We start from the raw sequence: 72,089 nt of genomic DNA, 5'->3' as shown, positions 1-72,089 counted from the left end.
GGTTGAGAGTCCGCCTGCCGATGCAGGAGACATGGGTTCGTGCCCCGGTCCGGGAAGATCCCACGTGCCACGGAGCAGCTGGGCCCGTGAGCCATGGCCGCTGAGCCTGTGCATCCGGAGCCTGTGCTCCGCAATGGGAGAGGCCACAACAGTGAGAGGCCCGCGTACCGCAAAAAAAAAAAAAAAAAAAAAAAGAACAGAATGGGAGAAGATAGTCACAATAAATACAACAAAGCATTAATATCCAAAATACAAAAAGAAAAAAAAAACAAATACAAACAGAAATCATACAAAGCAATAAGACAGACAACTCAGAAGAACGTGGGAGAGACAGTAGGAGCACCCCACCCAGGCACCAGCGATGAGGGAGAGGGGGCATTGTCTATAGAGAATTTTAAAATGGTAATAAGACCAACTGCAAGCCAGTCTTCTTTTCATCATCATCATGCACAGCAATCCTGAACAGCATCAGTGGTAAAATTGTCCTCCCTGGCAGAGATGATCACTCTTGCTGTGTGCCCCATCCCCCATTTGTACACCACTGGCATGGAATAGGATGGGCAGTTCATAGAAGAAGAAATGAAAATGACCGAAACGCATCAGGCCAATAAAAAGTAAAACAATGAGATGCTAGCACTTTTGCTCATTAGACTGACAAAAATTTCAATATTGATAATATCAAATATTAGCAAGGATGAAGCAAACCAATAGTCATAACGTGTGGGTACAGTATTGGGTGTCTGTCTTTTTCTTGTCCATTTGGGCATTTTGGCAGTGTGCATTACACTTTTTCTAATGTGCAAAAGTAAAAATTATTTAGCAAAGAGCGGACACATGGCTCTTGCCTGCCCGCATCCTTTCTTTGGAGGAAGCACTGTGTCCTGGATACATAGAGTCTAGATGGGGCCATCAAGCACAGACCCTTAGCCGCCCTCACCCATCCTAGCCTCCGGGGCAGCCTGAAGCAGCATCACGCTCCATATGGTATTTAGTTCACAGACAGCAGCAGCTCCAGGATTTCCAAAGAGGAGGGGGTTCAATCTGCTGTAAAGAGGGGCGGGAGGCTACTTGACATGTCATGAAGTTGCATTTGCTTCACGGCAAGCACACTGTTTTTACTCTTCTGTTATCTTGGGGTTTGTGGGCACTGAAGTCCCTTGAATTCAGTGTGCCTAAGTTTACCCAGAAGGGCCCAGTGAAATCTACTTCTTGGTTCTTTCTGCTGGAATTCTGTCTACCGCGTGAAGATAGTCTTCGTGCAGAATAGTGTCAAGAGGAAGGGACTGAGGGGCTTCCCTGGTGGCACAGTGATTGAGAGTCCGCCTGCCGATGCAGGGGACACAGGTTCGTGCCCCGGTCCGGGAAGATCCCACATGCTGCGGAGCAGCTGGGCCCGTGAGCCATGGCCACTGGGCCTGCATGTCCGGAGCCTGTGCTCCGCAACGGGAGAGGCCGCAGCAGTGAGAGGCCCACATACCGCAAAAAAATAAAAAGAGGAAGGGAGTGGAGTTGCAAGATGAGAGAACAGACGTAATCCTGATAACCACATTTGAGCCCCTGAATCCAGTTGGCCTTTACAGATCAAACATTTCCCTTTTTGTTTAAGAGGGTGTGAGTCAGGTTGCTGCCCATCTGCATTCAGAGAGCCCTGGGAAAGAAGGATGAGGAGAAAGCTGAAATAATTGAAGTGCAGCACACCAAAAAGAAGAGTTTACAATGATAATCATTGAACTGACATCAAAATGTTTTAAAAATCTCATTTTTCTCTTTAATTTCTCAACATATCTTTAAAATCCATTTATTGCAAAAATACTGAATTAATACAACGAGAATTCTTTCGTGTAAACTACCACCCAGGTCAACAAATAAAACATAGCCGAGTGTCCTAGAAGTTCCCTCACCTCCACACCTCCAGAGGGAGCAACCTTCCTGATGTACAGCAACAGGGATTTGTTTTACTTCTGTGTGTATATATGTATATGTATGCTGTTGTTGTTGTTTGGGTTTTTTACTTTATAAAAGTATTCTTCTGTGTCTGTCTTCTTTTGTTCAAAACTATACATGTGAGATTCATCCATGTTACACATCCATGATTGTAGGAGTAGTTCATTCATTTTCACTGTCATACAGTAATCTATTATATGACTATTCCACAATTTATTTATCCATTCTAATGCTGGCTGACATTTAAATTGTTTCCAATTATTGGCTGCTACAAATAACTTTGCTGTGACATTTCCTAACTATATACTTAGGAGAGGAATTGTTGGGTTATATGGCATGTGCCTCTTCAGCTATAGGAGATACTACCAAATCGTTTTCCAAAGAGATTGTACCGATTATTTCAACAACCAGTGTATGAGAGCTGCCGTTGCTCCATGTCCTCCTCTTGGTATCATCAGGCAGTTTAATTTTAGCCATTTGGGTGTGTGTAACAGTATCTGATTGTCATTTGAATTTGCCTTTCCTGGATGATTAATGAGGTTGAACATCTTTTCTTATAGTTACTGGCCAAGTGGATGGGTATCCTCTTTTTTGACATGCATGATTTTTTTCCCTTTTTTTCCTGTTGGGTCATCAGTCTTTTTCTTGTTCATTTGTAACTTTCTCATATTTCTGGAAAGAAATGCTTTATTAATAACTGTAATTGCAAATCAATTCTCCTATTCTGTGGCTCTGTGAATTTTTATTCTTTTAATGATATATTTTGATAAACAGAATTTCTCGATTTTAATGTTGCTCAATTATCAATATTTTACCTTTTGACAAATACATGTGTGTCCTCTTTAAGAAATCTTTGTCAACCCCAGAATAATGAAGATATTCTCTCACATTATCTTACAGAAGCTCTGGTGTTTACCAGAATTACCAGTCCACCCAGAATGAATTTTTGAATAAATATTGACATAGGGGGCAGATCAATTTTTTCTACATAGATAGGCCATTCATCAAGCACCACTTATTTAAGCAAAACATTTTTCTCCATTGCTTTAGTGTTATCTTAGTCATAAATTGAAAGTCCATATGTGGGTGGGTCTTTTTCTAGACTTCTGTTCCACTGATTGATTTGTTCATGCTTGCACGAACACCACATTGTTTTAATTACTGTAGCTTTATCATAAGTATTTATAGCTGATAATCTACATCTTCCTACTTTGTTGTTCTTCAAGGTAGTATTGGCTATTCTTAGCCTTTTACTTCCATGTGTAATTTAGAATCAGCTTATCAATTTACACACACACATATATACACATACACACACAGGGATTTTTCATAGGGATTGGATTTAATCTATAAATCAATTGGGGGAGAATTTATATTTTTACAACATTGAGTTTTCCAATCCATGAATGTGGTAAGTATCTCCATTTATTTCAGTTTTCTTTAAATATTTTCCAATAACAATTTATCATTTTGGGGGTGTTTTTGCTCATTTTTCATTAGGTTTAATTCTAGGTGTTTGGTGTTTTCTGATGATATTGAAAACGACATAGCCAAGTTTTACTTTCTAAATGTTTGTTGATTTTATATAGAAATCTAATTTTTTTTAACATATTGACCTTGCAGCTAGCAAGGTTATCAAATTCACTAGCTAATTCTAATAGGCCATTTTTAGATGCTTTTGGATTTTCTGAGCACACAATAATGTTATCTACAAATAATGTCATTTATTTCTCACTTTCCACTCATTATACCTTTTATTCATTTTTCTTAAGTTATTGTACTGGTAAGGACCTCTGATAGAATTTGAATATGTCTGGTGACAGCAGTCTTCTTTCTTTAGTTTCTGATCTCAAGGGAACACATAATATTTCACTATTAAATAGGATGTTTGCTGTTATGACTTCTGTAGACATTTTCTATAAGATTAAGTATGATACCTTCTATTTCATTTGCTATGAATATTTATTGTAAATAGACATGAATTTTATAAAATGTTTTTTCTGTATCTGTTCAGACAATCATGATTTTTCTTGTTTTCTTCTGTTAAAGTGATAGATTACAGTGATTGATTTTCAAATGTTAGGCTAAATATAAATTTTTGAAATAAATTGAACTCCGTCATGAAGTAATATCCTTTTTACATTAGTAGATTTGGTTTGCTAATGTTTTGTTTAGGATGTTTGCATCTATGTTCATGAGAGAGATTGCTTTAACTTTCTCTTCTTATAATGTCCTTGTCATTATGAGTTGGGGAGTGATCCTTATTTGTCTATTCTTAGGGAGAGTTTGTGTATGTTAAGTGTTCTTCTATCTTTAAATATTAGAATTCTTGGGTTAAGTTATCTGGGTCTGGAGTTTTGCGTGAAAAGGATTTAAATTATGGATTTAATTTTCTTTAATAAATTTTCCCATTGTTTCTATCAGTTACTGAATGCCATATTTTCAAGAAATTAATCCATTGCACCTAAATATTCAAATTTATTGGCACAAATTATTCATGATAGCCTCTTAAATTTTTTAAAAATTTTGTAATATCTGTAGTATTTTTCACTTGTGATAGTGGTAATTTATGCCTTCTCCCTATGTCTTTTATAAGTCTTATAAGAGGGTTATCAATTATATTGTTCACAGAACCAACTATTGGCTTTTGTTTTCATCTATTTTATCTTTTTTAATTGCACATTTTGTTTTGTTTCATTAATTTGTGTTAATTTCTTGATGTTTCATTTGCTGTTCTTTTTCTAACTTCTTGAGATAGATGTTTAGATTATTTCCTTCCTTTCTTCTTTTCTAACATATGAATTAAAGACTACTTAAGAATATTTTTAACTGCATTCCACAAGTTTTGATGTATTATATTGATTATTATCATTCAACATGTTTTCTAATTTTCACTAGTTTTTCTTTGACATATGTTTAAAGGTATATTGATTCATTTCTAAACAGAAAATTTTCTATTTATCTTTTCTTAAGCTTTTAATTAATAGTTTAATACTGTTATGGTCATAAACCATATTCTGTAGGATTTAATTCATTTGAAATTCTTTATGGCTCAGCATAGGTCAATTTTGGTAAATGTTCTGTGGGTAGTTGTTGAGTGCAATGTTCTATATATTCGGTATACAACAGTTTGGTCAATTTTTTTTTTTATTAATTAATTTATTTATTTATTTTTGGCTGCATTGGGTCTTCATTGCTGCACACAGGCTTTCTCTAGTTGTGGCGAGCAGGGGCTACTCTTTGTTGCAGTGCACAGGCTTCTCATTGAGGTGGCTTCTCTTGTTGGGGAGCACGGGCTCTAGGCACGCAGGCTTCAGTAGTTGTGGCACATGGGCTCAGTAGCTGTGGCTTGCGGGCTGTAGAGCACAGGCTTAGTAGTTGTGGCACACAGGCTTAGTTGCTCCATGGCATATGGGATCTTCCCAGACCAGGGCTCGAACCTGTGTCCCCTGCATTGGCAGGTGGATTCTTAACCACTGTGCCACCAGGGAAGTCCCAGTTTGGTCAGTTTTGTTAATCATGTTGTTCAAATCTTCTTTATCCTGGTTGACTGATTGATTTTTGGTCACTGGTTCTATCAGTTACTGAGGGAGGTATGTTAAAATCTCCTACTATAATTCAGATTTTCATATTTCTCCATTTTGTTCTACCAAGCATTACCTTATACAACATCAGGTGTATATAAATTTACAATTGTGATATTCTTATGTTGGAATGACCATTTTATTATTATGAAATGTTTTTCTTTTTATCTTTTTATCTTTATTAACACTTGTTGCCTTAAAGTCTACTTTATCTGATATATGTACAGGTAAATGAGCTTCTTTTGGTTAATAGTTACATGTTATGTCATTTTCCATCCTTTTACTTTCAACTTTCCTGGATTCTTATACTTTGCAACATGCACTTGTTTACAACATAGAGCTGGGTTTTGTTTTGATTTGTTTTTTGTTTGTTTATTTTGTTTTATTCATTCTGACATTTTTTCTCTTTTAATTAGAATTTTTATTTATTTACATACAATAAGTGATATATATAAAATCAAACTCACCATCTTGCTATTTGTTTTAAATGTGTTCCTTCTACTTTATGTTTCTTTTTTCCCTTTCTTCTTGTGTCTTCCTTTAGACTATGAATTTTTCTTATTTTTATTATCCCATTTCTCCCTCTTTACCTGGCTATTTTTAATTATACAATATTGCATTATGTATTTAGTGGTTACCATAGAGATTTCAGCATTCATCTCTGACTATTAAAGTCTAATAAATAGTATTAAATTTACCACTTTCTGGCCAAAGCAGGGTCTTAGTTCAGTTTAACTCCATCTAATCCTTTTCTGCCTTCCCCTGAGTCATCTTTCAGCTTATGTTCTCTCTCTTCAACTATATCTAAACCATTGTGAAATGAATCCATTGAAATCTTAATTTTAGATATTAATTTTCAAGTTTAGATATTCCATCTGATTTCTTATAGCTTCCAGTGCAATTTCTATCTCATCATTTCAATTCTTGAACATACTAATCACAATTATTTTAACTTCCATGCCTGATAATTGTAATATTCAAATCTCTTGAGTGTTTCCCCACTCAGTTTTCAGTAATTTTCCCTTGAGGTATACTAGATAATTTTTGTCTGAATGCAGGGCATTTTCTATTAAAAATTTTTGAGATAATTTAAAGCTCTAGATTGCATTATCTTCCTGAAGGGAGTTTATTTTTGCTTCCAACAGGCAGTTAACTTGGAGCAGATTATCTTACCTAATTATAAATTGAAGTGACTTGAAGTTGGGCTTCTGACTTTTTAAAGAGTCTTCTATTTCCTATGGGATAGTAATTTGAGGGTCCCAACCTAAAACCTGAGTGGTGCCAAGACCCTAGATCACTGGCTGTCCCTAAACACCAATTTTTGTTCTTCGTGCCCCATAAAACTATTGGAAACGTAGCTTAGCTTCTCAGTCTCTCAGCCACAGCTTGGATATTTGCAAGTGCCTTGAGGGAGAAAACCAGTCCGAATGTCACTTCATTTCTTTTTTTTTCTTTTTCTTAAGGACCTTGTCCCTTCAAATTTTTGCTGTCTGAGTAGCACTCCAGTGCCTTCACACAGGTATTCTATGCATATTCTCCATCTTTGCTAGTTGTTCTTGGAGGGAAGGTTACCCTGCAACAAGTGATTCCACCCTCACCAGAAGCAGAATTCTCACCCAGCTTGTCTTTTGAGCATCAACTTCATCATCTTGAGATTCTGGAAATTCATCATACTTCCCTTGAGCTCTAAAATTAAATGATTCCCTATGGCTTTCCTTAGAGTTTCTGTTTCTTTAAAGAACCAACTCTAAGGGATCTGTTTTTTTGTTTCAGCTAATATTTTGACCTTTATTATTATCTAATATAATGAAAATATTAAAGATCAACCATAGTTGAAACCAGACAAATAAGTTTTTTCCCATGTGCCAAAGCATCTGAGGCCACAACTGGTCCAGCAGGAAAGTGTGCCATGATAAATTAATAATGCCTACCCTAGAGAGAAGTGGTGGCAGCATATTCGCCAGGCATTTGTCAGACACAAAGGAGATGATCCACAAGTGGATTCATCTCTCTGAGAAGTTGCTTTGTATCCATTCAAATTTTTAAAAGACAGCTACTGCCTCTCTCTTCAAGGTGGACAAGGATTTGCTAACATGGCAGGTATTCATCCTATAAACTGAGACTAGCAAAAACCAAATCCCAGTGGCTCATGGTTTCCCATCAAGTTGTATAAGAGTTTAAGTTTGAATTAGGTAGGAAGAGGGGGCAAGCCAACAACTGCAGAGTTTGACATAGAATACAGTTGTCTTAGTTCATTCAGGCAACTATAGCAAAATACCTTAGATTGAGTGGCTTATAAACAATATAAATTTATTTCTCACAGTTCTGGAGGCTGGGAAGCCCAAGATCAAGGTGCCACCAGATTCAGTGTCCGGTGAGAGCCTGCTTCCTGGTTGATAGATGGCCATCTTCTCACTGTGTCCTCACCTGGTGGGAGGGGTGAGAAAGCTCTCTGGAGCCTCTTTTCCAAGGGCATTAATCCCATTCATGAGGGCTCCACCCTTATGACCTAATCACCTCTCAAGGGCCCCACCTGTTAATACCATCACATTGGGGATTAGGATTTCAACAAGGGAACTTGGGGGGAACACAAACATTCAGTCCATAACATTGCTTGAGACTCAGCTGTCAGAAAATGGAGGGTAATTATGGTGACCATATTTTCTATACCCCAAATAGAGGGAGGCACTGTCTGAGGAGGGCTAATGCTCTTATATTGGCAATAAGACAGAATGTTAGAAAGTAAGACTGACCAGAAGCCAGCACATAGGTATAAAAAATATAATTCTGTCACTGGTTCAAGATGTTCTTGATTTTCACTAATTTGGTTCCAAGAGAGTTGGCCACATTGATGAGATTTTCCAGAACAGAGTTACAGGAGGGAAGAGCCTCCCTGCAGCCTCGTCTCAGCCTCCAAGCTGCTCCCGGACCCTCTTACAGGGAACCAGCAAGCAGACTCCTAACCTGCTTATTTTAGACAGTGGCTTCGCTTCTTGTCTCCAGCCTCACGGATTCCAAAGGCCTTTACTTTGAACCAGCCTGCGAGCAGGGACAGTCAGAAGCGGCTGCCACCGCGCCGATCATGGGTTTGTGCAGCTGCTTGCCCAAGGAGCTGCTCTGAGGTGCCCATCTGGATCAAACCCACGGCCTCCGCGCTGGCTGCCGCCGGCTCTGGCACAAAGAGAGCACGAGCGCCACCTACTGAGCACTGCAGACGTAGCCGGCGTCGCGGCTAGCCAGGTCGGCCCGGCACCCAGCCACGGGCCTGAACCACCTTTACACAGAGGTTAAGGTAACCTCGTCTTCTGCCAGAGTTAGTGATTGTTTACCATGGTTAGGCTGAAAAAGTCTCAAGAAAGTTTATTTTGCTCTGAACAAACGAAACTAAACTACATTTGGGATCCAGGCTGTACTCCACTTAAGTGAGCCATGGGCAAGCCAGCCAGGGCAGTTTGACACAGACCACAGTTACTAAGGACTCACCCTGAACCAGATGCTGGGTGAGGCAGTAGGGACACAAGGATGAATGATCTACACTAGACCAACAACAGAAAGATGATAAAGCTGTATCTCTACTCCACAACTGACAAACCCACTCGAGGAACCCGCCACAATTCACTCCACAGAGTATATCTCAAAGTATGGAATTGGGGGGAATCCGGGTTTCCCATCTTTCCCTGTGTTCTATCCCCACTGTCACTAAGCTTAGATTAAGAAGTCATGATGACTTCTTTATTGTTTTGTTTTGGTTTGTTTTTTGAGTTACCAATTAACAAATAAAATATTTGGAATTTTGTTCTCAAGATAGCTGCTTTGCAGATGCCCTAAGCATCCTCTTGGCCTGCCTTTCAGAAAATCTTGCCAGGAAAACTCTCAAAGTGTTAAATCCTTTCCCTGTATTCACAAACTCCTCTACATGTGCTAATAGCACATTTCTGACAATGATTAGTAAAATACATTTTTAAACGTTTTTAGTGTCTAATGACATCAGGAAATCTTAAAATACAGACAGACAGACAGACATTAGGCTAGTTAGTAAATAAACACCCTATTAAGTCAAGACCCCAACACACAGTGATGCGGTCACACTTTTGCAGCTGGACAGCAGAACCTGAACACCCCTTCCCTACAGAGAGATCCAGGTGTTTTAGCCACGAGGCACAGCCATCATCCAGGCATATTCTAATAAGCTGTACAGGTGAGCCTCCTCCTCTGGCAGGAGACCAGGTAAACGCAAATGATAGGAAATGGGCAAACAAGTGCCCTGTTGGATGCAAGATACATAGACTTAAGGGAGAAATTAATATTCACAAACTAAAACTTCTTAAGCTACTAGTGTGAGAATTGTATCTGAGGCCCTGCTAAAGTATCTGGTATTTTACTATGATTTTACTTTTGAATACAGTCCAGGTGAGCAAAAACTTGAGTATTAGGTATTAAATATTTATGTTAGCTCATATTTTTACCCATAAAGATTCATTCATCAAGTTTTCCATCCATCCCAACCCCCTTCTTTTTGCAAGGTTCTGTGCAAAGTAGTTTTTGTTTTTTTTTTTTTGCGGTACGCAGGCCTCTCACTGCTGTGGCCTCTCCCATTGCAGAGCACAGGCTCCAGATGCGCAGGCTCAGCGGCCATGACTCACAGGCCTAGCCGCTCCGCGGCATGTGGGATCTTCCCGGACCGGGGCACGAACCCGTGTTCCCTGCATCGGCAGGCAGACTCTCAACCACTGCACCACCAGGGAAGCCCTGTGCAAAGTAGTTTTGAAAATATTTCCATCCGATCATTTTGACTGCTGACCTGATAAAATTTCTTATATGCCTTATTCCTTAATTTCTACAATTCAGTTTAGACAGGGCACTTACAGCAACTATCAGCTACTACAAATCCACAGTTAGCCATTAGGTGAGCTGCTGGGAGGACAGGCATACACCACTCTGGACTTCGCTCAGAACCTGCCACAGAACTCTAAGGCTGCTCTGGCCCTCGTTCTCTCCAGAATACCTGCACTGGTCTGAGGATTGGCCTTATGCTTCTCTAGTCTCTTTTTGAGGAGTACCGACTGGTGGGTCCTGGGCAGGACCCAGAGGCTCAGGCTCAGCTCCTTCCCTCCCTTCCTCTCCCTCCTGCTCCATCCCTCAAGGTCAGCAAGAAAGTATGAACTGTCACCTGACCGAGTCAAAAATGCTCAAGACTTGGGGACAGCCTTGGTGAAAACAGACAGAAAATGAAACAAAACAAAATAACCATACATGCTTATACAGGAAGGAAACTTAATACTCCAATTCAGCCTCTTACTCAGAGTTTCAGTCCCCTCCATACTCCCTGCCCAAAAATTGTCATCACATTAAACATCTCCAGCGATGGGAACTGATAACCCCAGAGCAGCTCATTCAGTGTTTAGATGAATCTTCCTTATATCAGCCAGAATATGACATAATAATACTAGTTAACTTGTTAGATATTCAATTTTGTACATATAATATTTTTTATTCTCCTCAATAACGCAGTGAGGAAGATACTAATATGATCCTATTCTACAGATGAGAGAAATGGAACTTAGAGAGGTTACATAACCTCCCCAAATTCATCCAAAAAGGAAGATTCAGTGCAGGATTTGAACACAAGCTGTCTGACTCCAGAACCCCTCTAAATTATTGAGTTTGCATAGCATAACGATTCCTGCTTCCTCTAACGTCCACTAGTTTAGTCTTTGGTTTACCCCTTGGGCCATGAGGCCATCTCCTTCCTCTTCCTTGTGTTAGCCTTGACGCTCAGCGTAGAGGAGGTGCTGTCCCTTCTCCTAGCTAATTACCCAGGTCCTTCCACGTGCCTCGTAGGGCATGATTTTCATTTCTCTCATTTTCCAGGCCTTCTGATCTAAAATGCTCTATTTGGTCTATGTCCCTCTGAAATGTGTTACTCAGACCCAGCATGACCATATCCTTGATGTGGTAGGACCAGTGCATGGTAGAAAGATGTGACCACTGTCTGCACTCTAGACTGGCACCATCCAACACAACTTTCTGCAATGACAGAAATGTTCTACAGCTGCACTGTCTCACTCAGTAACTACCAGCCTCCTTGGGCTAGTAGGTGCTTGAAATGTGGTTACTGAAACCAAAGAACTAAAATTTGTGTTTTATTTTATTTAACTAATTTTATTTTGCACAGCCTGGTGTGTTAAATGGATACCTTATGGAGAGTGTAGTTCTAGATTCCACATTTCTGCATGGCATCCTGATCCATGTTGAGTCAAATGTTCCCCGTAAGTATGTCATCCCCATCATAACACGGAGCTGGCTTTTGGGACCCCTGCACATATTTTACATTTATTTTTGACAAATGTCTCCTCGTGATCATTCCAGTCGTCAACGTAAAGAAAAACACACAACATAAGAGTTGTAAGTTTAAGTTTTATTCTGGGTCTTGCTGAGGAGTATAGCCTAGGAGATAGCCTTTCAGTAGCTCTGAGGGAACTGCTCTGAAGAGGTGAGAGAGAAGGCAGTTTATATATGATTTTTGGCAAGGGAATACATGCAGTCATGCATACATCTTGGTAAAAGGCTACTGCTAATCACAAAGAACCAATATCTCAAGTGAATGATTTTAGTGCTTTTCTATGTGTGGGAAGATGCAAGAATCTGGGTTCATTAAAATTCTTCCTGAGAGGGCTTCCCTGGTGGCGCAGTGGTTGAGAGTCCGCCTGCTGACGCAGGGGACGCAGGTTCGTGACCCGGTCCAGGAAGATCCCACGTGCCGCGGAGCAGCTAGGCCCGTGAGCCATGGCTGCTGAGCCCGCGCGTCCAGAGCCTGTGCTCCACAATGGGAGAGGCCACAACAGTGAGAGGCCCACGTACCGCAAAAAAAAAAAAAAAGAAACAATGACTTTGTCTCTTGACAGTGACATTGACAATGACCAAGCAGCAGCACTGGGCTGTGTGAAGTGTTTGGATTCTAAATATATTTCAATGGCTGAGTTGACAGTACTTTCTAAAATATTGGATATAGAATATGAAAAAGAAGAGTCCAGCATGATCTGAAGGATCTTGGTCTAAGCAATTGGAGTTGCCAGTAACTAAAACGGAGAGGGATATGGGAGGAGCAGTTTTGGAGGGAAAGATCAGAAACTCGGTGTGAAGCCTGAAATGTCTAATAGACATTCTGCTAGATTGTATTGTTCGACATCATTCTCTCCCTTTCAGTTGATGGAGTATACTTCCCTATTTTATTGACTTTGGTCTTGGCCATCAAAAATCCCCACCTACCTTTTCATTCCTGCTCTCTGCTACAAGAGAACAGACCAGACCAGACAGGTGGCGCCTTCAGACTGGTACCTAGAATGAGAAGACAGAGAAGATCCATCTATGGAACAAGGGAAAAATCTGTACCCAACCTATAGCCTGGAGCTGAGATGCAGCTGAACTACAAACCCATGAGCAAGAAATAATGTGTGTCAGTGTAAAAGCCACTGAAATGTGAGGTTCATTTGTTTTTGAACTAATGCAGCCTAGACTTTAGGGAAGAAGTCTAGGCTAGATATGTAATGTAGGTATCCTCACTATATGGTTAGCATTTAAAGTCAGGAGACAGGATGAGACCATGAGTATAGATAGAACAAAGAAGAAGGTCGAAGAGTGACCACTGGGTACTTCACGGTTAAGTGAGTGGGGAGATGAAAAGAGCCAGGTGGGGAGGGATTGAGAGGAAGCTAGCCAGTAAGGTAAGAGGAAAACCTGGAACCTGTGGCATGGTGCCCTGGCAAAGGGAGTGATCGCTGTATTAAACGCTCATAATTTAAGTACAGTGAGGACTGAGAAATGACCACTAGCTTTAACACATGGAGGCCACTGATGAACTTCGCAGTAGTCTTAATGGAGTGATCAAATGAAAACATCCCTCTCTGTGATCCTGGTCACCTATTTATTCATTCATTCAATAACTACTCAGAGCACCTACTCTGTGACAAAGCACTATTCTAGACATTTGGCATATACCAGTGAAACAGACACCCACACCCACCCCAGAAAAATACATGCCCTTAAGGGGCTTAGATTTTATTAGAGAGACACACACACAATAAACAATAAGCATAATAAATAAGACAGAAGGTGATGACTGCTATTAAAAAATAGTGCAGGAAAAGGGAAATCAGGGATGCCAGAGGATTGCTGTTTAAATAGGGTGGTCAGAGTAGGCTTCGTAAAGGTGACATTTGATTAATAGCTGTAAAGAGCTTTCTGAGCTAAAACTGTACTCCAAGATTTTATTTCCCTCAATGTCCTTAGCTTACATCCCTCAGCTGACATTAAATAATCAAGTATATCTACAAGACCTGTGACTTTAGAGGAGACCCCAAATGTTAATTAGTTGAATAAATAAACCAGGAGTAAAAACCAGGATTCAGCTTCCACTTATTTCACTGTTACTCAGAATAATCCAATTAGTACTGTGATCTATCGGAACCACTCAACAAAGAAAACTCATCTTGGATTAAGTCTGATGAAGGTCCATAAGATATTATCAACTCAAAAAAAACGCCATTAATAATAGATTATTAAAAACTGAATTATGGGGACTTCCCTGGTGGCGCAGTGGTTAAGAATTCACCTGCCGATGCAAGGAACACAGGTTGGAGCCCTGGTCCGGGAGGATCCCACATGTCGCAAAGCAACTAAGCCTGTGTGCCACAACTACTGAAGCCTGGGTGCCTAGAGCCCGTGCTCCACAGCAAGAGAAGCCACCGCAATGAGAAGCCCACACACAGCAACGAAGAGTAGCCCCCCACACCCCGCTCTCAACTAGAGAAAGCCTGTGTGCAGCAACAAAGACCCAACGCAGCCAAAAATAAATTAATTAATTAATTGAAAATTTAAAAGAAAACTGAGTTACGTGTACGTTTAGCTACTCATAGAAGAGGCTTAGTTAAGCAGACGTGCTAAATAAGAACACCAGCATTAGGAAGTTACTTTCACATGACACAGACCTGAAATTAACCTCGGTGTTTCACATGAGGCAGGCAAGGGCCAACAGCCAGTTTCCATTCTGTCTGGGGAACATGCCCTGCGATTGCTCATTCAAGACTGTTGATGTCTGAACCACACACACTCCATGGGGCTCCCGGGTACACCTCCCTCCTAGGAGAACCAAAACTGCATAATAAGTAACAGAATCATTTCACACATGGTTTCCAATCTTAAATTCTTTATTGAAACATATGACCCAGTGCTAGGGGCCAATTATCAGGAACCTGTACATTAAGGTTTTTCAAGGTGGAGAGGAAAGAGTTGTGATGAAAAAGTCTAGTCCAGCAAGGTCCAACAGAACTTTCTCCAATGAGGCAAAAGTTTACAATTGGCCCAGCCCAGTATGATAGCCACTAGCCACACATGGCTATGGAGAACTTAAAATAGTGCAACTTGGGAAGGGGATTTTTATTTAAAATTTTTTTTTCTTGTGGTACGCGGGCCTCTCACTGTTGTGGCCTCTCCTGTTGCGGAGCACAGGCTCCGGATGCACAGGCTCAGCGGCCATGGCTCACGGGCCCAGCCCACTCCGCAGCATGTGGGATCTTCCCGGACCGGGGCACGAACCCGTGTCCCCTGCATCGGCAGGCAGACTCTCAACAACTGCGCCACCAGGGAAGCCCTATTTTAAATATTTTAAAATTTAATTAGAATGGCCACTTGTGGCTCTTGGTCACTGGACAGGATGGGATGGCTCTGAAGCCCTCGATTCTAAGTGACGCTTGTATCTGTTTCCCTTTCTATAGGAGGTGGATTGACAAAGAGGATTTTTAAGGTGCCTTCTATTTCTGACATTCTCTAATTCTGAGTTTTTAATCTTAACTACTTAAACAATCATAAACATGATCACCTTTCTTTTAAATATGTGAGAGATGAAGTGACTTTTTACCAATGCCCCAGAATAAATGTCAGTTCTTATGACCTAAGTATTTCTTTCCTTTTAATATTTTGATATTTGATTTTCTAAAAGGAATCCCCAAAGGAGCAGGCATCAAAAACACAAAACCAGGGAACACAGGATAATGTATGCTATGGCATAACATGTGAAAAGAAAAACTCTTTGAATTCTCCCACAACTAGCACTTTCGTGTCTCTGGCATGCAGAGCTGCTAGTGCATTCAACTGTTCATTTAGCTGATGGGTAAGGCTCTGTCCTGGTCATTATGAATACAAGATGTTGCAAACATAGGCCCGGCCCTCGGGGCATAATCAGAGTGGTATCTGCCTGGAATCCTATCACATCCTTTCCAGAGCACAACAGTCTAGCATCATCTCTGTACCCCACATCTGGGCAACTTCATAACAATAAGAGCATCCTTGCTAAATGCTGACACTGCAATCGTATAAAGCTCTGTTTTCATCTGGCTCTGCCCTCCCCGCTCCTGCACCCCCTGACAGCTGCAGAGACAGTATTATTTTTGAAGAGTTGAAAGCTTACTTCCTTGGCCCACATTAGAAATCTGACCCGGAAGTGTATACTTTCAAAATGAGCACATCTCCACAAGCAGACCATTTACTTCAAGACATTTCTGATTTTCTTTCTTTGGGGTTTAATGATAAATTTTGAAATCTTTACATTCATAATTAGTATCTTGTTAATTAAAATTATATGTAAACCAAGAAAACTAGTAGTACCAAAGTACTTGTTCCAATCTCAAAATAGAAGTTCTAAAAGAAAAAACTTCAACTTGACTATCTTAAACATCATTCTTCTTACATAAAATCCTCTCTTATGAATTTTAGCAATTTTGAATACACTTTCTTCCATAGCTTAGATGATTTGCTAGAGATATTTTCTTAAAACTTTCAACTAATGCAAATCCAAATATGCACATCAGCTTTAAGAGAAATCATAAACTTTTTAGCAACAGAAACAATATGCCTGTCACCTCCTTTGCAATGTTTTTACCTCGAAAGCTATAATAAAACATTAGCACTTCTTACACTAAGCATCATATAAATGCTTAAAGTTAAAATCCCAATTTCAAAAGAGTAAGAACCAGAGCCTATATCCCGCCTACACAGACACCAGATTAAAGACGTCTGGAAAATGACTGCGATTCCAACACAATTCTTCAAAAAGCTCTTGCTTCCCTGCACACAAAGTGCTACATATGCATTAATAAACCTGACAAAAATGTAAACGAGAGACATGCCAGGAGTGAAATTTCTCTTTCAGAGTTTTTTCAATCTAATAAAATTCTTCTTAATTGAAAAACACAAACCTTGTAAGTCAAACGCTTTGTTAGAACTTCAGTTCGTTATTTTAAAAAGGATCTACATTTACAATTTCATTTCGGTGTTAGGGTAATCACAGATGAACACAGTAATTTTGAGCAAGAAGTATTTTAGTTGTACATACCTCGAGGAGTCTTATCACCTCTCACGGAATGCCACCACTTCAAAAGTAGAATTCAGCAGAGTTTTTAAAAGATGTTCACAGCTATTGAAGGTGATCAGCCTTCTGAACAAATAATCATGACTCCTTTTGGCTCCTACTCCTGCACATAGTATGTGCTCAATAAATGCTGAATTGACTAGCATTTAGCATGTCAAGAATGACATGTGAAAGATTTATTTTAGTGAGAAAGTCACAGATGTTTAACACCAAAAGTTAAAGGCAGGGATAGATGCTTTTTTTTTTTTTTTTTTTTTTTTTTTGCCACACGGCATCCAAAATCTTAGTTCCCTGACCAGGGATCAAACCTGTGCCCCTGAAGTGGAAGCATGGAGTCTTAACCACTGGACAACAAGAAAAGTCCCAGATGCTATTTTTTTTAACATCTTTATTGGAGTATAATTGCTTTACAATGGTGTGTTAGTTTCTGCTTTATAACAAAGTGAATCGGTTATACATATACATATGTTCCCATATCTCCTCCCTCTCGCGTCTCCCACCCACCCTCCCTATCCCACCCCTCTAGGTGGACACAAAGCACTGAGCTGATCTTCCTGTGCTATGTGGCTGCTTCCCACTAGCTATCTATTTTACCTTTGGTAGTATATATAAGTCCATGCCACTCTCTCACTTCGTCCCAGCTTACCCTTCCCCCTCCCCATGTCCTCAAGTCCATTCTCTACGTCTGTGTCTTTATTCCTGTCCTGTCCCTAGGTTCTTCATAACCTTTTTTTTTTTTTGGATTCCATACATATGTGTTAGCATATGGTATTTGTTTTTCACTTTCTGACTTATGTCACTCTGTATGACAGACTCTAGGTCCATCCACCTCACTACAAATAACGCAATTTCGTTTCTTTTTATGGCTGAGTAATATTCCATTGTATATATGTGCCACATCTTCTTTATCTAGTCATCTGTTGATGAACACTTAGGTTGCTTCCATGTCCTGGCTATTGTAAATAGAGCTGCAATGAACACTGTGGTACACGACTCTTTTTGAATGATGATTTTCTCAGGGTATATGCCCAGTAGTGGGACTGCTGGGTCATATGGTAGTTCTATTTTTAGTTTTTTAAGGAACCTCCATACTGTTCTCCATAGTGGCTGTATCAACTTACATTCCCACTAACAGTGCAAGAGGGTTCCCTTTTCTCCACACCCTCTCAAGCATTTATTATTTGTAGATTTTTTGAAGATGGCCATTCTGACCAGTGTGAGGTGATACCTCATTATAGTTTTGATTTTCATTTCTCTAATGATTAGTGATGTTGAGCATCCTTTCATGTGTTTGTTGGCAATCTGTATATCTTCTTTGGAGAAATGCCTATTTAGGTCTTCTGCCCATTTTTGGATTGGGCTGTTTGTTTTTTTGATATTGAGCTGCATGAGCTGCTTGTAAATTTTGGAGATTAATCCATTGTCAGTTGCATCATTTACAAATATTTTCTCCCATTCTGAGGGCTGTCTTTTGGTCTTGTTTATGGTTTCCTTTGCTGTGCAAAAGGTTTTAAGTTTCATTAGGTCCCATTTGTTTATTTTTGTTTTTATTTCCATTTCTCTAGGAGGTGGGTCCAAAAGGATCTTGCTGTGATTTATGTCATAGAGTGTTCTGCCTATGTTTTCCTCTAAGAGTTTTATATAGTGTCTGGCCTTACATTTAGTCTTTAATCCATTTTGAATTTATTTTTGTGTATGGTGTTAGGGAGTGTTCTAATTTCATATTTTTTTAAAGTAGAAGCAAATGGAGTCATTACTGACTTGCTCACTTTAATAACCTCTTGTGTCTATTTCTCATTAAAGAGTTTATAAATTCATGAAGCTATTAATTCATTAAACCTCACTCTAAGAATGTTAGAAAGCTGGTACTTACATTTTCCTGTTGTAACAGAAAGCACAATTCGAAAGGTTAAGTGATGGGTCTGAGTGTGTAAGAGGCACAATTTAAACCCAGGCTTCCTGCCTCCGAAGCCAGGTCACTGGCCCTGGTCGGCTGAGTGAGTTCAGATGCCTGTCAGGGGTTAACGACCCTGCAGCATGTCAGCAGGTGCATTGCAACTTTGATCCCTCAAGCTGCATCGGGCCAGTAGAGGCAAACACCAGTACCGAAGGGCATCATCCTGGCCAGCATGAGCTGTGACCTGGTGACCTGGTGACCATGAGCTGTTTCCGTCACATTGCAGGTGTTAGCATTTGCAAGCGATGTTCACTGCACCAAGTCTGGAGCGTGGATGCCAGCCTCCATGGGCAAACTTCAGATGATAACTACAATCCCTATAGCACAACTGGTAGGTCGGTTTGTTTTCACCATGAAGGGGAAAAAATGCATCATTTTCCAGCCCAAGAAAGCGTAGGTCTTAGTTTGAAGCTACACCCAAGTGGGAAAAACCAAACGTGGCTTTCATAAAATTTCTAACCCACCTTATTAAATCAGATTTCATCTGTTTATTAGTCCCACAACCTCCTGACTCCCTTCGCGGCTCACTGAGGCCTGGTTTTAGCTTGCTTCACACACCCACTGATTTCAGCTGTGTGAAGGAATACCGACCCTTCAAAAGCAGAATTCAGCAAATGTTTTTAAAAGATGTTCACAGCTATTGAAGATGATCTGCCTTCTGAACAAGTAAGACTGCTCTCAAAAGAAGCTCTTTTATGAGTGTGGCATAAAGTGTGCAATTCCTCCCCTGGTATTAAAGAACTCTCTAGATTTTCAGGAGCCCCTTAGGAGGAAGCCTCCTGGGAAGCATCCTGAGATTATCAACTTGTTGGCGATTGCGCGACCTTCAGCCCTACTTGCCAATGTGTGTGTTATTGAGCCACTTTTCTCATCTGTAAAATAAACGGGTTGAGTCAATCTCTAAGGTCCTTCCTGCCCTAATGTTATAAAGATGTTTTCTGAAATAACATACATGATCAAAGTTAGGCACATTTTTAGCACTTACCACATGCCAGGATAAGGGCTAAAGCACTTTATTGCACTAAGCACTTTATTTACATTACTTCACTTAAACCTTAATAATACCCCTATCCCCAGGCAGAGACTCTTAATATTTACAGCTGAGGAAAGTCAGCATTAGCATGCTTGAGCAGTAGAATCTTCCTCAACCAACTTTTCCTTAGCCAATCCAGCAAATGCACTGACTCCAATTCATTTGGTAAAACTGCACTGTGATGAATGCCTTCAGTACAGTGGATGCTAGCGGCTGGTAGCTTCTATTAGGCAGGGTCTGCATACAGTTTCCCCCTGCAAAGCTGTGTGCTTACCAAAAGTTAGTCATGTTTGTTCCCAACCTTGTTTATGCCAGTTATACTTGGCACTGCAATAATGTAATTTAATAAAAATAGTACATAAACCACTGACATATAATTATATAAAGAAAATACTATTTCAGTAACTTAGTAGGATGCTTTGGAATGTTAGGACAAATCATACACACACAAAAACATTGTTGAGTTAAACATAGGAGATACTACAGTAAAAGATTAGGGGGTGGGCTTCCCTGGTGGCGCAGTGGTTGAGAGTCCGCCTGCCGATGCAGGGGACACAGGTTCGTGCCCTGGTCTGGGAGGATCCCACATGCCGTGGAGCGGCTGGGCCCGTGAGCCATGGTCGCTGAGCCTGCGCGTCCAGAGCCTGTGCTCTGCAACGGGAGAGGCCACAACAGTGAGAGGCCCGCATACTGCAAAAAAAAAAAAAAAAAAAAAAAAAGATTAGGGGACAGAAATCCCCAAAGTCTAGAGAGTTGGTAACTCTATATTGTTTCTCATGTCTTTAAAGTTCTTATTCCATTTTGAAGAGAACGAGATGGGGGGTTTCTTAGATAATGCATCACAAAAGGAGATTTTGCAAGAAAGGCAGCATGGCCCTACAAGTGCAGGAATCACACATGAAAACTAACAAAAGAACCAAATCTGTCCAATGAATGTGTATTCCTGATTTAAATAAAATGTTTATGGTACATAGGTCATTGGGGGTGGGACTTCTTTATGGAGGGGTATAATTAATGTAATAAACTACACATATTTGAAGTATACAGTAAGTTTTGACATATATATAAGAAACCATCATCATAATCAAGATTATGAACACATTTGTCACCCCCAAAATTTCCTCATGCCCCTTTGTAATCATTTTCTCTACACCGCCCCCCCATTTATATTCCTCCGCCCATCCCCAGGCAAAATTGATCTGCCAATACACGTTCATTTGCCTTTCCTAAAGTTCCATATAAATGGAATCATGTGGTATATACTTCCCACCCCCATCCCGGCTTCTTCCTCTTTAGTGTAATTATTTTGTGACTCATCCCTTTTGCTTGTATCAACAGTTTGTTCCCTTTTATTGCTGAGTAGTATTCTACAGTACAGATATCCCATACTTTGTTCATCTATTCTCCTGTTGATAGACATTTGTGTTGTTTCTGTTTGGGGCTATTACAAATAAAGCTGCCAGAAACATTCATAAACAAGTCTTTTTGTGGCCATGCTTTCATTTCTCTTGGGTAAATACAGAGAAGTGGAATAGCTGGGACACAAAATAGGTATATGTTTAACTTTTTTTTTTTTTTTTTACATCTTTATTGGAGTATAACTGCTTTACAATGGTGTGTTAGTTTCTGCTTTATAACAAAGTGAATCAGTTATACATATACATATGTTCCCATCTCTCTTCCCTCTTGCGTCTCCCTCCCTCCCATCCTCCCTATCCCACCCCTCTAGGTGGTCACAAAGCACTGAGCTGATCTCCCTGTGCTATGCGGCTGCTTCCCACTAGCTATCTATTTTACATTTGGTAGTGTATCTATGTCCATGCCACTCTCTCACTTTGTCACAGCTTACCCTTCCCCCTCCCCATATCCTCAAGTCCATCCTCTAGTAGGTCTGTGTCTTTATTCCCGTCTTGCCCCTAGGTTCTTCATGACATTTTTTTTTCTTAAATTCCATATATATGTGTTAGCATACGGTATTTGTCTCTCTCTGACTTACTTCATTCTGTATGACAGACTCTAGGTCCATCCGCCTCATTACGAATAGCTCAATTTCGTTTCTTTTTATGGCTGAGTTATGCTTAACTTTTTAAGAAACTGCCAAACTGTTTTCCATCAGCAGTGTATGAGTGTTTCTTACTTTGCTTACATCTTTACCAGCAATTGGTATTCTTTTCTTTAAGTCATTCCAATGGGTGTGTAGTGGTATTTCATTGTGGTTTTAACTTGCACTTCCCTAATAACTAATGATGTTGAGTACCTAATCATGCGTTTGTCACCTTCATTCTTTTGGCAAAGTGTTCAAATATGTTGCACTTTTTAAAAAATGGGTCATTTGTTTTGTTACTACATTTTGGGAGTTTTTCATTATTTTCTGGATACAAGTCCTTTTCTTCCAGTCTGTGGCTTGTCTTTTTATTTTCCTAACAATGTCTTTTGAGAAGCTCTTAATTTTAATAAAATTCAATTTATCCATTTTTTTAGATTTTACATTTAGATCTATGATCCACTTTTAATTTTTTTTTAATAAGGTATGAGTATGGATTCAGGTTTGGTTGTTTTGTTTTTCACATATGGTTATCAAATTTTCCAGCTCTGTTTGTTACATTATCCTCTCTTCACCGAATTCTTTTTACACCTTTGTCAAAAATTAACCCGTATAGGTAAGTGTGGTTTACTTCTGGACTCTATCCTTCCATTGATCAACTTGTCTATGTCTGTGCCAACTGGAGGAATCTACTCTTTTTAACTTTTTTTTTTTAAGTTTTTTTTTGATATGGACCATTTTTAAAGTTTTTATTGAATTTGTTACAATATTGCTTCTGTTTTATGTTTTGTTTTTTTGGGCCCCAAGGCATGTGGGATCTTAGCTCCCCGACCAGTGATAGAACCTGCACCCCCTGCATTGGAAGGTGAAGCCTTAACCACTGGATTGCCAGGGAAGTCCCTAACTAACTTTTTTGATTTACCGACCAACTCATGTCTAGGTTTGTCAGGTGGCTTTTACTGTATTCCAATGGTTAAGAAACGTGATACAACAGGAGAGGTAGGAGAAAGGACAAGATAGGAAAGAGAGATGGGCAGGTACAAAAAAGATAAAACAGAGATATCACAACAGGTAAAAGGAAAATGATTAGGTAAGAGGAAAATGATTAGGAAAAGCAGACACTTTTAAAAAATGGCTTTTTCCCAACTCTGCCATCACCAAATACCACCCCCACCTAATATAACTCTATCTTGTTTTGAAAAGTTATGTCTGTAAAATAAAAAATTATTAGGTATTAATTCATTTATGTTCTCATATATTATTCATCAAAGGCATATACTACTGCCAGTGTTTCTGAGCAGTATGAGATAACCAAGGTTGCTACAACTCCTGTCAAAAATAAACTGACCTTTTAGATATTCTGTGCAGCTTTGTGGCAGGCAATGTTCTGATCTCCATTAAGCTTTCTGAATTATTCACAATAGCCCCCGGGACTGCCACCATCTCACTCTCAGCCCCAACTACTTTCTTCTTAGATCCATGAGGCTCTGGAGCTTCAGATAAACCCTAGCCTAGGGGCTTCCCCTGGCTTTACTTTCTTCATCAACCACTTGCTGTGTCATCAGAGTTTCAGAAAAATATGTGATTCGTTAATGTGATGCAAATAACAAGAAAGTGTAAGGCACTGATCGTCAACCCATGGTTTTGCAATAACTAGGAATATCACTAATTATTAGCTCAAGAGATAACCCCTACACCATGAAAAATTTTAATTGTTTCAGACATGTAACCAGCACTACAAATAAATAGTGACCAGGTTTAGCAACTCAAAAAAGTCTGAAATACCAGAGCTTCAGACAGAAGAGTACTGAAGAGAAACTCAAAGTGAAACACACCAAGGGCAACTGTTTGAAAAGTTTGAAAAGGAAAACTCCGCCCCAATTGGGTAGACCAAAGCTGTCAGATCCGACAGCCTGACAGGGTTGAATCCAGAAGCATCCCAAAGTCAGATCCCAAAGTGAACAGAATGATGGATTCTTAGTGTAGACTGTTAAAATGTCACCTTACACTCAGACGCAGTTCTCCTCAAGCAATGATTGATCTTAACAAAAGAGAACAGAAGTCAACAAATGAATGCACAAAAAATGAGGTAAAAGACACAACTATTGATTTCAAATATTATTTCTCCCTTTTAGAAGTTAGAAGTGCTCCATTTGTTTTCTTCTTTCTAAAAACAGGGGATGCTTTCAAATGTGCTCACCCTCATGCAAGGGTCTCAGCAAGGCCTCTCAGAATTACTTCCACCTGGGCTGCTGAAGCAAGGGCTACTGTACCTCTTACATCCAGCACCCTGTAAAAACAAACCCAAAGTTCTCAACCAAAAACAAAGTACCCACCCACTGATGTCATTTTGAGGACTAGGAGAAGGAATCCAGACTTAATTCCCAGTCAGCCGTGAACTACACAGACTTATTTATGTAGATTTAAGTGCTCTGGGCCTCAGTTTAACTCTACGATGAGTACAATAGTCAATACGATTTAAACACACAAATGAATGTAACAAAACAGAGAACAAACTAGTGGTTACCATCGGGGAGAGGGAGAGGTGAGGGGCAAGATGGGGGAAGGGATTAAGAGGTACAAACTACTATGTATAAAATATATAAACTACAAGGATATATGGTATAGCACAGGGAATATAGCCAATATTTTACCATAATTTTAAATGGAGTATAATCTAAAAAATATAGAAGCACTGTTGCACACCTGAAATTCTATAAATCAACTATACTTCAATTAAAAAAAAATACACACACACACACACACACTATGTGAAGACGACAAAAAACACAGTCCCTGCTCTAAATTCTGGTATCTCTAATTCTATGACTTTATGGCTATGAGTTTTCTATAATACTTTGAGGCTTGTGAGAAATGCAATTAGATAGTTCCAAACTTGAATTTAAGATATGATCTAAACTTTCAAACAAGTGTATCAGAACCACTTGGCATGGTGTCCATCACCAGGAAACAGTGCTATAAGGGCAGATTCCATTTGGACACTGACAAATGTAATCAGTGTTTTTACTGAACACCATGAGACAAAGTACTTTGCTTATTTTTACAACGTTTTTGCTGTCCCTGAGGCTTAGCAATACCAAACTGAGCTTAAATAAAGTGATTATCACAATGCTAAAGGCTGCCATTAGAAGAAAAGTATTCTTTAAAAATACATTATTTCTAGTACATCTATACAACACTTTACTATCTTCAAAGATATTTCACATTGGGGCTTCCCTGGTGGTGCGGTGGTTGAGAGTCTGCCTGCTGATGCAGGGGACACGGTTTTGTGCCCCGGTCCGGGAAGATCCCACATGCCGCGGAGCGGCTGGGCCCGTGAGCCATGGCCACTGAGTCTGTGCGTCCAGAGCCTGTGCTCCGCAACGGGAGAGGCCACAACAGTGAGAGGCCCGCGTACTGCAAAAAAAAAAAAAAAAAAAAAAGATATTTCACATTCAGTAGATAACATTTATCCTGTGTATAGAGAGCTGAAAGAACATGAAAAGAACAAAAGCTCCAGAAAAGCTTTTTTTCTTCCAAAATTTACCTCTTTACTAGAGAAACAGCCTATATAATTAGCAATCTAATTGCTGCTAAATTGAAGTCTAAACAATATAAGCAAGGTTTAAAGAAATGGAAACCACTAAGAACAAATAAGATTTTCTTCCATTAAACTTAATTCTTAATAATCAGTTTAACTTTGGTTTTTTTCTATTATAGTAAAAACTGTATTTTCTTTTGAATTGCAAAGGAATTTTGCTGATATAAATTACACTATCACAAGTGTAATATCCTAAGTCGTTAAGGCTTTAAATGAAATAAAATTTATGCCTCAGATATCTGTAGTAAATAATGGTAAGACAGGCTGTGAATCCACTGGAGACGCTTTCTTCACCCACGTTTCCTGTGTTCTTATGACTTTGTGGATTTCAGTCCATTGGCTTAGTATAATATCTGAAATGAAAGGGATGAGGAAATTTGAAAGATAAGGTAAACTAGATCACAGTGCAAGTCAGCAAGAAGTTTAACAGCAACTCAGTTCTCATTTTCTTATAATGAAGAAGGATATAATCCAGTCTTTTTATTATGAAAATTGTTACAGGCCTAGAAGCAACAACAACAAATTGTAGAATAGGATTATCTACTTAGTCAATAGAATTCCCTATAACCAGAACAATAATTGTGGATTATCCACAGGGAACCGGCTTTGTTATACAGAATGCTTATTTTGTTGCAAAGGGAATTTACATGTGGTACATCACTTTCAAACAGCATAAAAAGTTCGTAGCTTTTATTAGCTGCAGTACTGACTTTGAAGTGGCTACCTGAATAGTGATCAAACCCTCAGAATGTCTTCTCTACTATCTTTTCTTATCAAACAATCCCAAGTTCAAAAACCTGGAATCCCAACAAAAAATAAAGTGACACACTAAAGAGAGAATACAATGTTAGTTTCTGAAATTTTATTATTTTTAATACATACATTTCACAAACAGAAACCTTCTAACACCACACAATTCCATAACCAAATGTTTCAATTTTATCAACATTCTTTAACTATTTACACTGTCTTCCCTCAACAAAAGTGCAATCCAAGACATTTGACAAGAAATCTTCACTGATAAGAATATGTTTTTGAGCTGGTGTTAATGATGCCCATTCATTATATTTTCTTGCAATTACCTGGAATAACAGTAAAGTCAACAGGACACAGAGATGAGCTGGGTTAGGCAGCATCCTTTTACAGGAAACAAAACACTGAACAAGAGCACTTTCTCCTCACCTCCTCCCCAGCTTCCGACTACAATTACCCAACAGCTGCTACCATGAGACTAAAGAGAAGAGCAACCTGGAGTTACCGACCTGGGCACGGGAGGAGAGACTGCATGTTAAGCATTGATCTTACAGGACAAAACAAAAGATTTCAGCAAGTTAGTTTGGGTGATCTAATAAGTTACGTATCAGTTTATCTGTTAGTTTTAGGATTTAAACACCTAATAATATTTTCCTGATGAGTTAATTTCCCCCCAGACAGATACGAAAATACTTTTTACTCAGAAAATGAATGAGCTTCTTCTACAAAAACTGGGAATTAAAGACTGTTTGGGGAAAGCTCTTTCTTAATTACAATGGGATAATTCACCCCACTCCCTAACTTCACAGCAAATGTCTATCTTTTAAGGTGTAAACCCAGTATATCAACTGCTTCAAGCGCAACCAGAAGAGAGTGAAGAACTGAGCTGGCCTGCAGAGAAGAAGATGAGATGATCAGAAACAGTCTTCCCATTAAACTAAAGCAGGTAATTTTATTTGTTCAAGGTATAGCTCTTAAAACTAAAACAAGTTAAAGTAGATAAAAATCACTTATTAGTCACTCATGAGTAGGTTCATGTTATTGAACACTATTTATCAGAAAAACAGAAAGTGGATCTCTTGGGTGACTAATACCCTTTAATATCCAAACCACAACAAAAATAATCATCTTTTCTGATATATTCCAATTCCTATCAAGGTACTCAGAGCAAAGTACTTTGAGAAAGTGTGGAGAACATATTAAGGTCAGCAGATTCCAAAATAAAATTTATTCTTCACATGGTTGTATACTCAATTACATTTTATTCTCAAATCAGCCAAATTTTCCATTTTAGACAAGAACGCAATGCCTTAAAGGCAAAAGATACTCTCGGATAGGATACCTATGCCTCTCCTTTTATATCAATTCGGCATCCATAGAATCCTAACTTAATCATCAAAATAAATGCCAAAAGCAAATGTTACTCACTTACAGTGAAACTTCCTCATACTTATTTCTCAGAGTAGACAACAATATGAGGAGAAAGCAGTGAATGCATCAGACACTCCATTTGCAGAAGTTTTAGGCTGAGGAGCTTGCTGAATGTGATCTCTATGTAAACTTGAAGCTTCAGAACAACTATACAAGCAGGTTTCTCTTCAGAAATTGAGGTGGGTTAAAGAACAAATATTTTACTATTCATTTTAAATTCAGAAATAAAATCCAATGGTACTCTGAAGACAAGAGAAACTCACCAATTTTTATAACTGGGTACACGAGAGAATCAATAGCAAAACAGCTAGTTCAGTTACAGCTTTGTGTATTAAAGACAAATTTGCAAGGGATGTGTCCTATAGACCTCTTTTCCTTGCATCAAATACTGTGAGACCAATGACAATTTGCTGCTTCTTACAGACATTCAGCATTTCCCCTCACTGTGATATTCTTCAGATCATCAAACATCAAACTGGATGTTGTCAGCCAAATTACAATCATGCAAACCGAAAGATAAAGAATATTAGTCAACCTCTCACAGTCAGCTGTGTCTTTCAAACAAAACATCAAATATTCCATGTAGCAGAACTGAAACTCACTTGCAATGATGCCTAAACACTTCTGAGAGGAAAAACAACTGTTTTTCTAAGAAAAAAACATGGTATAAATGAAATAATAGAAAATATTCACATAACCCCAAATTTAGCTACCCATAAAAGGATCATATTTTCAACATTCTTTTAGCATATATGTGTATTATAGTTGAAATTATCAAATTCATTTTTGAGAAATCATATTCCAACTCCAGTTCTCTAAAGGTATGGGGTGTCAGTCTACTTAAATCAGAAAGCTCTAATAAACAGAAGGCTGGGATTTTGGAAAGCTCAATGCTCTGACCAATCAAGTTCTGTAAATTGTCATCTTCTTCACCAATGGTAAGGTATCATGGAGATCTTCAGAATAATCTATTTTCAAACATATTGTTATGCATTATAATCAGTGATTTTCCAAAATGAAACACTTTAAAAAGAAATACTAAAATGATTCTTTTCCTCAAAGGTTCACAAATAATTTTTTCCTTTCCTTCTTAGGGCAAAATCTTTGATTTGGGAAACGCAGCATTAAAGGGGTAAAATGCAGCCGTAAGCAATGTGGGGGAAAGACAAGTGTGGCAACTGGTCTGAAACTCACCAGTTAGGGTCTGTGGCTGTGAGATTTACCTGTGAGAAGGATCTGACATCAAATGGCACTTCGACAGTGCAACCTATATAAATCAGTACCGCTCAAATCTTGTTATTCTCTTGGATTCTCCTTAAGAGCTTGTTTGACCAACTTCAAAGACACAGTTCAGATGACAGCGTTCTGCCTTTTTGCCCTCTTGAGTCAGTCTGCATCATTTCCAAATTCATTTAGCATATTCTCTTTGTTATAGGTCAGCTTACCTAAAAATATATACTTTCATATGCCTTATAATTTGGATATTATTTTCGGTATGAAAACTGGCTGCTAAACTACAACAGGGATAGAATCAGGGCTCATGTCCACCTTCCAGTGATCTGTCAGTGAGGGGAAACTGCAGGCCAGTGTGCGCTGCGGAACGCCAAATCAAGGTGGACAAACACACCATCAGCTCTCCAGGCACAGATTACATTCACTTGTCACATGTTTCTCCCAAGGCCCAGAGAAGATCTAAAAGTGGGTCTTTAGACAGTTAACATTTTAATAAGAGTTTCTTCCCAACTCCTACCGTGCTCTCAGCTTATGACCACATAATCCCTTTCCTGAATTCACCCCATCCTCCCCACCACCCTAAAAGCTGCCCGAGAGACCCTTAGTGATAGTTAACCGCTCCCCCAAGCTCACAGGAGTACTGGCTGGGCTCTGGTCGTGACCACAGACTAACACTCGGGAGTCAAGAGAAGGCAAGGCGCAGGCCCCCTTTTAGTGGCACACATACACAAAGGAACTCTCCTTTCAATTAGAAAAGAAATGAATGTCACAGAAGGCTTCCCTAGAAAAGATATGTAATAAAGTAATAATATCAATAAAATAGCTATTACTAAAGCAAAGCTTTCATCAATAAGCTTCGAGAACTTTGAAGGAGGAAAATGGCTTCACGAAATGGTAGTCCAGGTTGCCACAGTGTGGACACTGCTGGACGTTGCTGTACTCGGAGAAGTACTGCATCCCAATCCGCACGTCGATCACTGGCTTCCCGCAGTGCTTACAGTTCAGGCGGGCCTGGTGGGGGGAACACAAGATGCCGTGAGCCACAGTACCCCTCTACCTCACAGCGCTGCCAACGTCAAACCAACGAAAACGTGAGACTGCTCTACCTGGGAAACTCACCAAGAGTTTAGTAAAGCATCCCTTTTATTACCCAAAACAGGGTATGCAGAGCATCAGATAAGCATGAGATACACACTCAAATATTCACCCGTCAGCCTGAAAGATTAATGACTCTTCTCTCCCGATGTGCAGCTCCGCTAGTAATTACTCCTACTGGTGGCAAGAAAATTCTCAACTTGTGCCGCCTAAACTTCTCCGGTAAAGTTCCCCGAACAACTGGGAATCTCTGCCTCCTGGATTTTAAAAAGTGACTGAAACCAACTTCCCTCATCCAAACCTGCATGAAATTTCTTTGAAGGTCTTTTTGGTTTATTTTTAAAATCCATATACATTTTTCATTCTACTCGTTACTACATTTTTGTTTTCTTAGGGGTAAAAATAAAATTTCCCTAAAATACTCTAGTAAAACTGAGGATCCAGGAATAAGGGCCACCTTTACCCTGAGGCTTCTGGAACCTGCGAGCACACTGTACCTTTATACATGCCCTAGCCTCCCTCTAACAGTACAAGGCCCAAGCTTTTGGCAATAGGTCCAAGGACTTCAGTGAATAACCAGAAATTAGAACAGACTCTCAATTCAGACTCATTCTAAAAAAGTAATAGAGAAGTATAATCTCATTTTGTCCTCAAAACGCTCCTGTAGGTAGGTAGTAGTACATGAATTTTAGATGATGGAACTGAGGCACATGGTGATAAAGCGGAAAGGCTGAGATCTGAACCACGGTAGCTTACTCCAGAGCCTACCCTCTTAGCCATTACATGGACTACCTTTCTGTAACCTGAGATAAACTCTCTTTTAACTGACTAATCTCTCTGAACAATATTAAAAGTGAGATTCTAAGCAAACCTCTCTCTTTAACCACTCTGTTTAACCTATTATTCCTTTCTAATAATGAATTCCTGCTTATCTTGGCCTCGAAGTCTTATTGGAAGACACTCCTTGATGCCTTAATAGTGTCTAACCCTTGTACCTTCTCAGTGAATATAGTTAATTGATTTTTTTTAAGCCAAAAGTAATCACACCTGTTTTCCATTTCAGTAAGGGGCCAGAAAAGAAGTGTTTGGGCTTAAATTGTTTTAAGGAAGAAATATATAGTGAGGAACAGCAGGCTGGGTGTGGCAGGACGCCATTCTGCTTTTCTCCCTGAAGATGAGGAAATAACCCCAGTACCTTTCAGTGGTGGAGTACAAAGAGCACAAGACTGGGAGCGACAGAGGTTGTGGTCACGGCTGTGACACGTGTGGGGAGACCTGGGAAAAACATTCTAATTGTTTAGGCCTCCACTGTATGTGGAAAATACGAGTCTTTTCCAGTGCTAACACTCCATGAGTTATAGACCCACACATTCTTTCACTTCCTTATTTCTTTAAAAGATAACCCTGTCTGGTGTGTGTGGGAGAGAGGCGTCCCTTCCTTTTGTTCCTCTCATTTCAAGAGCTGGCATCAAGGAACAGTGGGTATTATAAAATGCTACAGTGAATAACTAAAAGACAATGATATCTCACTTCCAAGGCTAAGTTTTAAATGGAAATGTGGTCCATGTATGAGAATAGCGTAAAGGAGTCAATCTTATCTGGAATCAAACGACAGGCTACAGATGACCATCCAGGTCTCTCACGACCATATTTCTCTTCTAAGAGCACTAGTACGGACACAGCATAGCTGAAATACCAACTGTGCCAACCTTTTAATTCAACCTACACAGCTTATCTTCTGAATAAACTAATAATGGTAAGGATATTCTCTTTATAAAAGTCAAACCATAATGCTAAAGGTATAAAACTATGTAATAAAACTAATGAAATGTTTATCAGGTATTTATATTAAAGACTTAGCCACTTAAGAGGGAAGGAAAATATCTCTCCAATCCATGAATATCAAAGAATTATATAACAAGTGTTTTCTAAAGCACTTAGAAATAAGTCAAGATACTTCCAAGGATTTTGTTTTGTCTCCTGTGTTTCTATGGACTTATGTAAGGCATTTTCCAATGTTAATACTTCCCTCTTTTCCTCATGACAGCTAAAGTTCAGATGCTTTCTTAGCATCAGAAGATGCCCCCCCTTAGCAGAGCTTTAAGGACTACAAATCTTTCAAGTCAACCTCAAGCACCTGACAGGGCAGGCAGTTCCTGGATAACTGCACTGTCCCACAGAAAGGAAACAAAAAGAAAACCCTGACTATTAAAGAAAGTGAAACTTTCTTCTTTCCTTTTAAATGACAACTTTTTCTTACTAGAAACTATGTTAATCATATAAAACATTAAAAAATATAAGTAAGCAAAAAGAAAACTAAAGGAACCACTCAGCATCCCACAACCCAGAGACAACCTCTGGTAATAGGCTAGCAGGTTCCTTTTCATGTTCACTTTTTACAAATGGAAGCATATTATTCTGCCATTTAAAGGTGGCTTTTTTGACTTAAAATACTGAAAATATTTCCCACATAATTACAAGATCCCTTTTAATGACTGCCTAGTATTTCAGTAACAGCAGCACCATGCTGCAGTAAATCAACCATCACTGCTGGACTTTGGGGGGTCCCATGGCTGCTCACTCCTGAAGCACATTCTCCACACACTCCCACCTCCTCCAACATAACCACAGTGATGCCTCTAACTCCTCTGCATTCCCTTGGGGACAGAAGCCTGATAGCACCCACTACTCGCTCTGAGGGGTAAATACCAACCTGACAACATGGAGAGGCGGCCAGGATGTCATAGGTGTACATGGTGCCCAGCTGGTGCCAGCTGCCATCCCACCGCGACTTACACTTGATGCAGATGATCTTGTGAACCCCTTCCAGGCAGTCCACACACACTGCGTACAGATGCATGAGCCTCCCTGTACACAGAAGACACGATGCTGAGAGTGGCTGGCCAAGAAATCACCTTTTGTCACCAAAGGGGATTAAAACAATGGCTCATCTATCAGTTATAAGCAAAACTTTATCATTTGAATAAATATATAAAGCAAAATAGATGATATTTATCATATATCCCCAAGTTGCCCTTTTACAATAAGGATGGATTACTAACTATTGTCAGTGGGACACATACTTTAAGTTCAATCTTATTAAACACCGGCTTCAATTCATTTTTCCGAAAAGTGCTGCCAGGTTTCTAATACGGACATCCAAACTCAAAATGACCAAGCTACAGATGCTCAAAAGCAGCCTGTGATCATGCAGGACTTTCTGCTCAGAGATCTACTGTGGATTATGGAGGCTGAACCAGCAATGTTGGTCTGTGTTCATGGGCTCTCATCCATCAACAAGTCCCATCATGAAAAAGTCCAAAGTCTGTCTTGGTATTGGTAGCCCAGAATTACACCATAGTCAAAATTACTATGTTAACTGTTCTTGTCTCCAAAATTGCTCATCCATCACCACATCCAATTTAGGAACCAGAATTATATCTTACTTGTGTTTTTTTTTTTTCAAAGGAGTTCAATGTCTTGTTATTTACTGGGCTCTTGAAAGTCATAAGCCCATTCCTCCGCTATTTATCAATATCTAATGCTCGTAAAGGAAAGATGTCACCCTAGTTTATATGGAAGGGTTCAGGTTCAAATCGGGGAAGAAATGGAATGTCCAGCATCTGTCTGGGCAATGTGTAATGAACAACAACAACACTGCTCTCTATGTGGGGGTCGGGGGTTCCACTGAGCTAGAAAACTACCAGCAGCAGAACACATACCCCTAAGTGTCTTATTCAGAGTGTGCTGCTTGCTGCCATCAGCCAGACCATGCCCTTCATATTTTCAGCGGTTAAGGACCAGCCTGCTCCTTACCCATTAGAAAGGGGTATACAGTACTTACAGGGAAATCTTTCATTTCACTCATTTACGAGACTCTCTCTCCCCCTCCCTGAGGGCAGGAACTATGCCCTCCTTGAAGGCTCAGTGTCTTGCACAATATCTGGAACGTGGGAAGCACTCCATAATTGTATGTTACATGAATGGATGGGATATATTAACAGCCAAAGACGTTATAACCTTGGGGGCCTCTATGCCAAAAAATGGGAAGGGTGACAAGAGCTTCTTGCAATACTGCCCACCTCTGCTGTAGGGCACTGAAAATAAAACCATCTCACACTCAGAGTGGCCTGGGGCATTTCAGGATGTCAGTTCAATATCTAGCAGCCACTGGAAAAGGCTTCATTTCCAATCTCCGTCCTAGACGGAGTTCTCAAACACTGCAGATCTCAAACATTCAAAGACATCAAGGTGGCTGCTAGGAAGGGTGGGGACAGGGACAGATGGAGAAGTCACATGTTGGTAGCAATGACCATGATGATGAAGCTGACAGGGAACTTTCACTGAGTGCTTACCAAGGATCTGACACTGTGCTAGGAGGCTACGTGAATCATTTCATTTAACCCTCACAACAACCCTCTAAAGTAGGCGTTACTATTATTCCTACTTCAGATAGGAGGAACTGAAGCTTAGAGAGCTGGAATAGCTTGCCCGAGTTCAAAAAGATAATAAATAGCAAAGTCCAGACTTGTCTGACTCTTAACCTCCAGGCTACATCACGGGAATTCCTGGCTGGGAATTTGTTTCAGTTGCTGTTATATATTGTCCTAAATACTAAGAATTTAAAATTGCTAAAGTCTAGGGTTGTGAGTTCAAACAGAAAGCAGATTTCTGAGAGAATAATTACCTATGGTTCTAAGTGGTAAAGAACTATTGTACCAAAAGAAATTCCTAACTCGATCAACCTTAATAAATTATTAAAACCGAACAAAAACATCTTCTTCTGGAAAAATCAGGGAAAAGAGGCTGGAGCTGGAGGGTGGGGAGGGCACTGAGGGGGAAAGGGCCGAGAGCAAGGGAATGACAATCCCCACGGTCCACCACTGGAAATTACACATTATTGCAGCAGCATATAATCAACTGCAGCCTGGAATCTTGTGGCCTGGAACATGCCCTCCTCCTGGAACTGAAAATGCTTTAAGGAATACATGATTGAAACTCTGTGATGGAAGAAATTATTGACACTGGCTTGTTATAAAAAAAAGATGGCATGGACTTCGAGATGTGGCAATAAAAACACGGACATATGACAAGGCCCCACTTATGGCATTGACTTGTCTGGTGCTGATAAAACAACCAGATCCTCAGATTTTATCATCAACAGTTAAACCTCTCAAGACTTCTGTAGTGCACACCTAACACATCCATTATCTATTTGGATAATGTGTGTATGTACTTAGGTGTGTACACACACACACACGTACACAAAATTCTTAGGCCTGTCTAATTTTTACCGTTCTCCATCCGCTCTGATGGGTACCCTTAAGATCTAGTCCTGGGGTCTGTCATATACTCCTCCTTTTCTTTCTCTTTTCTTCCCATTCAAGGCCTCTTCCACTCTTTTAGCCACTAATTTTATAAAATCAGCTTCAGTGTTCATCCTAAATGTTTATTTCTAATAGCGCTTGTGAAAGACACCTCCACACAAAAGTCCCAACATCTCTTCAAACCCAATACACACAAGTACCCCATCTTCTTTCCTCTAAGATCAGGTCCCTTCCCCAACTTTCTCTACTGTTCATGACAATACCATTTACCTGGTCTAGAGCCAAAGTGAGCCAACAAGGACACATCTTTATCCCGTACAGTAAAGCTGTCTCCAAAGCTGTGATCTTTACTTTAATATAATCTCTTAGAGCTGTTCCCACCTTTCAATCCCCACCATCACCACCCAGCTGTCTCTCTTCTCCTTGCATCTAGAATACAGATTTAGATTTCAACTGTGTAGCTTCCACCCCTTTCAAACAACTTTTCCCCCAAGCAACCACTGGCTTTAAAAAAAAAAAAATTGTTAAACCCTTCAATTCATCAATATGGCAAAGCTCTTTGTTATGGCTTGAAAGGACACCCACAATCTGTTCTCCACCTACCTTACTCATTTCCTACTCTAGAACCTCTGCTCCAACCAGATGGTGCTCTTCGGTTCTCTCACTGTCTCCTGACCTTTTTATGAACAACTATTCCTTTGCTTGCATTGCTCCTTATCAACAAACCCCCAGTGTAGTTAGACCATGTACTTATCAAAGTCCAATGCCCCTCCTGACATCTGCCTTCACATTACCTCCTTTGACTACCCAAAGTGTCCCCTTCCTCTTTGGAAATGATAGGTTGCTTCACGTACATAATATCCAGGCGATACCAGTTCCAAAGGTGGTACTAGTGCCTTAGGTCTGGTAAAGTTAGTTACACTTTTGCAAATGCATCTTATATCCTAAGATTATAGACTGATGAGTGGCAAGGACTGATAGTACCCAGTTCAAGTATGCAATTCATAAGTTTGATTGGTTGGTGAACAGATTAAATGAAAAGGATTTGTCCATCATGAATAGAAAAAGGACAACTCTCCTCTCATGTACCCTGTACCCTTGTACCCTCATTCATCTTCATAAAGAATACTTCCAGTCATAAAATGGTGAAGTGAAGATGTTTCCATCTACTTCCCTCTAAAATTATCCCCACACAGTATAAAGTACAAGTAACAAAATACAAATTCTATCTTCCATGAAACTATGAGGTACTTGCAACCCTGAATATGAGATCAGAAATTAGATGGAGAAGTAATAAATGGTTTAGCTCTGAAACTGGAAAACAAGCACAGGGGAGGTTGAGATGAGGTGCTGAAAGAGAAAGAGTGGGGTATAACAAATTACTAAATAACCACACATTCTATACAACTTTTTTCATCAAGAAGCAGAGTCTGTTGAATCATCCCCTGAATCTGGGATAGCCTTACAACTTATTTTTTTGCAGAATAGAATGTGATGGAAGTGATGTTACTCGGTCCCAAGCTTAAGCCTCAAGAGAGAGAGGCCACGCAGCTCCATTCTCACCATCTTTAATGCTATCCTGAGAACACCATGTGAAAAAGCCCAGGCTAGTCTACCGGCAGATGAAAGGATATATAAACAGGGATAAGCCATTCTAGCTGAGGCTCCCAAGGACAACCAGACTGCCAAGTGCTAGACATGTGTGAGAGGCCATCCTAACCAACCAACTCATAGAATTGTGAGAAATTATAAATCATCACTGTTTTACACCACTAAGTTTTAGAGTGGCTTGCCCTATAAGAAAGGCTAAAAGACACAGGACAGTAGGCAAAACTCTAGAAAATGAATGAGACCACTCCTCGCAAATTCAGCTCCCTTTCCCTGCTGAGAAAGATGAAACAGAAATAGCATGCATGAAACAAGAACAGGATGCTATTAAAAAGAACTTTTGGAAATTACAAATATAATAGATAACAGAAAATCTTAAACTCAGTAAAAATACTGGAATATAAAATCAGAGAAATCTTCCAGAAAGCAGAATAAAGATAAAGAGATGAACAGGGCCAAAAATATACATAATAAAGGATCTCCCCCCTCCTCAAAAAAAAAAAGGATCAATCTAAGAGGTCCAACATCTGATTAGCTGTTCTACAGAGAAGAAAGAAAGAAAGAAAGAAAGAAAGGAGGGAAGGAGGGAAGGAAGGAAGAAAGAAAGAAAGAAAGGAAGGAAGGAAGAAAGAAAGAAAGAAAGAAAATGAAAATGGGAGGAAATCATCAAAGAAATAAATCAAAAGAAAATTTCCCCAAATTGAAGACTATAAGTTTACAAAATCAAAAAGCCAAGAAAGCATCCTGCCCAACAAATGGAAAAAAAGACATCATGGTGAAACTTCAGATTACTAGAGAAAATCCAAAAACCTTTGGAGGATGGGAAGGGGAAATAAAGGGTCAGGAATAAGAATAATATTAGATTTCTCAGTAGCAACATTGGAAGACAGGAGACAGTGAAGTAATGCCTTCAAAATTCCAAAGGGAAAATAATTATAACTTGGAAGACTATGGGAAAATATTCCAAAGGGAAAACTATTCCAAAGGGAAAATAATTACAACTTGGAAGTGTGAAGATAGAATCAAGATACTACCAGACTTTCAAAATCTCAAAACATCTATTCCCATGCTTCCTTTCTCAGAAAGCTCCTAGGGGATGCTTCTTAACAAACTGAGGAAATTTACCAAGAAAAAAGAAAGTATGGGATCTAGGAAACAGAAGATAAAAAATAGGAAAGAGATGAAAGAATTCCTAGAAGGACAGCTATGTAGTTCAGCAGGCATTAAGTGCAGCAGGACAGACAGGAGCAGGAAGATGAAAGGCTCCATGAAGGAAATTTCTAGAAAAAAATTCATAAAAATGTTTGACAGGTATGTGGACATGTTTTTGAACGGTGGTTTGTAGAGCTGCTGGAGAGTTAGAACCACCAGCCAAAGCTTCAAAACAAAGGCTAAGCAAATGAAAATGTGAAGCAATTATTAACTTTGATAAAAACAAAAGGAGGGCTTCCCTGGTGGCGCAGTGGTTGAGAGTCCGCCTGCTGATGCAGGGGACAAGGGTTTGTGCCCCGGTCTGGGAAGATTCCACGTGCCGCGGAGCAGCTGGGCCCGTGAGCCATGGCCGCTGAGCCTGCGCGTCCGGAGCCTGTGCTCCGCAGTGGGAGAGGCCACAGCAGTGAGGGGCCCGCGTACCGCAAAAACAAAAACAAAAACAAAAGGAGTCCCAGGACATACAGTTCTCGAAATAGGAAATACATCTATACTTCTTGGCTCAGCACTAAATATTATATACTCATAATAACAAAATCATTAAGGATTTAACTAAGAATTGTGATGGATTATCCTGAGAGAAAGTGGAAGATGCAAGAAAGCATGAACCATCATCCACCTTAAAAGTAAATCTAGAGCTAAAATCGGAGAATGAAGATAGCAGTTTTAAAATTATGATGGTAAAAACCCAAAGAATCAGTTAAGATTTGAAAGTGTCTCACTCTGAGAAGTGAGACAGCAGGGGTGGGTGGGAAGAAGATAGGTGGGGATATATCATTTTTACTATAGGCTTTTTTAACCACACTTTTAAAGTTATAAACGGGTTATATGTCATGGATCCCATATTTATATAAATTCAGTAGTTTTACATGAATTGACAGATTTCTCTGACAACTGACCCACCCCCTGTTATCCATTTTCTGGCTGAAATGCCCCAGTCTTTGTATGTCACCCACAGCGCTAATAATAAGAAGCTCCCCACGCCTCACCACCAGGGTAATACCTGAGCTTTCATTTTCCTTTTGCTGCTATCAAGAAAGTCTCACCTTTCATACATTTCAAGATTAATTCAACTAATCTAAAAACACACTGACCCTTCCCTCGCTGTGTTATGTTTACAAGGATCAGAGAGAATACACAGCTTGCTGGGCACAGTAACACAGGTTTCAAAGGCACCTATTTTATAGCAAGTAAAACATTTTTATGCAATTCCTTCTCTAAAGTTCCTCCCAATTACCAAAAACTATACAACTGAATCCTCTCTTCAAATTACAGCAAGACAGAAACATAAAATTACCCACCAGGACCACTGTACTTGGTATAGTGTGACATCAGAGGCAAGGACACCACCTCACTGGGCAGAGCTGAAATATTCAAAAGTTAGCTAGCTCCTGACTAGAACAAAAACACGTCATCAGTTAAAATTAAGCCCCAACAGAGCCATCCCTTCTTGTTGGCTTTTCACTTCTCACAAACAGAAAACAGGCAAGGTGAGCGAACACCTGTACCTTGAAGGTGACAGGGAACATCGTACTCGATCTCATCGTGTCTCGAGGGGCTTAAGAACAGAGTTCCGTCCACCAGCGGGAACTGCTCGAACACCGGGAGCGCCCGGTGGCACAGGGCACAGTTCACCACGTTCCTGTGGCTGGCGCTGAGGGCCGCGAGGATGAACTTCCGCAGATCCTCGCCCTGGCCCATCTGGGCATCGTCCTCCACCCGCACGTGGAAAGTGTTCAGCTTGTGCCGGGGGATGTGGGTGAGAAGCTCGGACAGGTCCAGGCGCCGCAGGAACTGCACGGGCGCGTCGAAGTGGCCCCCCCTGTGAACTGACAACCCGGCCGGACTGTAGTCAAAGTGGGCGTTTCGGAACACGTGGCCCCCTGCCAGAGCCTTTTTGTGAGGCTCCAGGTGGATGGCGTTCTTTAGGAACTCCCCGAGGTACCTGGAGGAGCGGGGGCCGCTGAAGTGGGCGGGGGAGAGGATGGAGTAGCCAGTGGGCGGGGACTGGCCCGGGGAGCCGCAGGGGGAGCGCGCCCCGTAGGCTGCGGCCCCGCCGCCCTTCTCCTGGGAGTTCTGCCGGTCCATGGAATGCCGGCGGGGCAGGTCGTGGCTCAGGCCCTTCTGGGGCTTGGTGGGCGGCCGGCACTTCTTGGCCTCCTCCACCGCCTCACCGGGGGGCCTCCCGGTGTTCCTCTCCGACCCCGACTTCTTCTTTTTCTCATCCTGCATCCGCTTCACCTGGTACCAGTCCGTGTCCTTCTTCAGGTGGCCCTGGCCACAGCGGCAGGAGCAGAAGCGGAAGGCCAGGTCGTAGCCCTTCTTGGTCCACATGTTCTGGCGGCACTGCTTCTCGTTCCAGCTGCGGGCCCGGCCAATGCAGTTGAACTGGACCAGGATGCTGCTCTCCCACTCGTAGAAGCACTGCAGGTGCATCCAGGTGCTGTGAGGGCAGTGCTCGTTGTTGCACACCACCTTCTGGTAGTCGTCCTTCTCCAGGTCAACCGGCCTCCCGAAGCTGCAGATCAGCGGCGTGGCACAAGGGGCTTCTGGGGAGAAACAGAGAGAGAGAGTGAGAGAGAGAAAGTCAGCTAGCGGGCTGTGGGATTCCAACCCACGGCCAAGTGTGAGATCAAAGCTACCATCCCACCTTAGCCCATTCACACCAGAGGTACGATTTTTCTGGTGTGGAGATTTCTACTACTGTAATAACACCAGACAGGGTTCAAAAACATTCACCATTTTCTTCTGGTGTGATGTTGTACCAAGGGAATTTATTTTCTGATTGTCCGTTATCTGCTGAAAAACATACCAGTAAGCTTCAAAAAGTCCAAATCCTTCACAGTGCAATTAGCCGTATGTCAGTACTTGTAACAGCGTAGTATGAGGTCTTCCTGAGACGTGGGTGTAATGAAAGGCAGTTTCAGGGTTCTTTTAAAAATGAATCACTCCTGGGGCTTCCCTGGTGGCACAGCGGTTAAGATTCCGCCACCAATGCAGGGGACACAGGTTCGAGCCCTGGTCCAGGAAGATCCCACATGCTGTGGAGCAACTAAGCCCGTGCGCCACAACTACTGAGCCTGCGCCCTAGAGCCCGCAAGCCGCAACTACTGAGCCCGTGCGCCGCAACTACTGAGCCCGTGCGCCTAGAGCCCGCGCTCCGCAACGAGAAGCCCGAGCACCGCAATGAAGAGTAGCCCCCGCTTGCCACAACTAGAGAAAAGCCCATGCACAGCAACAAAGACCCAGTGCAGCCAAAAATAAAATGAAATTTTTTTTAAAACCCACACCATTCACTTTATAAAAACAAACAAACAAAATGAATCACTCCAGTGAACTAGGAAATATGACGGAGCCACTGAACCAACAAGTTCAGATGGTAGCTCCAAAAGGGCCCTCGAAACACTATCACAGGATTTAGGTTATCCTGAATACCACAGAGAAAAGAAGACAGACTTGACTCATATAATACAATATGCCACCAAACGAAGCGGCAGAGATGATGGGACCCACAAAGCCTATGGCTATGTTACAATCATCCCCTTCAGTGTCGGATTCCAGGAACTTAGCAAAATGGCCCAAACTGACCTGTCTACCCCCGTGATCACCGTGGCTTCCCCATCTACCTCCCGGGTGTCACAATGCTTAATCGTCACTTCTCCAAACCCCAACCGTCCAGTGTAGCAATTCACAGCATGGACTCTGCAACCAGACTACCTCGGTTAGAACCCCAGCAGTACCACTGATGAGCTGTGTGCTCGTGAACAAGTTACTTTACTTCTCCTTGTGTCAGCGTCCTCTGTATAAAATGCAGATAACAACTGAATGTACCTTATATGGCTCTTAAAAGGATAAAATATACTGATACACAGGTGGTGCTTAGAGCAGGGACTGGCACGTAGTAAACCTCTTCCCCTTCCTCCCATTCTTCAAGGCCCATCTCTAGATGCCAGGACTCCCCTCTTCCCTTGCATCCTGATCTCCCCACCCCCAGGAAGGTTCTGGACTGAACCTTACTTGAGTCCCCACTGTGGTTGGTCCCCACCAGGTGATGACTCAGGAAAGGACGCCTATTACTCAGTTTTTTACTCCTGGCACCGCTTGCACACATCCAGTGCTGAATAAAGGTGCATTGAAAAGACACTGGCACATGAAACCCACACATGACAAGCAGAGCAGAAGGAAGAGAGAGGGCTGTAATCCTAGGCAGAAAGACTAGTGTAGGGAAGCACGCTGAAAAGCAGTAGAAGAGTGGTGTGTATACTGGGTAAATTAACTGTAGTCACCTGAAATGTAGACACCTTTAGTATCTTAAAATGTTAATTAGTCAATTAAACAAAGTTCATTTGCTTTTATCTTTACTCCTTCAGAGGAACAGCCTCAAAGGCAGTGACTCTGTAATGTAATGGCAATAACCAAAGTGATATTAACCCAGGACTAAGGAAATCAAATTTAAAGAATGACCTAGCAGTACCCTTGCATTCATGATATCCAAAATTTTAATTTTTAAATGCTGAGACGGACTTGATATTTCTTTTAAAAGTATTTTCACATTTCACACACTAGGTATTTAGAAAGTAAGTAAATGAATAATGTCATGCCTCTTTTTCAAATTCCTAAGTCTTACAATTTACTGAAACATATAGGAAACATTTTTTTAACTGTAAAAAACAGGACTGGTGGCCTTCAAAAATCACACCTATAACAAATTAGCCATATTATAGAAATGTATTTGATTTGTTTCCTGAAAGCTGTTTCTAAATTTACAAAATTCCTAGCTCTTAAGAATAGCAGTCCCACAAAGTTATAAATGGAATACAAACACCTGATGCAACCAAACCTTTAAGGGGGAAGTGTAAAGCAGGGAATCCCACATTCAGGGAGGGCCTGTGTTACACACCTCCCCTGGGACATTAGTCTGAGCTGTGACAGCTTGACTAACAAGCAAAATGAGAAAACGTTCCTTTATACAAAGTCAGCATGGTTTTTAAAAATGTATAGGAGGGCTTCCCTGGTAGTGCAGTGGTTGAGAGTCCGCCTGCCAATGCAAGGGACACAGGTTCGTGCCCCGGTCCGGGAGGATCTCACGTGCCGCGGAGTGGCTGGGCCCGTGAGCCATGGCTGCTGAGCCTGCGCGTCCGGAGCCTGTGCTCCGCAACGGGAGAGGCCACAACAGTGAGAGGCCCGCGTACGGCAAAAAAAAAAAAAAAAAAAAAAAAAAAAGTATAGGAACACTCCAGGACCTGTTTCTATGGCTTCACTGTCAAATATTCTGTACTCAGCTTCTATTTCTCCCTGCCCAAGTGAAAATAATCAGGGCTCACCTCATTCTGGGCACAAATCTCAAGTAGTTTCAAGTCTGGACAGTAAGATAATGAGGCTGACGTCACCTGGGCAAAGCCCGTCACTCTCCTTCTCACCCTGTATCCTTCCTCCCCACTCAGGCCTCGGTCCTCCCCCACCTAGTAAAAGGGAAGGACCTGACTGTAGTCATTTACGCCGGCTGCCCAACAAACCCAAAGCTCTTGACACACTCATTCACGCTAACAGGAAGCCCCCAAACCAGACACCACCATTTTCAGCTTCTTAGCTGTGAAATTGACTGTTTTCACCACTCTTAAAATAGTTTCAGGCGTCACAAGAAGATGGGGAGCTCGGCGGGGTGGAGGGGCGAGGAGGGGCTTCTGAAGTCACGTGAGGCTTTCTAGACAAAGCCTGAGGTAGGGACTCGGTCGTCTTCATCATTGTAAACCCACTACCGTGAAGACTGTATCGTGCCTAACAAACGTCTTGTTGAAGGCAAGCTCGGCCCGGTCGGATTTCGGACTCCGCGGTGACTGGGTGCTGGCGGAGGGAGACGGGAGGAAGGTGGCCCCTGGGGAGCACAGCCCACGGCCCCGCCCCTGAGTCGCAGCAGGCCTTCTGGACTCAGCACAGGATTCTCTCTGGGGCAGAGCCTGGCCGTCACCCTCACTGCCTCAGACTTGCCATAATCTATTCCACCCTCCTTCAGCATCCAGCTACCAAGTGCAAACTTTAGGGTTTCTGAACAACTATTTTACGACAGGGATCTGTTCCATACAGTAATTCTTCTTACATGGGAACACAGCCCCTTGTCTGCAGAGCAAGTTCCCCTCCAGGTATGACGGCTCTGACCAGAGGATCCTCATCGCTGAGCTTTCTGAGAGGCCAGAGCATGGTGACTGAGGATACGGACTCTGGAGCCAGCCAGCCAGCCTGCAGTGACTCTCAGCTCTCAACTTATTAGTTTTAAGACGTTTGACTAGTCACTTAACCTCCCTGTGCTTCTATCTTCTCAGCTGTAAAATGGCAGAAATAAGAGTGAGCACCTACCTGAAAGGGTTGCCATGAAAATCAAAGGAGTTATTAAGGCAGTTTGAACAGTGTCCAGCACATAATGAGCACCATTTAAATATAAGCGATTATTATTATTATCTTTTTTTTGCGGTACGCGAGCCTCTCACCATTGTGGCCTCTCCCGTTGCGGAGCACAGGCTCCGGACGCACAGGCTCAGCGGCCATGGCTCACGGGCCCAGCCGCTCCATGGCATGTGGGATCCTCCTGGACCAGGGCACGAACCCGCGTCCCCTGCATCGGCAGGCGGACTCTCAACCACTGAACCACCAGGGAAGCCCGCGATTATTATTAAAAGCTTTATCACTTTATATTACCTGATGTAAAAACCAAAGGACTTTGAATGTGTTTAGAGCAAAGCTACAACCAGGAAGTGACCATCCTCCTTTCTCCATCTGTAAATAAGTGCAAGAAATGTTCTGCTTCCCTACAACAAACAAAGCAGGGTGGTGTGCGTAAAATAATTTCACTAAACATCTACTGACAAGTTTTAAAGAAGGAAAATTTACTTCTTCTAACCCCTTAAAGATTTTCTACTCAGTGTCAGACAAATAAGTATCTTGCTATGTGTATTTTTCAACCTAAACAATCTTTTCCAAGCCTGGATAACAGGGATTCATAAAAGGCATGGATGTATTTGATTATTGAGATGTGCTCCTAAAGAACTTACATAATTCAAGACTGATTATCCCCTAGTCTGGGGGTAGAGTATGGGGAAATGCATCCTCAGAATGCATAAATCTGCAGCCGTTGTGCTGTATTTTTGCTTTACTGGTGCTTTTAAATATCAGCATTACTTCTAATATTTCTCAGTTGTACCTCATAAATTGACAGAATGCCATATCATAGTGTTTTATCTATGTTTGGAACATTTCTGTTCCAAAGTTACAGATTTTCAGGATGTTTTTCAGTACCAGTATTAGCATACTTGGATATTTTGAAAGCTATAATAAACGTTTAAGTTATGTTAATTTTAAAATAATAACACAAATGTCACCAAAATCCATGAAAAAGTTCTATAAACAACAAGAGTTCACATAATATTGCCAAGGGTTAGTAGGTATTTCTCTTTAAAAGAAAAGGTAATGACATTGGGTAACAAAGCGTTTTTATAATTCAGTTGACCTGCTGGCTTTGAAAATATGAGATGGCTTGATGCATAACTTGGGGGCATGTGTCTGTTGAAATTTTCCATATAATGTGAAGCTTTTATTATGATTTATGTGTCATTAGTTGAAATTTGCATAATTCAATTCGCATATAATGGGATCACACTGTACTAGGAAATAAATTAGCAGGCTGCCTTTTCTCCTGCTTGGAGATTTAGATCTTGAGGGCGCTGTATCACGGAGAACTACACAGCACCCTAGCATTTCATGTACTGCATGCATTCACCCTGAAGGAGAGGTCGGTCCAAGAGCTCTCGGAACCAAACCACAATACCATAGGATGGGAACAGAACTCCAGATTAAGTATATGTGTATGTGCACTAGTGTGTGCATGTGTGCCTCTATGTGTGCATGTATATAACTGCAAAGAGACTGCCCAGTTGTTAAACTATCCCACTGTGAAAGACTCCAGAAAAGACTTCACGTCATCCTCAAGTACTATAATCCAAATTTACAGCCTTTTCCTTGCTTCTCTGAAACACTCTAGAACCTGATTTTGATTATCCTTGTCAATGGCGTCCCCTTTACCTGCACAAATATTCAAACTATGGCCATAATCAACACTCCTACATCATATTTTTTATACGTGATTCCCATTTGACCACCTCAGTTATAAGCACAGCGTGTGCCCAAAGCGTTGACCGACTTCTCTCGTGATGCACCCAGAATGGTGCCTGGAGGCCAAAGGCCTCAGTGGAGCTGGCCCCTCCCCATGCCTCTGGATCCCCAAGGCCCTCAGCTTAAAGGACAAATGGCTTCACCTCCCCCCAGTCCGTCCAACGGGTAAAACATACGGCTGCATGATTAACTGGCAACATGGGTTATCTGCAGACCAGGTACCTGTCAAAGAATATGATCCATAACTCACTGCTGTTCGATATCTTCCAAAAGCTCAACTGAGAGAGACAATTTTTAAGAAAGAGTCCATAGATGATGTCCACACATTCCTCTAGATCAGAGTTCCAGTGGGGTGGTCTGGCCTGCAGTGTCTGATTAAACCAGTACAGGGTTTTTTGTTATGAAGTGTAAATGCCTTTTAGATGTAGCATGCCCTCTCTGGGTCATCCAGGCCTCCACTCCAGCCCCGTTCATATACTTACTCATATGCCAGGACCCTGGATTCATTTGGGTGCGTGAGCCCTGCGCTAGATAAAAGCTATCCCTTAATTAAGCCGGGTGTCCCAGAGTTGGTTACTTGGACCACATTGTTTTATTCCCTGGACAGGCTGTTTTGAATGACGTGAGCAGGCCTAATAAATTTGTTTTATTTATGAAAGGACATTGTCATGGACATTGCTCAGTATTTTATAACATCTTATAAGTCGCTGGTTTTGTTTTGCTTCATTTGTTAATGTGATGGACACTGTAGCGCAGGCCACTGCTTCTGTTTGCCTCTTTCCTGTGTGCTAGAAATCTGAAAGCCACATTTGTGACCTACCTCTTGTAATGCCTCAAGACGTCCATTATTTTTCCCAACAGTATCATCTCTATTACTAATATTCTCACTTATTTATTATTTCTTATAGTATTACATGTATTTTTCTTTTTTTTTTTTTTTTTTTGCGGTACACGGGCCTCTCACTGTTGTGGCCTCTCCCGTTGCGGAGCACAGGCTCCGGACGCGCAGGCTCAGCGGCCATGGCTCACGGGCCCAGCCGCTCCACGGCATGTGGGATCCTCCCGGACCGGGGCACGAACCCACATCCCCTGCATCGGCAGGCGGACCCCCAACCACTGCGCCACCAGGGAAGCCCCTATTACATGTATTTTTGAAAGCCACTTTATTTTTAGAAGAAGGAGGCTATAAATGATCAAAACAAAAATCCATTCCCCACCTCTCCTCATAACTTTCAAATCAGCTTTGCCTAATACGTGTCAAGACTTGGACTTGACGGGGGCCCAGGTGCTCCCCTCCCTTCTCACTTTCCAAAGTTGGCCAGAGGAGGATGCAAAGTGAGAGGGGAGGCCGGTGCTGACCCAGGACCCCAGGAGCCCCACAGACACAGCACCTTCAGGAAAGGCTGCCCCCTGTGCCTTGCCTGAGGCACAAGCGGTGGGTCCTGGAGCCGCTCTGCTCACCCGCTCCGTGCCTCGCCCCCATCCCACAGCCCACGCCTCTCACCCACTTCCCCTGGGCCCAGCTTCCCACTCTGCTATTCATACCCAGGCCTCTACTGTTCCCAGCCCACCTGGCTTCTCTCAGGCACACCTCGGGCTGGCTCTGCCAGCCAACCTGGCCCCTCTGCCTCCTTGCCCCACCTGGACCGTGCAGGTGCCTCCCCCATCACCTGCTCCCAGCCTCACTGGTGAAATTAGACATGGTGAAGTGGGCTCAGACTCCCCCCAACTCCACCCTGCCTTGTCTTCTTCTGGGTGTGTATGGAGGGGGGTCTCTCTCCTGGGCTCTAACCCACAAAGCCTAGACTCTTCCGGGTGTTGTCATCCTCATGTGGGCCCAGTCTTGCCTCTGCTTAGCTCTTCCCAACAGCAGCCTCTTTACCTCCCCTTTTCCCCTTCTCCCCGCTCACCTAGCAAACCCAGGAATTCATTTCTGGAAAATATGAAAAGGAGAATCCCATGTTCACTGCAGAGACTAGCTCTAAGGGGAGAGGCAGAAAAAAGAGCAATGAACTGAGAAACTGCAAGTATTACAGACGTGGCCACACAATCTGAACCTGCTGCAGGGTCACATCACCACTGACAACTACAAGAATCCAACCAACTCCATCTTCCTAGGATGGCTACTGAAAAAACGCCAATGTAAAAACTTAATAGCAAGAATAGCAGATCACTGTAGTCATCTCGCTTTTATTAATGGCATTAGCAATTATAATGACAACTTGTTTTAATAATAAAAGTCATATTCATTGGTAAACTAATCATAGATACATGTACTCATATATAAGAATATAAGAAAAAATAAGTTTATAACAGGTGCCAAGTGAAATAAGGCACATGCGGTCATATATATGTGTACATGAGCGTATCTATGAAAAACTAGATATCACCTTATCAATGTAATTTCATACACATGCACGTGTACACACACACACGCCTACTCTAGATGCAATATTATTTCCACAGTGAACAACAACAAAAGACCCTTGCTTTTGCTAACCAAGTTCTTTAACAGTTAAATTTGAACCTCGAGATCCACTGTAAACCCATCCTTTTGGCAATTACAATTGCCAGTAAACAACTGCTTGCTTTATGGGTTGCCCTTTCTCATGTCACTCTTTGAATACTGGCCAGCTCAGCATTAGCCATGGCAGGAATCTGTCAACACCTTTTGGAATCCTGACCACATTCTCTAAGATATTAATCATCCTTTGCCCCCCTGCTTGGCATCAAAGCAAATTCAGTGAGCATCTTCTCCTTGCAGTGACACGGGGTTTTGAAGCTTGCGGGGCCAGCAGGTTTGCTTCATCTTTTTTACAGACACTGGAATAAAAAAGAATGATGAAAAATATAGAAAAATATACACAAATGAGTATTTGGAACCAGGATATATTGTTCCACTCTGTGCACAGATGTGATGCCATCAGCGTTTCCGCTTTCCTCCTTCTGCTCCTGGAATGAATCAGGGAACATCAATACAGTGCGTGACAACCCTGAATTTCTTCCATCATCACAATTGATCATGAAAATGGTAAAGGTTTATCATCTGCAAATATTATGGATTTGAGGCCAGGTTTTTTTAATCAACATATCCTGATAAGTAGACTTAACACCAGTTTACTAGGTCTGACACACTAAAATCTTCTGAATCTTTACTATAAAGAAGTCAAATACAGGATAATATGAGCACTTGACTACAGGTCTCTAGAGATCTGGACATCTGCAAAACAGTACAATAGTTATATTCTCAAAATGCTGTAAAAACTCTAACTATACAGATAAACTTCATATAGGAAATATTTCTAAGTGATCTGGTCTCTGAATAAGTCAGTTTTCTTAGCAGGTTTATTATACATAATTATCTAAAGAAAGAGCCTTCAAATTTTCCAGGATACTAATAAACGCTCATTTGGGCAAATGTATGGCTTCTTTTAATAGCTATCATTTAATAAAGACCCTGTTTTAGAAGACGTAATAAAAACACCAGGGTTTGTCTTAGGGTTAAACACTTAACTACAGAAGAAGGAAAATACATGGGGTCTCTGAAAATCAGCTAATTACAAGTCAATTCAAATAACGTTTTTGAACACCTGTTATGTGCCCAGTTCAGAGCCTAACATAGAGGCTGCGAGTGTTGAATAAATTTGTAAGCCATACTTTCCTAAATCTTTGAGTATCTTATACTTTTTTGTTGAAAACTGGACACTTTAAATAACATAAAGTGGCAACTCAAAATCAGATTCTCTCTCCTTGCAGGATATGCTTCTGTTGTTGTTACTGCTGTTTGTGTTTAATTCTGTAAAATCTCTATTTTTTCATCACATGTAGCCACTGAGTTTCTGCTCAGTTAGCTTAGTGGTCAGCTAATAAATGGACAGAGACTTCCTTAAATGCCCTAAACCAATAAGTGTCCCATCCTTCGCCAAGGGGCTGTGTGTGTGTGTTGGGCAAGCCTTCAATGCTTCAACAGTTTACAACCTTACTTAGCCTTTACTCTCTGCTTACTCAGAGCCTCAAGGTCAGCCAGAGGTGAGATGAGGGTCTCCTCGGGTCTTTCCTGGACATGCTTAGAGCGCTGCCATGTGCACAGTCTTCTAGAGCACCAGGAATACATCAGAGCTTCTCAAAGCCCCTTATGGACCTCCTACTTCCAAGACATTCTTTTTAAGTTTTTTGACCCATTTCTTGTTTGTTCCAACTGGTATCACTGCTGCAGGCAGTTGCAATGATAAATAATTGCTGCCGAGTGTTTTCAGCAGACATCCTAAGAGGGCTTCCAACACTGACCTCTGAGCCAGGTCAAATGGTGAGAGTTCCCTAGGGCTGGGCTTTTGGGGAAGCTCCAAACCTGTCCTTCTCCCTCTAGTGACTACGAGGTTGCTTGTTTTAAAGCTACCACGCATACTACTATATAAAAAATAAACAACAAGGTCCTACTGAATAGTACAGGGAACTATATTCACTATCTTGTAACAACCTATAATGGAAAAGAATCTGAAAAGTATATACATATATACACATACATACGTATGTGTGTGTGTGTGTATATATATATATACACACACACAGACACACACACACACACACATATATACAGCAGAGTGATTCAGGTATCACTCTGCTGTATACCTGCAACTAACACAACATTGTAAATCAACTATACTTCAAATATATATATAAATTTTAAAAAACAAAGCTACCACAGAGCTAGGGAGAAGGAATGGGAATAAAGCAAGTTAAAAGAAAACAAAATTCACTGTTCTTACTACAATTCAATCATTTCCCCGAATAAACACTCCTAGGATTATTGCAAGCCTTTAGTTAATTTCTAGAATTTTGAAAAGTTGATTTTGATCATTTTTGCCAGTGTTCTCATTGTTTCTATGGAAAGGCAGATTTCTAGATGTTCTTCTTCTGTCATTCCAGAAGTGCTTCTTAATATAGATTTAAGTTTAAATACATATTTTGTTACAGGAAAATGATAAGATGATCAATAAGAGAGTTTCAGGCAGGACGATACTCTTTCTTCAGATCAGACAGATTCTGGGTAAGAATTTAAAAATAAAGAAAAAATGTAAAATTTCTGACCATTACCTTTTAAATGGCTGATAATGGTTAGCAAGTTACTATGATATTTGGATTCTGTTTAAATACATTAAAATGACACCATTTACAATAAACCGGAGACTGTATCCTCTGCATTTACTTAAACCTTTAAAAAAACTGGGTGTGACAGTATTAATATGCAAAAGAAACTTTGTTTTCTCAAATTCTTTGAGGATACACAAGCAAAAAAGTTTTATCACCACCTTCAAGTCAGCCTTCTAAAAATTACACTTTGACGACATCATACACACATTCAGGAACCTTGGAAACTCCCAGACTGAAGCCCCATGTCCTTTGGCTATGATCAAGGAGCTCCAAAACTAGGCCCCCAGGCTAGATCTCCCACCTGGTCACCCATCAGGCCCTCCCCCCAAGCCTCTGCTTCAGCTGCCATCCCTCCCTGTGGGGCAGTGCAGAGCGCAGATCAGAAAGGGAAGGAGTGGACCCGGACCACTGTGCCCACACCATACCTCAAACTCACCAGGGGGTTAAAAATCATTTCTTGACTAACTGGTGAGTATTTGAAGTGAAAACTAAAAAAGTCTTAAAATAAATGTTCTCAAATATTTTGAGATCTTTCTCTATTCAAAATTTTTAAAAGACACTAAGTCCTGTACAAAAGGGAAGCTAATACTTTCAAAACATTTTGTCAACTTGTTTTAATTAGTATAGGAGCTATAGTAAAGCTCACTTAAGCACATCTGTCTTAACCTCTGATTTAGTTTATCCTCCCTTATGTTATTTTAGTGTGTGAGACTGTTCCAAAGAGGGTAGCAAGTTGAGTACGTGGAGATTACATTCAGTTAAACATGTTTTTATGCTTTGAGTAGGATTTAAACACAAGGCTTTTCACTCAGACAAACTCAGACAAATCTATCCAAATAAACATGGAAGCCTCACATTCTCCCTCAACCAAAAAACAAAACAACAATGTGCTCTTCAACTATATTTAACAACTTGGGGTTTTAACATTATCTTAATATATTGGATTTATTCTCCTAGACTCACTCTTTTCTTATGTTCAATTAAAACTCACAAGCCTACCCAGCCTCAAGTTCAAACTAAACAGAAAGCTACAGGCTTTTATTTTACCCATTTTTAAATTTCCATTCTGGCTCTAACACTCTGACATCAGTAAGAAATCTGTATAAATAATGACTTTAAAGTAGAAAATTCATATTTTTTCTTGTCTACCAAAGGCCATGTCAAGACCTAAAAGGACATGGACCCAAAATATGTCTGGTTTAGGCTGAATATCAGGATGAAGATAATGGTTTCATAGTTTTCCCTGAATGTCTCTTAAAAATACCAAAATACCAGAATAGAAATAAGACAATCCCTTGGTTCAGATTCTACAAACACGTCCTGAGCCCACAAGAGGATCCTTTAGTGATCTTCCCAAGTCATTCAGCTGGTAAGGGGCCTTCCCTCTTCCATTCCCACCCACACTGCACACAGATCAATAAAGAACACAGAGCCAGTTTATAAGGAGAGGAGGCAGTGACCAACAGCTTTGTGTAACCAGATCATAGTAAGCAGTTCTATAATTTGGAATAGTGTCTCAGTCAAAATTATAGAACTGCTTACTATGATCTGTTTACACAAAAGTTTATCCAATATGGTCCATGTCCATATTAATCCTCAGAAATATTTAAAAACTAGGTCTACAGAAAGTCAAGTTAAAGAAGCAAGTGTTTAGGGCTTCCCTGGTGATGCAGTGGTTAAGAATCAGCCTGCCAGTGCAGGGTACGTGGGTTCGAGCCCTGGTCCGAGAAGATCCCACATGCCGCGGAGCAGCTAAGCCCATGCGCCACAACTACTGAGCCTGTGCTCTGGAGCCCACGAGCCACAACTACTGAAGCCCGTGCGCCTAGAGCCCACGCTCTGCAACAAGAGAAGCCACTGCAATGAGAAGCCCGTGCACCACAATGAAGAGTAGCCCCCGCTCGCTGCAACTAGAGAAAGCCCACATACAGCAATGAAGACCCAACACAGCCAAAAATAAAATAAATGAAATAAATACATTTATTTAAAAAAGCAAGTGTTTAAACCCAATTACAATATAAAGGTTTCCCAATCTTTGCACTCCTTAAAAACAAAGATAGACAATGAAGTAAATCTACTCTAGCTAACAGAACTGCTAATTTCAAAAAAAAAAAAAAAGCCATGAGCAAAGGCTTACTCGCTTCTTAATGAGAATAAAGCAACTTTTCTTGGAAAGAATGTAAAGAAACGGCACTCCATCAGTATGGAGACTGTCTAATAGGGCGGCAGAAAGAGCACTGATGTTGAGAAACAGAAGCTCAACCTGCTTCTCCCGATCCCTGTTTGGGTCAACATGCCAACACCCAAGAAGATCTTTAGGGTTACTACTGTATTTAAATCAATGAACCCCCAGCACAACGTGGTTAAATTCATTTCCGCACTCTATCTGTACCTAAACTAAACTAAATCCTTACACTCCTTTGTTTTCCATGTGCCTTTTCTGTCCTGCTGAACTCCCTGAAAAATACACTCTTTCAGCTCCCCTGTCTTGCCATCAAAATAAACCTGGGAAAATACTTCATAGCAGTGGTCCCCAACCTTTTTGGCACCAGGGACCAGTTTCCTGGAAGACAATTTTTCCACAGACGGTGGGGGCGGGGGGATGGTTCAGGCGATAATGCGAGTGATGGGGAGCGATGGGGAGCGGCAGGTGAAGCTTCGTTCACTCATCCACCACTCACCTCCTGCTGCACGGCCCGGTTCCTAACAGGCCGGGACCAATACCAGTCCTCCGCGGCCCGGGGGTTGGGGACCCCTGCTTTACAGCAATCCTTCCCACCCTGGCCGTCCCTCTGCTGTGATCTAGGGAGAAAAGACAAAGCTTTTGCCTGTGGGCCACACCACTCAGCCTATTTCTAAAATGATGCATCAGCAACCAACAAGCAACTTATAGAATCTGTTGCAACAAGGAAAGACTTGTCAAAGGGGAGGGCATGTCTAAGTCTTATACAGACCTCAGTTAAAGTGAAAATGAGACTCAAAAATAAATTATGTCTATGTCCAAGCCCAGTAGTTCACCATATATACACACTCAACACAGCTGCTATAATATGACTTGTTTACAGGAGAGCATGCCATAAAAGTTCCTACTGCAGAGGAAGCTCGAAGTTTAGAGCCCAGTGATACATTAAGCCAATGATGTCATTATAACTAGACATTCATTCCTTTTCCAATTACTAACTTTTGTGGAACACAGATATAATTTCATAGTATGACTATTTTCAAAGACTCAAAACTATTCATTTCTAGGCTTCCCTGGTGGCACAGTGGTTAAGAATCCGCCTGCCAATGCAGGGGACACGGGTTCGAGCCCTGGTCCGGGAAGATCCCACATGCCACGGAGCAACTAAGCCCATGCACCACAACTACTGAGCCTGCACTCTAGAACCTGCAAGCTACAACTACTGAGCCCACACGCCTAGAGCCCGTGCTCCACAACAAGAGAAGCCACCTCAATGAGAAGCCCGCGCACCTCAACAAAGAGTAGCCCCAGCTCGCCACAACTAAAGAAAGCCTGCGCGCAGCAACAAAGACCCAACGCAGCCAAAAATAAAATAAAATAAATAAATTTATTTAAAAAACTATTCATTTCTAAACTCATTTATAAAAGAGTTACCAAAAATATCCAGAAGGGCTTCCCTGGTGGCACAGTGGTTGAGAATCAGCCTGCCAATGTCGGGGACACGGGTCCGAGCCCTGGTCTGGGAAGGTCCCACATGCCGCGGAGAAACTGGGCCCGTGAGCCACAACTACTGAGCCTGCGCACCTGGAGCCTGTGCTCCGCAACAAGAGAGGCCGCGATAGTGAGAGGCCCGCGCACTGTGATGAAGAGTGGCCCCAGCTCGCCGCAACTAGAGAAAGCCCTCGCACAGAAATGAAGACCAAACACAGCCAAAAATATCCAGAAATTTGTCTTTTGCCATAAGAGAATTTGTCCAGTTAAATATAGTTCTATTAAAATATATAAATATATACAAATGTATATATGATTATATTCCATATGAATTCTAAACAGTATTTCCAAATCTGTCAAGAGAAAAACATTGCAAATTAATTCTTTAAAAATTCTTCCAAGTCATCTTTAGATCACATACCTCATGGAACATTAAAAAATAAATTATGAGGAAAACTGATATATTCCAAAGTCAAAAATTTCAAATCTGACTATCTCAAAGAGGAGGCTTGTTTTTAATCAACCAAATCCCAAGAAAATCAATGATTTAAAAAAACACATCCATACATTTACATAAACACACTGATACAGATACATACCCAGTATCATGGGCCAGTAGAAGTTATTTTGATAAAATCCATAATACGGTTTGGTACATTCACAATTCTTTAAACTTATTTAAAATGCAAAATGTGAAAGGGAGGTAAGGAAACAACTGAAAGTCGTAAGTAAGCATTCCACATGCTTTTACAACACAAACTCCCACTCCACAGGACCCTAGAGGCAGATAAAGAGCAGAAAGCAGAAAGGCCTGAAGTGAATGGAGATACAAACTAAAGAAAGTGTGATTACAGATACAGGCACACCAGTGTAAACCATGAAGTACAACAGGCCAAAAGTAAGGCTCTGTTAATCAAATGGTTAAAATCACAGTACAGTCCGCAGTTATAATGAAACCTGGGGACAGATGATTCACAGATCACGACAAAACCATACACAAGTCAGCTATCCTCAGGCTGGTGAAAGCATCCTCCCCAGGGCTTCAGCCTCCACAGTCCTTCCCCACAGTGGGGTCAGAAACTCTAGAAGGAGCTCACTCAAGGAGTTGGGCTTGCCCTGAGACCAGCAGGTGAGCACTGCATATTCTCTGGGAAAATCCACATAGCGAGACCTCCCAGACCTGAACTTGTAGAGAAACTAAAGGCTCCCCCAAGGAAGCAGAATAAGGATTTTGGAAGAGTAACATTCACTGCAAACTCTTGTGGGGCAAAGCCCAGGTTGGCCCTGGGTTCTTTCAACGAATCGGGAGTGTGCATTCATCACTAAGGGAAGCAGCCACACCACCACATGACAAACAAAAAACCAAACACCCAACTAGAAAACACTAAAAAACCCCAAATCATGACACAACCATTTGCTTTTTCAAACAGATCTATGGTTTTTTTGCAAAGAGTTAGTCACAAACAATAACATGTTATCCTCGTTTTCCACAGATAAGAATAGTTGGGGTCAGAAAGGTTCATCAGCCTTGCAAAATGGCAGACCTCAAGCTATGATCTGTGTCTCTCAAATCTCACACTCTTTAAACAAGCAATGCGTCTGGGAACCTCTTCCAAGCCACAGACATTTGAGAAGCACAGGGCAGACTGGATCAGCGTGACACATGGGGTGCAAGTAAACTCTTGGTTCAATTCAGTACTACGTTCTCATTTTACTAACACCGAAATGTAATTTCAGCGCACGTGCCAGAAAGACAAAAATGAGAACTTTCCTATGATTCAGGATTTAAGTTCATTATCACAAGGAAGTTATGGGTGATTTAGCCTTAAGAGGCCTCAGTTTGTAACAGAGGCGATAAGTAAATAAGAAGCCTTTATCTACAAGTTTCAAAGTCCTTGGAACTGGCTCCAATAAAAACCACAGGGGATTTTAGGAATGCGCAGGAAATGACAGGTGTTGAGCACAGGAGCTTCAGCTGTCAACCAGGCAGCAGTGGTCAGGGAGGAGGTCAAGGAGGGCGGGAGAAACAGAGCTTTGCAAATTCAATACAAAAAGGAAACAGACCCTCACAAATGTAACAGCATTACTGTGCACTGATACCCAAATGAACTCAGTCACTACCCTGATGCCAGGCCCAAACTGCTTTTCCTACAGGTAATTTCCCAGACAACTTTCTCCACTATCCCCTTTCCCTTGAGGTTCTATCTCTATGTGGATGTTCTGTGATCATACAAAATTGTAACATGTCTAACCAGCAACACCTTAAACAAGGCAAAAAGATTAACAATAAGCCAGGGGAAACATAGGTCAAAAAGTATCCTGAATATAAAAAGACCTCGTTTAGATCAATGAGAATACAACTATCCCATTAGTAAAATGGACAAAAATCACAAACGGAAAAAATACAAATGAACCCTATACATATAAAAAGACATTCATTTGGCTGGCAATCCAATAAATGCAGTTAAAAATTACAGCGAGATGTGATTTTTCATCTATCTGATTGGCAAAGGTGAAAATGGCTATCAAAATCCCTGTGGAAGGGTGTGAAGAAAAAGCACTCCATGCAGGGCCAGCATTAGTGGAAACAGGGAAACCCTTTCTGGAAAGCAGTTTGGCAACATGTATCAAAGCCTTGAAAGTCACATGCCTGCTGACCAGTGATCTCAGTTCTAGGACTGTAGCCTAAAGAAGATAATCGCATCCTCGCTATGAACTGTGATCCATTAAGAACAGGAAGCGTCAGTTCAAATGTTCACTATCGCCACAATCCCAAGACCAGGAAGTCCTCGTGTCATAATGAGAAGGATCAGATTAACAGGAGAGAACGACGTGTCAGCTCAGTGCTTCCTTGGTCAAGTGTTTTCTTGTTTCACGAATTTAATTTCAGTTCAAGTACCAGAATGATAAGCATGAGGCCTTCTAAAAGTAACTTAAATAGCCCTATTGCCTCCTTAATGGTTTTATACTAAATTTAAGCCCTCTACTTAAAAACTTGTTCATTATTCATACACATGTCTGCGTATCAGTCAAGATGGAGCCAGTATCACTTAGGATCCAACTGCCACAGCAGGGTCAGGCACATCTCTCTGACACGAGTGTGCCTTTTCTGCAAAAAGGGAAGGAGGCTGTCCCTGGAGCGGAACGCCCCCATCCTCCAATGCAGACCGCAGACGGCTAGGTGTCCCGCCTGGCTTCCAGTCAGCACTCCATAAAGGGAGTCATAGCATCATCACTGTTGCTGTCGCTGGCAAGAGCTTCTCCTCCTTCTTATAGGTCCAGGGGTTCTGTAGCCCCAACACACCTACCATCCAGGTATCTTACCTAATTTCCTACTGAACTGCAACACATCGTCGGCATTTATAAAACTAAATGCCTAATACAGTGGAACCATATCATTCTAGGGCTAACGTTAACCCCAACATGTAAGCACTGCCCAATAAGAACAGATCTGAGGAGCTGGAAACAGAAGAATTCTTGGAGCTGCCCTGGGTATCAGACGTGCTCGTTTCTGCCTCTACCTCGGAAGGATGCTTCCCGTTTCCCAGTGCCAGGCTCTCTCCATGGCTTCTGGAAGCACTGTGTCTGTTCGTTAACAACAGTCACCAAGCATCCCAGGCTCAGCCTCTCAGATTACAGGCCGCACCTGCTGCCAATCAAAAATAGCCAGACCTTGATTCTCCCCATTCCCCAGTCTCCATTTCTGCCCAGACACTGAGGTCTGTCAGGCGTAACAAGTAATGTGTCACTTTAATAAGAAGTTATGTTGTAATACTACAGTTCTACTAAATATTATATTGACGTAATCATCACACAGGAGTGCTCATTTAGAAACCTAAAACAGTGTGTGATTTAGTTTCAACACTAGCGTCAAAAGACTCTCCTGAGATGCTTTTATAACTTGAAGGGACATGATCTAAGATATCAAACCTATGCTAACCCCTGGGAAAAACATCCATTTTTTAAGTGAGGGAGACAAATATCTCCCTCACTTATAGGAGCAACTTGATACCCTGCTAGCTTTTTTTTTTTTTTTTTTTTTGCTGTACGCGGGCCTCTCACTGCTGTGGCCTCTCCCGTTGCGGAGCACAGGCTCCGGACGCGTAGGCTCAGCGGCCATGGCTCACGGGCCCGGCCGCTCCGCGGCATGTGGTATCTTCCTGGACCAGGGCACGAACCCGCATCCCCTGCATCGGCAGGCGGACTCTCAACCACTGCGCCACCAGGGAAGCCCATACCCTGCTCACTTTTGCCTACAGTCATTCTATCAGTTTTATAAAGGCATATGCCTTAAGGCCATCTATTTCTAATAAATTTCCAATAAAATGAAAAATAGAAGTCAAGATTTATGACACTATCTTTTGCTATCTATCTGTAACTGCTATTACAGGGGTGATACTGAACTGCAACAAATTCTGAAGGGGTCCAGAATATGCCAGTGTGGCCTCAAAATTATTTTGAGCTTAAGGCATTTGAGTTCCTGAAATCTCTTATCTGCCTAAAACCAGAGCCTCTCAAAAGAACTCAATTGTCATAAATCCCTTCCCGAAAAGCAACCTGGGAAGACTGACTTTTACCACCAGAGATAACTCTCCACCCCACACCTAAACAGACATTGTCACAAAACTGTCATCACCCATCTATTCTCTTAGGGCCCATTTACCTTTTCAAAAGTCATTTGTTTCCTACGGGTGTCCTTTCTCCTCCTCTCCTACTCTTACTAAGAAGTCACTCATTTTCCTAGAAGTGCCCTTCTCCCCTCCCCTTCACCTATTAAGATGGTATATAAGCCACAAATTATAACCACCCCTTTGAGTCACGTTTCTTCTGTGAGTAAATCTGTCTTTTCTCTTGCTCGTCTGTCTTTTGTCAGTTTAATTTGCAGGCCCCAAATCCATAAACCTAAGAGGGTAGAGGAGGAGTTTTTCCTCCCTGACAATTTAAATCTGTGAAATACACTGCACTATATGTGCATATGAGAACCATGCTAACGTTCTTATTAATTATTCTAAACAGTTATAAGATTAACAGTTAACACTTCCTTTTTAAGTTTTCCTCTATTTTTCTTTACATTTCCTCTTAATATCTTTCGTTTCTAACTCTTAGATTGTTTTCAAGTATTATCCTCCTAAGTTATTATCCTCCTAATTTAGCAGAAATAATTTGTTTTTCCTTTCTACTTCTGATAAATCAGAACATATAATTATTAAGTATTAGAAATGCTACTTATTTTTTGCCAGTTTATAAAAACCTCTCAAATACAATCAAGCTAAAGCATCCTGTTGATTAAATAAAGCAAGCTACTATTTCACCAACCACTGAGAACTGGAAGCCTTCTGAAACACACATATTTAAAACACATACTCACTTTGTAGAAAACAATGACATCCCCCCTCACCAGAGTTTATCGTTTTAAAACTGATTCGATGAGGTTAAAAATAAAATGACAAAGACAATTAGTCGAACCTGTCACAGAGACAGACATTTTTCTACCAAGATATGAAAAATAAACCCCTCCCTCCAGAGAAAGGCCTTCTGTTCAGATGGCCCCAAGCCCTCCCTCGGCGTTAGGTTCTCTGAAGTTCACCTCAATTAGCTAACCTCCCATGGCTCGCAAAGCATCAGGATGCTGCTGCCCACAACTTAAGACAGACTTTCCAAACAGCAGCCTTGGGTGCTGTGACACTTTCATCTTGTGCAGAAAGGCAGTGTGTACAGTGTGCCCACTACTTTACTGAAAAATCACAATCAACAGTCCGCAACAGGTTGTACCACCAAACCTTGATTAGCTGTATTACAGGGAAGATGGTCAAAAGATACCCATTCTGTTAAAATATACAATAACTTTACAAGCTTGCCAACAACGTATGATTATCCCCCTTTGCAGGCTCAGCTGACCATGCCTTTGCTTATAAACCTCAGGGATGGTTCTGCACTGGTGATGAAACATCCAGATTTGACCGTCTGGCCCCACTCCCTTTCCAGTCTCGTGTCCTACCACCGTACCTCAAACCAGCCACAGATTCCTGGCAGCAACCAGAACTCAAGGCTCTTTCCCACCCCCTCCTGCTGAAACATCCTTCCTCTGCTTTCAGAGCTAACTGCATCTCTTCCTGCAGCACTCAGCTCAAATGTCCCCTCTTCCAGGAAACGAATCCTTTCTTCCACTGGGCACCCATAGCACATTATCACGTCTCCCGATTATGTCTCTGTCCCAGCTCCACCATAAGCCCAGGGGGGTGCAGATTCTGAGGCCTCCAAGGATAATTCGACATTACACTTCCAGTCATAGAAGACAGTAGGCACATAATGTTTAGTAAATGCATGAGTGCATAGATGAACAACATAGTGAATGAGCAAACGAAAGCTAATGAATGAACTTTCAAGTTGTTACCTGGGGAGAGAGGAGGGTCTTTTGTTTACTTCTCAATAATATTAAGCCCTGGCTCATCCCAGAAAGAACACCCTCAGTGCCTCGCCTCCTCTGAGCTACCCTTCACTTCCATATGCTCAGTTCACTTGCCCCTGTCCTCAGACACAATCTCCAGCTTTAATCCAATATATGACCAGTGGGCTTCCCTAGTGGCGCGGTGGTTGAGAGTCCGCCTGCCGATGCAGGGGACACGGGTTCGTGCCCCGGTCCGGGAAGATCCCACATGCCGTGGAGCGGCTGGGCCCGTGAGCCATGGCCGCTGAGCCTGTGTGTCCGGAGCCTGTGCTCCGCAACGGGAGAGGCCACAACAGTGAGAGGCCCGCGTACCACAAAAAAAAAAACCAAACAAACAAACAATATGTGACCAGTCCACAAGCTCCTGCTCTTTATTCCACAGCTGCCCTTGTGTAGTACACGCAATAACCTACTTGCACTTATTTCCATAAAGACTCCCAACTAGACCGTAAGCCCCCGGGCCCAATTCTTCTGTCCTTGTAATGCCAGAGCCTGACACAGTGCCTGACAAATAGCAGGCGCTCAAAACATATGAGATGGATAAATAAATGAATGAAGAAAGGAAGAGGAAACTGTTCTCACACTATGTTTTTAACTTTTTTCTTTTGGCTAAATCATCTGATTTTTCAAGGTAAACTCTGATCAGAGAGAGATGATGAGGGAAGAAGAGAAAACACTGTATAGTCAAATCAATGCCTGAATAAGAACCTGTATAATACCACAGTCTTTTTCTATATTAATACAGAAACCACCTTACTGTCTCTCAGTGTCTGTTTTCAACACAATAGTTTAACAAGCTTTGTAATTGGATAAGGCTGAACAAATCACAAAACTTATAAAAGATATTGTTGATAGTGACCATATCTGTCAGACCCTATGCCAAGATCTTTCATATACACTGTTTTTCTTAATCTGCAAAAACATTCCAAAGGGTTGCATTTAGAAAATGAAGGCTGAGAGAGGTTAAGTCACTTGCCCCAAAGTCACTCTGCCAGTAAGTTGTGGCACCTTGCGTTACACCTAGGTCTATTCAAACAGCATGCTTTTTGACTAAAACTTTAAAAATTCTAGGCCTTACTTTTTTTTTTTATTAGTTTCTGCTTTATAACAAAGTGAATCAGTCATACATATACATCTGTTCCCACATCCCTTCCCTCATGCATCTCCCTCCCTCCCACCTTCCCTATCCCACCCCTCCAGGCGGTCACAAAGCACCGAGCTGATCTCCCTGTGCTATGCGGCTGCTTCCCACTATCTATCTACCTTACGTTTGGTACTGTATATATGTCCATGCCACTCTTTCGCTTTGTCACAGCTTACCCTTCCCACTCCTCATATCCTCAAGTCCATTCTCAAGTAGGTCTGTGTCTTTATTCCCGTCTTGCCCCTAGGTTCTTCATGACCTTTTTTTTTTTCTTAGATTCCATATATATGTGTTAGCATATGGTATTTGTCTTTCTCTTTCTGACTTACTTCACTCTGTATGACAGACTCTAGGTCTATCCACCTCATTACAAATAGCTCAGTTTCGTTTCTTTTTTAGGCCTTACTTCTTAAGATTAGAATAACGGTGCAGACAGAATTTCAAAGGCTTATGCTTTCATCTTCACTATCACCAGTTGCTAAAATGTCATTCACCATCATTAGGTATTTTGTTGAATCCTTGTGAGCCAGCAAATCACTAAAGAGCACAGGGGAAATAAATGAAGCCTTAGAAAAGCGTGGCAGCATCTGCTCCAGGCCCTTGATCCAAATGGGGCCTTCCTACTGCTGCTACATTTGGGGGTTATCAGCAATTCTCCAGCATGCCTTTAAAACAATAAGAACTAGGAACTGAAGAGGCTGTGGGGAAAGGGCACTCTAGCCACAGCCTTTCCACAGGGCAATCTGTAAGCATGTATTTATTAAAAGTCATAAAAACATGCACATTCTTTCACATAGCAAGTCTACAGGTAAGAACTTATCTTAAAGAAGTAAGTGAATAATGCCCAGAGATGTACAAATAAGAACTTAAAGATCAAACAACAGCAGAATGATCAGTTTATCCAAGATGCAGACATAAGATGGCATATTAGGCAATCATTAAAAATAGTGATGCACCTGTATTTACCGCTCTGCTAAAATGTCCACAAAATATTATACATGTTAAAAGCACATTATAAAATATATGATCTGATCTTCTTTTTTTTCCCTGAAAACCCTATATGTACTTTTAAAAGTCTGTAAGAAAAAAATGTTAAAGGCTATAAGAATATGCATCACAATGGTGATCTAAGTGGTAGGATTACATGCTTGACTAGAAAGTCAAAGAGAACTTTGCCTACCTTCTGTATTTAAAAAAAATTTTTTTTCCACTACACCCATTCTATTACTGGCAAAATAATAAAATAACGAAATATTTTTAATTAAATCAACTCCTTAAAAATTCCAAGGAGCTGGTGATCAAAATCAATCAAGACAGACCTTTTTTCCTAAAGTCTTCCTTTTGATACCTTCAAACTCTTTAAATTGTACATAGCTAACAGCCTGGAGTAAGTTCACAGGAGGATTAAGCTGCAAGATATTTCCCACTTTATCTCCTGTTTTCAATTCTCTATGGAATGATATATATTCTTGGACTTCTAAGAAAGCTGACATTGAAGGTTTGGGTTCTAGAATTTAAGGCTCAGGTCCTGTAACAAGTAAAAAGAGAAAGAGTGAGGACTGTGCGTAAGACACCATTAGCAGAGCATGGAATGGTTCTTACTATAATATACAAAGTACACAACATGAAGCTTTGACGGATGAGGGAATATTTTCTACCAATCTCCATTACAGAGGTGGATTTCAAAAGACAAGGTCTAAAACCAGCAGATATTTTTAAAGACATAAAACATTAACTTTTAGAAAAGGTAAGAAAATTCCAAGAGGACAATGGTACTCTACATACCTTAGACCCTCAAACAAATATTCCTTGAGTTTAAAGTAAACAGCAGGCAAACATTCTGCATTTTCCTTCTGATGGATATAGGTAATTTAAAGGTAGTAGAGAGGGACTTCCCTGGTTAAGAATCCGCCTGCCAATGCAGGGGACACGGGTTTGAGCCCTGGTCCAGGATGATCCCACATGCCGCAGAGCACCTAAGCCCGTGCGCCACAACTACTGAGCGGGCGCGCCACAACTACTAAAACCCTCGCGCCTAGAGCCCGTGCTCTGCAACAAGAGAAGCCACGGCAATGAGAAGCCCATGCACCGCAGCGAAGAGTAGCCCCAGCTCGCTGCGACTAGAGAAAGCCCACGGCAACGAAGACCCGATGCACCCATAAGTAAATAGATAAAATAAATAAACTTTAAAAATAAATAAATAAATGTAGTAAACATTTAAGTAAACACCTAAAAAAAGAAACTATTTAAAATATAATACAGGGGCTTCCCTGGTGGCGCAGGGGTTGAGAGTCCGCCTGCCGGTGCAGGGGACACGGGTTCGAGACCTAGTCTGGAGAAATCCCACATGCTGCGGAGCAACTAAGCCCGTGCACCACAGCTACTGAGCCTGTGCGTCTGGAGCCTGTGCTCCGCAACAAGAGAAGGCTGCGACAGTGAGAGGCCCGCGCACCGCGATGAAGAGTGGCCCCCACTCACCACAACTAGAGAAAGCCCTCGCACGGAAACGAAGACCCAACACAGCCAAAAATAAATAAATAAATTCATTTAAAATATAATACAAACCTAGGACTATAAAAGTGTTTTTGGTGGCCTAAGTATGAGAAAAATACAATTCGTGTTTACGGGGAAGAGGTGGCACTCCAAAAATCTATTTGTAAGCAGACGTATGAAATTCAGAACACATTTTCCATCAAAACAATGTTACTGTATTATGATGGTTACCTCCTGGCCTGTTCTGCGAAGATTTAGTCGTTCCTGAGAACTATTTATCCCACGCCTGCATTTTAGGTGAATGGCACTAGTGGTCTGAGTGAAGAATCTAACATGACCAGCAGCTCTCCTTCACTCACCGCTGAAGGCTCTCAGCTCCCTCTGCACGGAGGCTCTCCAGCTAAGAGACGCCAACCCCCAGGTCACTCTCTCTTCTCCAGCTAAGAGATGCCAACCCCCAGGTCACTCACCAGTCCATGGCGGGGGGAGGGGGAGGAGGTCCCGCCCTCATGCCTCAAGGTAAGATAACTCCGCAGGACCATCCTAGCTCCAGAGCTACCTGTAATCACTGCATCACAGTTCAACTCCTCCCTCTGCCCGGCCCTGCTTCCCTCACTCCCCCACCAGTAACGTTCAGTGTTCATGTTCAGTAAACCTCTGGCAGGTAAATCTTTGTCTCAAACACTATTTCCAGATTCTAAGACAAGTGGCTAACCCTTAGCAAGCTCATATCGTATAAGTCAGTCACTGTGTGTGTGTGTGTATATATGTGTATATATATGTATACATATGTGTGTGTGCGTATATATGTGTGTGTATAGATATGTATATATAAATAATACATAATAAATATAGATATCTTATTATATATGTATGGGTAGGTACTATAATCCCATTTTAAATATGCAGAAACTGAGGATCAGAGAAGTCAAATGACTTGCCCCAGATCACAGAGCGAGTGATTTGAGGAGCCAGGTCTACTGAATGCAAGGTCAATCACCAGGTAAACTGACTCCATCTACTTCAAAGAACTGTTGAATGAATGAAGGCAAACTCAGCAGCCCAGGGGTTCTGGTGGCAGTCAGGAATGAGTGGAGTGGTGAACCATGGTCATCCATAAAACAGGAATTTATAAAAGGACTTGGGATCCAGGCCCATTAAAAAGTAGATACTATGACCAAGGTTCATATATTTTTAGGCCTCAAGCAAAAAACCAGTGGCCTAATGGAACCAGAATTCCAGAATGAGGGCTTCCCTGGTGGCGCAGTGGCTGAGAGTCCACCTGCCAATGCAGAGGACACGGGTTCGTGCCCCGGTCCAGGAAGATACCACATGCTGCGGAGCGGCTAGGCCTGTGAGCCATGGCCGCTGAGCCTGCACGTCTGGAGCCTGTGCTCCGCAACGGGAGAGGCCACAACAGTGAGAGGCCCGCGTACCGCAAAAAAAAAAGAATTCCAGAATGAAACTATGTGGGTATAACCCACTGCATGATTACTAGATCCTAAAAATAATGACTGGCAAATCTTGTCCACCTACAATCAAAATGTTGCAATATGTGCAGACAGATGTTTACTATATAGGAAGAGGACAGTGCTTTTACTCCAGTCCCCACAGAAATCTTCATACACCTTCATATCTAAAATAAAGCTTCATTTCTAAAAATACTAATAAATTTCTTTTTAGGGCTATAAAGTCCCTACAATTGACATGCAACTTACCCAAGAAGCACAACTGCAACTAGTTCAACTCCTTCAATTACAACCCCACCCTGGCTTCCCCAAGCTTTCCCTAACTAGCAAATCTTTTTTTATAGAATCAGTAGTTATTTATAACTACTGACTAACAGTGAAAAACTAAGAACTAATATTATCCTACCCTGGTGTCCATGCTGCCCAAGAACCACAAGACATAAAACCATTCTATAAACTCCATACAACTACAAACAAACACTATTAACTTTAGGTGAAGTCATTAAGTTTGCACGTTTGCAGATGTAGATCACAACTGACTCGAACAGTGAGAACAAACTGTTTAAAAGATTAATAGAATGTAGATTTACTACACCCTTGGAATAACTGTTTGATTGGTAATATTTATAATCACAAAATCTAATGTCACAGCTAAATAAAATATTGAAATATACTTAGAAATACCATAATAGTTGACTGTCATTTTTAAATTTAAAAATAATTGGGCCTTATCAGTTGATTCTGAGAGTTTGCACATATCAGTTGCCCCTTCCTTTAAAAATTCACCAATGGCATCTCTCCCACCCCTACATTACACAGCACAGCTTTAAATGGCAAAAAACAAACAACAGAAAAAAAGCATTTATAATTTCCTTATTTACCAATTTTGCACACAGGAGGCCTCAGCATCTATGTTCAATTATCATCAACTGCAGTGAGAGGTTCTTCAAATTAAGGTGCATCATTCACTGAGACTTCACACCAGGTCAGAACCAAGAATGTGGCAACATAAAATTCAACTCACTGCTCTAACATAACTCAAGTTTGTACCTTCTCTAACTGTAATTACTGCAGTGTTTGCCCCATTTCTTCCTCCCCCCCCCCATTCATTTAATAAAACAAGCTCCAAATCAGAAATACATACCTTCACACAGATATATACAGAATTGCTAAATATACCTTAGATTGCCACTTCAGAGGAGAGCAGTAATAGGGACACTATAACCATAGCTTAATCTTTACGAATGAGGAGATACCACCAGTCCTGAGAAAAACATTTCCTCACACCGCCTTAAAGTGGCCTAATCTTTTGGAGAAAGAAGAAGAGGAAACGTCAACCTGAAGCTTCCACTAGGATAATAAAACAGCAGGGTAAGCCAGAAATACCCTGGGAATACCAGACCCATGCAGATGTCCTCTCTTGATTGCCACCTCTCCTTTAATACTTAACACAGCACTTGTAACACAGTAAATGTTTAATATCTTTTGAATGAGTGAATGATAGCTATCATTCACTGATCACTTACTTTTCTTGAGAAACTTTATTAAGCTTATTACAAATGTAGCAAGCCTTTAAAACAAGTACTGGGGACTGGGTAGGGAAGGGACACTCTGAGCCTCACAATAACCTTATGAGGAAGCCAATACAATCAGCACATAATTCTTTTCCCCATCTTTACAGGTGAGGACATTGAGGCTCAGAAAAGCTGTCCTTCCCAAGATGACGAAACTCTAAATGGCTGAGCCAGGAGTCTGTCTTTTTCCTTTTGCTACATCAATACCAAAATGAAGTTTAGAGCGAGGAAAACAAAAGAACATGGAGAAGACATTCTGGCCAAAAGTTGTATTTTCAAACATTCACAAATGGGATGTTTCTGAGGAAAAAAAAAAAAAAAAACAAGTTCCGATTTCAAAATTGCAGAGACACAGCCAATGGGGCCTAAGGTTCTGTTCCTAATAGGCTACCTTTAATCTCCTCTGTTCAGATCACTGTCAGGTTCTTCTAAGTGCAGGTAACCTGTTTAAAAAGTGAGTGATCTACGTAAAGAATGGCTTCAAAAGCTGAAACCTACAAGTTAAAAGCCAGATATAAAGAACCTAATCCCCCTTCATTAAAATACACCTATATTCCCCGTCCTGAAAAACTGCCTGACCAGAAGAATTCAAAGAACAGTCCAAGTCCGAAAAAGTGTTTGCCCTATAACTAAAATTATGTCTCTGCAGTGACAACGGCAATCCTGTCACATCTTCACTATTCCTTAAATGCACCCTCAAAAGGTGCATTCAGGCACTACCTAAGATTATTAGGCTTCCTTCTAAAAATGTGAAGCAGAATTAAACAGAGGATGATTTTTTTTTTTTTTTTTTAACTCCGGGCTGAGAACGGAAGTCAAGTTCAGATTCTCTTCCTTCCTCGAGCAAGAGAATTAAAGAGCACACCCCCACCCCCAGCGACACACACACACACACACACACACACACACACACACACACACACACACCCCTACAGTAAAAAGCAAGAAGGAACTGGTGCCTAAGTTTTCAATCGGACCATTCTTCTCAACTTGGGCAGCTCTTTTTTTCCTTCCTTCCTTCCTTCCTCCCTCCCTTCCTTCCTTCCTTCCTCTCTTCCTCCCTTCCTTCCTCCCTCTCCCCGGTCCGGGGCACACGCTCGGCTTTGCCAGCGCGGGCACGAAGGGCAGGGCCCGAGCGGAGCGCCGCCGCAGCCGGGCACCCAGGAGTCCCTTGGAGTCTGGGGCGCAGGCTGCACGGGGAGTGAGATCTGTGCGCCGCGCGGACACCGAGCCGGGGTCGCCGATCGACCGCCGCCGCCTGGCGTGGGGACCGGGAAGGGGCAGCCGCGGCGGGGCGGAGGGGCGGGGTGAGCACTTCCTGACTCTCGCATTGTCCACGCATCGCCCGCGCCACCCAGGGCCCCGCCGACGCGCCGTCCCCGTCGGCGAGTAAGTTGGCGCTCGCCCCTCCGGCCCCGTCTTACCGTTCTTGGCGTCGCCAGCCGCTGCAGCCCCCGCGGCGGCCGCGGCGGCCGCGGCGCCGGGCCCCGCGCCTCCCGCGCCCGCCGCGCCCCCGGTGCCCGGCACGCCCGCCGCCGCCGCTCCGCAGCCGGCCGCCGCCGCCAGGGCCCCCCCGGCCGCCGCGCCCGCCGCGCCCGCCGCTGCCAGGGCGCCGGCTCCATTTTCCTGCTCGTCCCCGCTGCTGTTGGCGCGCTTGTTTTTGCGTCCGCCTTTACTGTTTTTGGGGTTGGGCATCTCGCGAGTGTCCAGGTGCCCCGCGTCGGCGAAGGCGGCTCCCAGCGGCTCGGCGCCCGGTACGGGAGGCCGAGAACGGAGGGCGCGGGCCGGCGGCTCCTCTGGCGCCCGTCTAGCCGCGCGGCCCGCGCCGCGCCATCCCGGCCGCCGCGCCCTCCCCGGCTTCCTGGAGCCGGCGCGCGGCCACCCGAGGCTCGCAGCCGCGCGGGCGCCGCGGGCTCGGGGCGCAAGCTAGACGCTCCCGAGCCGGAGGGAAAAGGCGGGTCTCGGGCTTGTTTTGATTCGGCTTCTCTGACACGCTCTGGCCCCGCCCCCTCCCGTGACGACACTGGGGATTCGGCCTGGCCGCGCCCACCAGGTGACCTCACGGTAGCCCGGCCCAACCGCGTGACGTCACGCCCCGCGCTGAGTCGGCCACCTTGGAGTGACGTCATCGGGGCGCCCTCACTCCCGGGCCCCTGCTGCACCCCGGTGCCTGCTGACCGACCTTCCTGAAATGGCCCCGAACGCCAATTCAATGGCATCTGGAGTTAGTCGGGGCTCTCCTGACCTTCATGCAATTGAGGCTTAGAACAATATGGTCTGGGGAAAAATAGGCGGGCGACCAGAACAGGAATGGAAAGCAGAGGTTTTCTAATTAATCATCCATCGAAAGGCTTTGCCATTCAGAAACAATCGTAGATTCAGAAATTAAAGAAATAGAATTGAGTTCCTAGACAATGGGAAAGCACAGCAGAGTCCGTGAATGGAAGGCGGTCACAGGCTAGTGGTGAAACCGCTCACTCAAAGGACCCACCATTCCGGGATGTTACTGAACATCGCCTGGGACCAAGAAGCAGGTAGTGCCTGGAGGGGAAACCCAATTCCCTTGGATAGGACTGAGTTGTCCTGAAAGATAGGTGGCCACTGTTGTGAGCAGGTGGAGATTAGAAGGTGACACCTGTGATAAGGTAGTGACTTGAGGGGCAGGGGACCCTGGGAAGAGTTTCACATGGCCTCTTTTTCTGCAGCTCTTTTTCTGCTCTATGGAAAACCAGCTCTTTCCCAACCCTCAGGTCTCAGCTCAAACACATCACTTCCTTCATGATGATATAACTGACATACCTCCCCAGAAGAGCTATCAGAAGTATCACCTCATCCATCTCTAATTATGTTGTCAAAGTATAAGTTTACTTATTTCCTGTCTATCTGCTTCTCAAATGAAAGCTCCATAGGTAGGAGATTTTATGTGTCTTGGGCACCTCAGCGGACAGCTAGCATATATTTGTTGAGTGTATAAATTAAGTACTTTCCCCATAAACTATGGAGCGAAAACTATGTTAGCTGACAATTTACAGTTCTCCCTTCCTATATAGTGTGATCTTCTTTAATTAACCCAGCTCTCCAGTAAAGAACCTTAGGCTGTGTTCTGAAGCATAAAGAGGTAGACAGGGAGGTACCCGCCCTGTGCCCACCTAATGGGGAGACTCTGACTGGGAACTCTGGGCATTTATAGCAGAGTCTGTTCCAGAGCCTGGAGCTACAGGAAAGAGCACTGGATACTCAGGAGCAACTGGTGGTTGGACTTTTCAATAGGGAAGTGATGAATCTTTTAATTCCCTAATTTTGTTTGAGGAAAGTGACTCTTTAGAGGGCCACCTCATAGTTATAATAGATATTTTGTGCCTATACTTTCATGTCTATTTCTCCCCCACCCAACTCCCCTAAGCAGTAGAAGAGCCGGGATTGTCTATCTTTCTAACTAATTCTGCAGGGTCTAGCATAAAGCCTGACCCACAGTTAGTGTTCAATAAAATTTTGTTGAATGGAGGATGCCTAAAGCATTCTTCTTCTGGATACATTTTTCTGAACCTTAAAGTCTCAGCTAAATCATCAATTCTCTAGGAAGCCTTCTCTGATACCCCAAAGTTAGATTCATCCCCATGTGCTCCCTGTACCTTGCCCACCACAAGAGCTTGCACACACAGTATTGAAATTGCCTATTTACTTGTCTCTTGTCTGGGACCCCACTAGACTATAAGCTCTGTGATGGCAG

General features: G+C 41.9%; 1 protein-coding gene across 1 annotated transcript; it reads right to left on the bottom strand.

Moving 5' to 3' along the window:
- Positions 1-29,851: 29,851 nt before the first annotated feature.
- HECA (hdc homolog, cell cycle regulator) lies at positions 29,852-70,054 on the bottom strand (the record flags this gene model as incomplete). Its single annotated transcript, XM_079716552.1, has 4 exons — positions 29,852-30,016; positions 32,814-32,968; positions 39,753-40,793; positions 69,784-70,054. 4 exons carry the CDS (start codon positions 70,052-70,054, stop codon positions 29,852-29,854), a joined length of 1,632 nt encoding a protein of 543 aa, XP_079572678.1.
- Positions 70,055-72,089: the final 2,035 nt, after the last annotated feature.

This window comes from Hyperoodon ampullatus, assembly GCF_949752795.1.
Source record: "Hyperoodon ampullatus genome assembly, chromosome: 12".
NCBI classification, from domain to species: Eukaryota; Metazoa; Chordata; class Mammalia; order Artiodactyla; family Ziphiidae; genus Hyperoodon; species Hyperoodon ampullatus.
This window is presented reverse-complemented; position numbering and strand designations above follow the sequence as displayed.